Source organism: Melospiza melodia, unplaced genomic scaffold (genome assembly GCF_035770615.1).
Source record: "Melospiza melodia melodia isolate bMelMel2 unplaced genomic scaffold, bMelMel2.pri scaffold_18, whole genome shotgun sequence".
NCBI classification, from domain to species: Eukaryota; Metazoa; Chordata; class Aves; order Passeriformes; family Passerellidae; genus Melospiza; species Melospiza melodia.
Genome location: NW_026948525.1, coordinates 7600084 through 7672172, shown reverse-complemented (window position 1 = coordinate 7672172; position 72089 = coordinate 7600084).

The window sequence follows — 72089 nt, the reverse complement described above, 5'->3', positions numbered from 1 at the left end:
CTCCTTAACACTCATTTGCTATTTCAGAGGGTATCATTTATTCAGGCCTGAGGTCTAGGAGGCATAACCATCAATCTCACATGGACATGTAGTTCTACCAGTTGGCCCTGCCAGAGCCACCTTGGGCAGCACTTTGGCCATGGCTGCTGGGCCTGGGCCTGAGGCAGGAGCAGGAGACAAGTGACCCTTGCAGGCCTGGGGCCTCATTGCCTCCTTGTCCCTGCTCAGCAGCCTGGCAGGGGATGCCCCATGCTCCTGCCCTTGACACTGCACAGCCCCACATGCCAGTGCCCATCCCGGCAAGAGCCCTGAGCAAGGAGGGAGGGACAGGATCTGCCTGGCCAGGGGCTGGGGCTCAGGCCTTGGCCCTTGGCATTCCTGAAACACATCCAGGTGTGCTCAGCACCAGAGACACCTTCGCCTTGTTTGTCCCCAGCTGCCATCACTGCCTCCAGTGTTCTGCTCTAACTGGAACCTGGGGACCCTTTCTCAGTCGTGTTCCTCAGTGGGACCCATTAAAACTTCAGGAAACTTCAGACTTTCAATTTAAGTTTGAGTTGTTGAGAAGTTTTTTGAAGACACTCTCAGGGACTGAGTCTGATGTAAACAACAGCAAAGCCTGAGAGGGTCATTAAAATTTTCCAAGTCATGTTATGGAGAAAGATTTCAAACACCTTGTAAAAAATACACATTCCTATTTTAAAGGAAGTATTTTATTTTATTTCTCTTTAGAGCAGATCTGTTTGCAGGGTTCTGTGATTGATATTGACCCAGGGTCTCTCCTCAGCAGCTCTGGTCTGCTCACAGAAGCTGTGCCTGGAGCTCTGACCCAGTGTGGACAACCTTGCTCCACATTGCCCAGCCCCATCCTGTCTGTCCTCACTGCCCTGGGCCCTGCTGTGCTTGCAGAGCTGGATGCACTCAGCCTAAGAGTGGATTTCTCTTTTTGTACTTTTTGAAGCAGTCTGAATCTCCTGAGTTTCCCCAGTGCAAACAGACACACTGCTCAGGTGTGTGCCAGCCCCAGGTGCCACCAAAGGCACTGCAGAGCTGCCCTGGGCCAGCTGTGAGGGTGGATCATCAGCCCAAGCTGCACTGGGCCCCTGCAAGGGGCTGTGGCCATGGGCACTGCACTGACCCCACTGCTGGGTTTGGCTGCCACGGCCACCGTGAGAAATGAAACTGTCCTTGGAAACTCTGGGGAGGACTGGGACATACTGGGGACACTGGGAAGTCTGTGGGAGACACTGGGACATACTGGGCGTGACACTGGGGAGGACTGGGGCAAACTGGGGACTCAAGGAATGCTGAGGGGGAATCTGGGTGGATTGGGATGGACACTGAGGGTACACAGGGACATACTGGAAGGTACCATGTTATACTGGGAGTGATACTTAGCGATACTGGGGACACTGGGGACATTGCGGGGAAGGCTGGGGACACTGGTGCATCCTGTGCATGACATTGGGGGGAAACTGAAAGGGACAGGGAAGAAACTCAGGTGTATTGGGAGGGACAGGGCTGTACTGGGAGGGATTGGAGGGGTACTGGGTTTGTACTTGGTTCTACTTGGGTTGAAATGGGCTGTACTGGGATGGAGTGGAGGCTGGTGCATGGGCTGTTCCCGCCTCCTCCCCAAACCATTTGCCGAGGCTCCCGCCCATCACTTCCAGCAGCCTATCAGTGCCAGAAATCCGGGCCTGGGGGCGGTGCCTCGATGGACGCCATCTTTCATTATTGACTACAACTCCCATCATGCTCCGTGGCTGGGTATAGCACCATTGCAGCCGGGACTACAAGCCCGTCAGGTCCCGCGCTCCACAGAACCCCGGGATCCGCCCCCATCTGTTCCCTAAGTGTCCGCCAGACCCTCCAGTATCCTTCAGTGCCCCCTCAGCACCCATTCCGGACAAAAGCGTCCCCGGATCCCCTGAGTGCTCCCAACCCCACAGATGCCCGGTACAGCCACTTCTGGGAATTCATCTCCTCTCATCTCCCGCGGCCCCAGAGCCCCTCAGAACAGTCCCGCGCCAAAAAATACTGCCGTGTCCCGAGCTCTAAGAAGCCCGGTTGGAACACCCAGAGATCCTTGCAAGTGCTCCCAAACCATTTAAGTTCCCCCGAGGTCGTCAAGTCGCGGCTTGGACACAAAAGTGTGCCCCAGGAGCCTTCCCGGACCTCCAAACATCGTGTTTTAACCACTTCCGGGACTACAGCTCCCATCATGCTCCGCGCCTCACCGAGAGCCATTGCAGCTGCGCTTAGAACTCCCGTGATGCTCCGCGACCCCGTTTAACCCTTCGATACCCGCGCTTACAATTCCCATCACCCCCTGCTCCCCTGAGCGCCCCGTTGGAGTCCCCCAATGACCCGCCCGGACCCCGAAGGGCGCCACATTCCCCTCCCTGACCTCCAAGGGCCCCCCTGGACCCCCAAGTGCTGCCCCGCGCCCCGAACTGTCCTCTAGACCCTCAAGTTCTCCCTGAATTCCCTCTCCAGAACCAAAACTCCCCCAAAAGGGCCCCAGAAATGTCTCCATGGACCCCAAAGTGCCGCCCCTTGACCCTATTGGAGAAAAAGTTTGTAAAAATGGTGCCAAAAGGACTACAAATATTATTAGTTACCGTAAAGAGGAAGAAATAAATAGCCAATAAATCTTAATTAATTAATAAACCGTATTGTGTTTACTTTGAACTAATGAGAAATAATTTTTTTGGTTGCTAAAATAGTATTGATTTTTAAATATAAATATAAAAATTAGATAGTGAAATATTGAATAATACTATCATAACTAGAATAATATAAATGTAATTTTATTAATTAATTACATTTTATTTAGAAGGAAAAATGCTTAAATTTTTTTCATGTTTTGTGATGTGAGATATGGTGAGGTTTGGGGTGAGGAACAGCTTGTCCAAACAGGCTCAGCCTGCAAGGGGCTCATTCTTCTCCCTGCCCAGACCTCCTAAGGAGACATTCAGCATCAAGATCACCTGAGGAATGTTTCTGTCCCCTCTTCTCTGAAATAAAAATAAAAAAATATTTCCTTGACTAAAACCAAAAATCCTTATGTGCACTTTGGAATCTCCCTCCTGAAGAGAACTCCAAACTGACTCCAATCCCTGCACAAGCCCTGGAGACTGGAAGACAATGGAAGGGAGACAAAGAACTCCTGAGGGCTTTCTGTATTTTAATCAGCCCCACGCTGGATTTGGGGCTGACTCCAGGAGCCTCAGGCACGCAGAGAAGGATGGAGAAGCTGCTCAAGGAGTCAGCAGCAAAACTCCAAGTGCCTTGGAGCATGGCTGGGCCCCAGTGATGGCAGGGAGTGCCAAAGGCTGCCCAGGGCCTGGTGAGAGCAGATCCTTGAGGTCAGGATTGCAGGGAGCCACAGGCTCTGAGCAGGGAACTGCAATGCTGAGCAAGGCCTGGCTTGGCTGGGTTTTCTCTCCTGTCAAGAGTCTCTGGGTAGGCACTGTTGGTTTCAGGTCCATGGTCCCTGTGCTGCTCTTGGCCTGTTCTGGTTCGGGTGACAAAGGCAAAAAGCTCTGACCATGGTCATGTTTTCTTTGGTTAGAGGTGTTATTTTAGTTCTTCATTTGCATGGTGGCTTGTTGTTCTAGGGGTTTTCGTTAGATCATTCTTTTCTGCTAGATCTTATGGGATTTTCATATTTGGTTATTATGACATAATCCTCTTCTTTATGGTGTCAGGTGGTTCACCATCTTAGATGAGTGGGAGTGACAGTAAAAGGTTTTAAAATAATGAAATTTGGGGAATTAGAAAGAAGCTGGACTTAGTGAGGCCCTGGAAAATGTTTAAAATAGACTCTGAAAATGTTAGAATTTGTGTTTGCCAGATCATGTGAAATTGCACCTGCGTAAGCAGTATATGATAAGTGATGTAATTGTTAGATGTGATGATTGTTTAATAATTAAATATAATTATTGTATAATCATACAAAGAATCATGAGAAACTATTTCAGAACTTTAACGGGGAGCCACGAGGAGCCCATGCTTGGATGAAATCTATGTATACAATAGAACAATATGAGTTTAATAATTAACATGAAAGTTTTATAATGATAGAATATAAAAACATGTTCACCCTGAATGCATGTTGGAGACAGATTTGTGATTGTACCCCTGACACCCAGAGCTCTTCAATAAAGCACCTGCATAGAATCATTGTCATGATTGTGTGCTTCTGAACGCTGACAGGAGCAGTGGGGGAACACCTGACTGTGAGGGGATTTACATAATTATAAATCCTTTACCTAATATTGGAACTTGACATAACTATTAAACACTCAACAAACAATCGATAATTAACATTGGAACTTTATATTAACTCCTTTAACAATGAACTTTATATCAACTCCCTTAACAATGTATTCTCTACAATTTCCCCCTCTAATTGTTCAATTGGGCTCAAGCATGCATCAATTAGCAAATACTTCTTGAAAGTAAAATTTTTAAAATTGGTTGTGAATTTGCTTGGCATCTTGATGTTCTTGATCATTCATTATCATGATAACTTTTACTTCTTTTTTATTAAGCTCTTTTGGTATCATTACACTTGCTTGTACAGCAGATGTTACAACTCGGATTATACAGGGGAGCATGCAAGGTAGGAGGATCAAACCAGCAATTTCGCATAAGATGAAAAAGGCTGGTTTTTCCCACCGGTTTCCTTTTACTGACCAGAAATTGTCCCACCAGCTGGTATCGAATGTAGGAGTCCAATCTTGTGTTCCAACATAACTTCCGGATTTCCTTTGAGATATTTCTAATGACTTCACTGCAGTCATCCATTTCTAAGCAGCACTGGGGGAGATAAATTTTCCACAAATAATAAATAATCTACTGCTAGTCTGATTTGATACACCGCAGTTCTAGTCTGGGATAGTTGGTCATTTATGTGGTCTAAAGCTAGAGAGGCTCGGTTCGATACCATCTCGAGTGCTGCTTGTAATCTCAGAATCCGATTTAACCCCGTATAAATTGGGGTCCGGTGTCCCCAGGACCCATCTTGAGCCTGGGTCGCCGATCCATGAGTGGAAATTATTTCCTGGGGGGTCCATACTGTGTTTTTCGGTGTCTGTGTTCCTCCAATTTCAATTATGTTTCTTTTTGGTCAGCTAGATTTTTTCAAATTGTCATATACTGGGACCCCTTGGTTCAATCCAGACTCTTTTGGGAGTAAGAAAAATGACGGTTTAATAATTCCAATAGTGGAAGTGCTGCTCCACTCCCCGGGTAATTCAGTGTAAGCCACATTCCCACATATCCAAACCAGGTTTTCTGGAGCTTTCCAGGAAGCATCACTGAGAGTCATTGGAAATTCCCAGTACTTGGATATTTCTCTCACTTCCCAGAATGGGTTTATTCCTTGATTTACTCCTTGATTTGTTCCTTGATTTATTCCTTGATTTATTCCTTTTCCTTCTTGGTAGGGACACACCGTTTCTTTCTTCCTAATGGATTTTCAGTATCTATTATTTGTAAAATAATAATAGTAATAGTAATAGTAATAGTAATAGTAATAGTAGTAATAATAATAATAATAATAATAATATAGAAAATAATAACATAATATATATAATAAATTAAAATATGATATATACTATATTTCTCTATATTATATAATATATAATAAAATATTTTTAACATAATAAATAATTTTAATAAATAATATATAACATATAATATATAATACATAATATATAATACATGATATATAATACATTATGTATAATATATAATATATAATATATAATATATAATATATAATATATAATATATAATATATAATATATAATATATAATATTATATATTATATAAAAATAAATTTAATATTTTATATTATTTATTATTTATTATATATTTATTATATATATTACACTATATACTATATAGCATATAATATATATTATATTCATTATTAATAATTATATATTTTAATTTCATACTATTAATTATTATTTCAATATTATAATAATATATATTATATTATTATAATAATATACACTAATATAATAATAAGTAATATATATGCTATAAATTATATAATATATTAATTATTAATAATTTATTTGATTAATATATGGTGTAATATATAATATTATTTTTTTACTATTAAATAAATTATTGTTTTAATAAGGTAATATTACTTATTATTATTAAATAAATAATATTCTAATAAACGAATAATTTTATTATTTCTAATTTAGTAAATACTACTTCCAATATATAAATAATACTTCCAGTATATAAATAATTAATAATACTTCCAGTATTTATTGGGTTCTCTAGGGACCTACCCAGCTACTGGATGTTTTATTTTTAAATATCTCTTACAGGACATTTCTCCTACTGGGGTTTTATAAATTTATACATTTTCCCTTTCCTTGATATACACTGCTCTTCTCCAATTATTTTAGACTTTAATTCCCAGCATTCTGTTCCTATTTGTCCAATAGCTGGTACTTTTTGTCCTTTTTTTGTCCATTTTAAGATTTCTATTGGTCTTAAGCTGATCCCTTTCCAATGCCAGACTTTGGCCAATTGCGTATTTCCACAGATCCAGCAATTAGTAACATTTAACTCTTTCCTGATCTTTTCCACTAAATCTATGAACAAGTTTTTCCCACGAGATGTTTCTAGGTCTTCTTTCTCATTTATTGATGTTGTTACTTCTTTCTCTTTTATTAAGTCTGCTGTGCCTTTTTGATTGGACTTACGTTCAAAGCAAAGCCAAGCATCTGCTATAGGACACTCCCCAGGCAGTCCTTGCTGGTAAGTGGCTGTATTTTGTGAAATCCAGTAAGTCTTCCCTTCCCCTAGACAGGTTGCTAATAGAGAGAGTTTGACACAGTTTAAGTTTAAATTTGTATGTACTCATATTAAAGATCCGGTTTCTTCCCCTCTGTAAAGGGGGTAGTAACATTTAGCACATGGGCTCTTCTGACTTCCCAGCGTGATGTTAACCAGTAAGATCAGTAAAAGCATTCCCAGGAGTCTGGTATGAGGCATTCCCCTAAACTCTACAACTACTGAGCTGCACCCAGTGATTGCAGTGGCTGTTTTTAGGCGGACTGTAGACTCACCCAGCCTTGCCTCCTGGTTATGCTTTTCTCCTACAGAAGAGCTCGTTGGTTTTAGCAGAGAGTTTTTTATTCTCTCAGTGTCAACACATTTGACTTTTCTTTACTAATTTATTTTTGTCCTGAGGGATGTTTTATAGGAGATTGCTTTGTACACTAAGATTGGAGTTAATTGGGGTATTTAAACTTTTTCACACAAAAACATGATCTAAAACCCTTGAACTCAATGGTCAGATGACTTTAAGAATATTCGGTATCCAAAATGAGAGATAAAATACTCCAAACAAATAACGAGGTATTTACTCTTATGCCTAATCCTACAAAATCACAATATACACCGAAACAAACAAAGGCTCCAACACAAAATAAAAACTGTACATTCATTAATAAACACTAACTAATAATAAATGCAACAGGAAAGTATCTGCTTTTCAAACTCAAAAGTAAAATATAAATAACATTAACTGCAATTTTTAACAGTTCTTAACAAGTTTTGATTATTTAAACAGTTCTTAACAAGTTTTTGACTATAAACACTTTCTAATAGTCTTTAGGTCTCCTCTGGAGGGTTACCTTTAGATTGTCTGAGTGATTAGTCACAATCCATTCATTAGAAGACTGTGTAGGGGATGTGGTTGGTTTTGACTCTTCAGTGGGAGGTGGTACAGGTCCTTTAATCTGGGTTATATGTGTCCACCCCTTCTCTTGGGTCTGTATGGCTGTATTGGTGGTAAGTAGGACCTGAAAAGGGCCTTCAAACTTAGAGGTTAAAGGTGCAGAGTTCCATGATTTAACTAACACCCAGTCCCCTGGATTGATGTTATGTCCCTTAGTGTCTAAGGGAGAGGTTTGAAGGACCTTTTTCCTAAGATCTTTGAACTCCTTCCTATGGCCTTTACCTATTTTTGAGTGGCTGTCTCTCCTTCTGGATAAATTCCCGTGCTATATGGGGTTGTCAAGAAGGGGAGTCCTAACATAATTTCATAAGGTGAGACTCATACCTGTTTGAGGCCTTGTTCTTATTTGTAACAGTGCTAAGGGTAGACATTTAAGCCAATTCATCTGGGTTTCTGTAACTAATTTAGTTAACGTGTTTTTGATGGTTTTATTAATTCTTTCTGCTCCTCTGGAGCTCCGGGGATGCCAATGGGCTGTGCAATCTCCATTTCATTCCCAGGGCTTCAACAACTTGTTGTAAGACTTTGGCAGCAAAATGTAGAGATTGGTCAGAATCAATATTATTTATCAACCCATATCGGGGAATGATGTTTGCAAGGATTGCTTTTGTGGCTGCTTGGGCTGTCTCAGTTTTGGTCAGGAACGCCTCTACCCAATGGGTGAGGTGATCCACGGACACTAATAAGTGTCTGTGTCCCTGGACAGGGGACATTTCTGTGATGTCTACCTGCACGCTTTGGAACGGCCGCAAGGACAACTCTCTTTCCCCAGATCAGACAGTACTCTTCTCATTAATTTCTGATTAATTTGTTGGCAAGTTAAACGTCCCTTGGTAACTGCCTTTGCTATGTTAGGTACTCCTATGCACATTTGATCCCTTGGAAAGGGGTCACATAAGCCTTGTATTCCCCAATGGGTCAACTCGTGTAACTCCATCATCACCTTTCGGGCTACAGCTTTTTTCAAAATTTGCCATCCATCAGAGGTCCACCATTCTCCATTTTCTTTTTGCTGTCCTCTCATCTTTTCTAACTCTCCTAATTCTTTCTCATCAAAGGTGGGTCTTTCCTCTGTTCTTTCCCCACTAGGTGTTCCTTCTATCTTAAGAATTTTAATTGGACTACCTTGTTCCAAGGCTACTTCTTTCACTACTTGATTAGCTAATCAATTTCCTTTCATTTTAAGGGTGTCCCCTTTTTTATGTCCTTTTATGTGAACTTTGGCTATCTCTGTTGGTTTCCTCAGGGACTCTATTACTAATTTTCTTAGCTCTTCGTGTATTAAATTTTTGCCTTTAGAATTAAGGTACCCTGTTCTTCCCATGTTTTTTCCAAATGTATGGGCAATCCCAAATGCTTACTGGGATTCAGTATAGATTGTTCTTTTGTCTTTTTCTAGTAAAGGGCACAGATTTCACAGCACCAGACACACCAATTTGAGGGTAGCTTTCCCATTTCCTCAACTTGCATGTTCTGCCCATCTATGATTGCATACCCTGAGACCCGTTTACTGGCTACCATTTGTGATGATCCATCTGTAAATAAAATTCTCCCATATGGGAGCAGCCCTTTTTCTAAATCTTCTCTCACTTTAGTCTGCATTTCAATAACTTCAAAACAATCATGCTCCAGGTCTGTTAACAGCTCTCCTGTGAGGAACTGGGCTGGATTTAAACATTTTGAAGTGACACATTCAAGGCCCTTGGTACTTATTAGGATGACTTCATACTTTAGTATTTGGGAGTTGGTTAGCCCCTGAGGGGCCTTGTGACTTAAAACATCTTTTACACTGTGTGGGGTATGAACCCGGATCTTCCCCTTTCAGGTTAGTTTCTGTGTGTCTTCTATTGGGGTGGCTGTTGCCTCTATCACTTGCACACAGGCTGGCCACCCTCTGGCTACTGGATCTGGTAACTTGGAGAGAGATGCAACCGCTTCCTGCATCCTCCCCAATCCCGTGTAAGGACTCCGCAAGCTGTCCCCTCTTCCACGTTTACCAATAGGTCAAAGATCTTTTTAAGGTCTGATAGGCTCAGTACAGGGGCAGGGGACAATTTAATTTTCAGATTCTGAAGCTGTTCCTTGTCATTTGAGGTCCAGGTTACAGGCTCTGATTCGTTCAATTTGCCATATGGAAATTTAACACTCTTAATATACTGATCAAGCCATAATCTGCAATGCCCAAACAAACCTAGTAATTTTCTAACGTCTCTTTTGGTCTTTGGGGTAGGGATGGACAGAATTCCCAACATTCTCTTGGGGCTTCACCTTTTATACCCTTGGGTGATTATATGTCCTAGATCTGTTACTTCTTGTTTCACAAATTGCAGTTTCTTTTGTGATACTTTTAGGCCTTTTTCCCCTAAGAAATTTAGGAACTCTATGCTAGAACTTTTAACTTGGTCTTGTTCTCCCTCTGATGCAAGTAAATCATCAACATATTGTAAAATATTTACCCCATTCTCAGGTTTAAACTGTTCTAGGAGTTCTAGAGCTTGCCAACAAGATTCGGGGATTCTCTAAACCCCTGGGGAAGACCTGTCCACCTTAGTTGCTGTTTTCTTTTCTTTTTAATGTCCTCCCATTCAAAGGCAAACCAGTTCCGGCACTCTTCAGCCAGAGGACATGCCCAGAAGTCATCCTTTAAATCCATGACTGACAACCATGCATGCTCCTCAGGTACTTGGCTTAAAAGGGTTTACGGGTTTTGTACTGCCGGGTGCCTCGCAACCATTCTTTTATTAATTTCTCTTGATTCTTGTGCTAATCGTTAACTTCCATCAGCTTTTCTCAACGCTAGCATGGGAGTATTATGTGGAGACAGGCATGGTGCTAAAATCCTTCCTTTAATAGCTGGTCAGTTACTGGGGCTGGTCCTTGCATTCCCTCTGGGGAAATTGGATACTGCCTTACCCAAATGGCGGACATGTCTTTCTGCAGCTCTACTTCTATTGGTGGAATATTCAAACAACCAATTTTTCCCTCCCCCACCCACACATTTGGATTCATTTCATCTATGTCTCCCTTAGTTAAGACCATTATTTGTACTACCATTTTTCCTTCTTTTGGCATTACTCCAATTCCCAATTTGATTTGTAAATCATATCCTAATAAATCACAACATAACTTGGGGATGTAAATGAACTTAGCTCTCTTGAATTTCCTCTAATTTCTACATCTTCTATAATCTGGGCCTCCAATGGTTCTCCTTTGGCCTCTCATACTTTGCAGACCTTTATACTGACTGTGATTCCTGTTGGTATTTTAGTCACACATGACTTGTCTTCTCTGGTATCAACTAAAACTTCAAATTCATCATTCTGGGGACCAATCTCAAAATTTACAAAGGGCTCTTCCAGATGATTCATTAAATTCCCCAGGGCATACAACCCCTGACACCCCTATTCCGCATATTTCTCATCTCTTCTTAAGATGTTCTCTAGAGTTTCTTGCTCCCAGGCTATGGCTTCATCTAAGTGGAGTTTCTTACAATTTCTCTTTAGGTGTCCTTTCTCTCCACAGCAATAACAATATTTGTCACTGAGTAGAGCCCTCGCCACTTTTGGTCCAATAAAACCTTTGTCTCTTCTAAGTGGTTCTACTGGCGTGTATTTCTACTGACTCCCACACTTTCTCTGGCTATGGCTGCCATAATTTTAATTTTTTGTCTTTTCTTCTTCTCTTCCTATATATACTCTTATGGCTTCTCATAGCAGTTCATTAATACTTTTTTCCTGCCAGTCCTCTATTCTTTCTAACTTTCATCTGATATCTTGCCAGGATGTAGTGACAAATTGTACCTCGAGAAGGACTTGGCCTGTCGGAACCCAGGACACACCTCTGGGTGCCCTGGAGGACATGTGCCCCTGGCAAGGGGCTGGGGATCCCTGGCAGGGGGCTGGGGAGTCCTGGCAGGAAGCCAAAGACGCCTGGGATTTTGATCTTAACCCATGGAGCAAATTACCACCCTTGTATGAAGAATTACAAGTCACAAAATTTAAGTAGAATGATAATGAATCTGTCACAGGGTATAAAATGGTATTTTGGGGATTTTTATATAGAGGTCTAGGAGGCAAGATGGAGGGACTTGGGTGTTGTCCTATTCTTCTTCCTTCTTCTTCTTAGTCTCCATGTTCTTGGTGATGGTGGCATTTTAGGATTGGTTTAGAGTAGAAGTAGACTGTCTAACATAGGTGATAGGTATTGGGAAATAATGATAAATAAAGTACACATAGTTCATAGTATAAAATGTAGACACCAGCCCTGGGATGGGGAGTGTGCCTCTGTCTGACCTGCTAAAAACATCTTGGCAGGCCAGAGAAAAAATGTTATAGATAAGAAACAATAAACAACCTTGGAAACCAGAGCCGAAGAATTCAGACTCCTTCTTGGAAGCATCAGGCTGAGAAAAAAGGATTCTTGGGGTCATCCCCGACTGCAGGGAACCCAAGATTGGCCCTCTGGGCTGTCTGGGTCAACATCAGAGTAAATCTGGAAGTTTTGCTTTAGCCTATTAAGCCATGGTGCTGGGGTCTCATCTTGTTCCTGGGTGCCGTCAAACGCTAACCTGGTATTACTCCCTCTAGGGACTGATTCTTTTATCCCTCTGGTCATTAGGGACCTGTAATCTCTCATGTTCCTTCTCCCCTCTTCTTGATTAGAGTCCCAGTCAGGCTCCACTAAAGGCATTTTTTTTGTCACCTGGGGGCCTGGGTTGGTTGTCTTGCTCCCAAATTTTCATTCCTGCAGTTCTTATTAATCGAGTCTTTTCTGGGGAAAATAGGATGTTAAAGGTGGAGTCCAATTCTCCCCATGTATAAATATTGGGGGCTAAAAATGGATTAATTTGATTTGCTATTCCTACTGGGTCTTCCACTAAATTTTGCAATTCTTTCTTAAAATTTCTAAATTTGGATGCAGTCAAGGGAGCATTTACAAATCCAATCTCACTGGCCACCCTGCCCATGGGAACTTCTCCGAGGGGGAACAATTTTTCCACTTTACCCACTTTGGACCGGGTGTTACAACATCAGCTGTGGAGGCTGACTGGTTAACTTCACTCTTGGGCATGAGATTCTGAGATGTTGTTTGGCTTCTCATTTGTGCTGTGGGAGGCAGAGCAGGAACTTGCTGGTGAATTGGGGTGCATGAGATGGCAGAGGTAAGGGAACAGTAGTGAAGGGTAAAGAGAGTAAGGAGAGGGTAGAGGGGAAGGTGTTGGAGGTATAACTGGGTTAGGAGGTGGTAAAGGAATGACAGCTGGGAGAGGAGGAGGAATTGGTTCCACAGCAAGAGGAATTGGAGGAAGGATTTGAGGTACTGCAAGGGTAGGAGGAAGTAAGGGGTCAAGGAGGTCCCAGATTTTGTTAGCCTTCCCAGCCTCTTCTTCATTTACTTTACTAGCTTTCTTTCCCTCTTTTAATTTATAGACTCTTGTATTTTCCTCCTCTGAGGCGTACTTTACCCAACAGGTGACATTCTGTATGTGATGGGCCTTTTGCGGGAACTTGGGGCAAAACAGAACGTGCATCACCTTCGGACAGAGAGGTAGGTATCTCAGGATATGTTTAAGGATGTTGTTAGCTCATGCAAAATGAAAATTAGACAGGTGAAAGCTTAAGACTTAACCAGGCCACATCTGTGAAGAATAATAAAAATGTTTCTATAAGTACATTAATGGCAAAACAAGGTACAAGGACAATCTCCATTCATTATTAGGGGAGATGTGGTTACCAAATATGAGGGAAAGGCTAAGGTACTTAACCCCTTCTTTGCCTCAGTTTTCAAGAATAAGTCAAGTTGTCCTCAAGAAAAGCGTTCTGAGCTGGTGGATGGGCACAGGGAGCAGAACAGCCCCTGTAATCCAGAAGGAAGCAGCTGGGGACCTGCTGAGCCACTCAGATGCTCACAGGTGTCTATTGGAGGAGATGGGATCCATCCCAAGGGGATGTGGGAGCTGGTGGATGAGCTCCCCAGGCTGCTCTCCATTATTAACCATCAGTGCTGGCTCAGCAGGGAGGGCCCAGAGGTCTGGAGGTGCCAGTGTGAGCCCATCCCCAAGAAAGGCGGGAAGGAGGATCTGGGGAACTCCAGGCCTGTCAGCCTGACCTGGGTGCCCAGCAAGGTTATGGAACAGATCACCCTGAGTGCCATCACAGGGCACCCACAAGATGGCCGAGGGGTCAGAGCCAGCCAGCGTGGATTCCAATGTCTGCATGGAATGGTCTGGATGAGGGGATTGTGTCCAACATCAGCAAATCTGCAGATGACACCAAACTGGGTGTGAGTTTGGATCTGATGGAGGATGGAGGTAGGAGGGCTCTGCACAGGGCCCTGGACAGGCTGGATCCAGGGCCCAAATCCAACAAGGTGAGGTTTAACAAGTCCAAGTGCCGGGTCCTGCACTTTGGCCACAACAACCCCTGCAGCACTACAGGCTGGGGACAGAGTGGCTGGAGAGCAGCCAGGCAGAAAGGGACCTGCAGGGACTGATGGACAGCAGGCTGGACATGAGCCAGCAGTGTGCCCAGGTGGGCAAGAAGGCCAATGGCTCCTGGCTTGGATCTGGAATGGTGTGGCCAGCAGGAGCAGGGCAGGGATTCTTCCCCTGTGCTGGGCACAGGTTGGGCAGCACCTTGAGTGCTGTGTTGAGTTCTGGGTCCCCTGGGGTGGGGAATTAGAAGAAATTTGTATCAGGAAGAGTAAAGAAAGCAAAGGTGAAGCAAAGGAAATGCTCAGGGCATTTTGGGAGTGGCTGCCAGGCAGCGCTGTCTCTGAGCAACAGCGTCTGCAGTGGCACAGGAAACTCCCATCTGATGGGAACAAACTTTCTGGCTGAGTGCAGAGGCCAGGACAAAGCTGAGTGGTTTCCCTGGTGTCCCCCAGCCCTTGCTGGCCCCAGGGGCTGATGGCATTTGTGCCCCCTCAGGTTCATGTCCCCACACCAACAGCATGGGGGTGCTCCCCCTGCTGTGTGCAATGCAAACAGGGGCTGCTGAGCCAGTGCTGCTGTGTCTGTGCCTGCAAGGATGGGGCACCTGCGTGAGCTGGGGGAGAGGCCAGGGCTGCAGAGGGGGGATGTTGTTGGCAGCTCCATCAGGACGCTCTGGGACGCTGCCCTGGGCTGTGCAGCGCACTGGGGATGGATCAGCCCCTGCTCTGCTGCTCCTTCCCGTCTGCCCCAGGGCCCTTGCAGAGCCCCAGCCATGCTGTTTGCCCCCAGCCTGCCCACGGCCAGCCTGGGGCTGCTCACTGGGCTTTTCTGTGCTGAGCATTGGCCTGGCCGTGTTCTTGAGAGAGCCTGGGCAAGGAGCCTGGAGCCCCCAGGGCCTGGGCTGAGGTGTCAGCGCTGCCCCAGCAGTGCCCATGGCCTGTCCCTGCTGCAGCCCCGGCACTGCCACCCCCAGGGCTGTGCCCGGCCCTGAGAGCACTCAGGCCCTGCAGCAACACCAGGGCCACCAGGGCAGCGGGGCAAGGCCACGGCAGCAGCATTGGCAACACCAAGTGCTGCTGCTGCTGGGCACAGCTGCTGGGCCAGCACTGATCTGCCCCATCTCTGCACACAGACATGGCTGCTGCAGCTCCAGAGAAGGCAACAAAAGGGCATCTCTGCAGAAAACTGGGTTTTCTGGCTGGGAGTTCCTTTATTTACTTTAAAGTCACCCAGAGTTCAGCCCCTCATTGACACAGTCTGTGGCCACAGGCAAGTTGGAGAGAAAAAAAGAAAAAGGGAAATGGCAGAAACAATGACATTTTTCCTGGACTATATTTAAACATAAAACAAAGGAAAAGAACCTCCACACTTAAGCAAAAAAGAAGTAGCATAGATGACTTTGATTACAAGTTATATGCAGATATTGCCCAGCAGTTTAATGTTTTTGAAAGCATGCAGTCATCAGTGTCCACACTGCAGCCTTGAGCTCCTGGTTCCTCAGGCTGTAGATGAGGGGGTTCAGGGCTGGAGGCACCACTGAGTACAGAACTGACAGGGCCAGATCCAGGGATGGGGAGGAAATGTTGGGAGGCTTCAAATAGGCAAATGTGGCTGTGCTTATAAACACGGATAGCACACCCAGGTGAGGGAGGCAGGTGGAAAAGGCTTTGTGCCTTCCCTGCTCAGAGGGGATCCTCAGCACAACCCTGAAGATCTGCACATAGGAGAAAACAATGAACACAAAACAACCGAATACCAGACAGGCACTGACAGCAAGAAGTCCCACTTCTCTGAGTTGGGATTTGGAGCAGTAGAGCTTGAGGATGTGTGGGATTTCACAGAAGAACTGGCCCACAGCATTGCCATGGCATAGGGGCAGGGAAAATGTATTGGCTGTGTGCATGACAGCATAGAGAAAGGCACTGGCCCAGGCAGCTGCTGCAATGTGGGCACAAGCTCTGCTGCCCAGGAGGGTCCCGTAGTGCAGCGGTTTGCAGATGGACACGTAGCGGTCATAGCACATGATGGTCAGCAGATAAAACTCTGCTCCAATGAAGAACATAAAGAAAAAGAGTTGAGCAGCACATCCAGTGTAGGAGATGTCCCTGGTGTGCCAGAGGGAATTGTGCATGGCTTTGGGGACAGTGGTGCAGATCATGCCCAGGTCGCTGAGGGCCAGGTTGAGCAGGAAGAAGAACATGGGCGTGTGCAGGTGGTGGCCGCAGGCTACGGCACTGATGATGAGGCCGTTGCCCAGGATGGCAGCCAGGGAGATGCCCAGCAAGAGGCAGAAGTGCAGGAGCTGCAGCTGCCGCGTGTCTGCCAATGCCAGCAGGAGGAAATGCCTGATGGAGCTGCTGTTGGACATTTGCTGGGGCTGCACACAGAGACCTGTTCATGGAGAAAGGACAGTAAAGACTTAGGGGAAGTACCTGTAAACAAAATCAAGGCCATTTCCCATACATCCTCCTCTGTAACACACAGACATGGTCTTTAATTTTTAAGAGTTTTGAGGTTTTCTTTATAAGCTCCCCCCATGTCTCTGCTGGTAGTTTTGGATATCAAACCATAAGCATATCTGAGACACTCAGGGAGAACAGAGTGAGTTCCTTGGGTCAAGGTGATGAATGCAGACTGAGGAGAGATGGTCTGTCATTCTGACCTGTTCAGAGTTTCTTTGGGCTTTAAACTTTCTCAGGTGGAAGGTGACCACCTTCTTATGCTTCCCTTAAAATGCCACCACCTACTGCTGAGAGCAGATGCATCCACCACAGCCCAGCTCCACATTTGTAGCCAAGGACTCACTTTGCTCATTTCACAAACCCAGCAGCATTTTCTGTGTCACAACCCCTCTGCCTTTTCCCCATCAATCTCATAACTCAGAGATGCTCTCAGACAGGTTTGCACCCTGGATTGAAGCTCCCAGCTTGGACTGAAATCTCAGGGACACTTCCAAGTGTCCTTATGATGGCATTGGATGGAGGAAGATGCAGCTCCTTCCCTGGCTGCACTGACAGCATTGCCCAGAGCCGGGCACTGGGGGACAGCGTCACCCTGAGCCAGCTGTGCCCTCTGCCAGAGCCCCCAGTGCCAGGCAGCTGCTCCCAGCCCTGTGCTCTGCAGAGGGACCTGGGCCCGGGGCTGCAGAGCTGCCCCACAGCTCTGCTGCAGCTCTGCCTGCACAGGAGGGGCTGCACGCCTTGGAGCCCCGGCCCTGAGAGCAGAGGCTTGGCTGGGGGCACAGGAGGGAGGGGGCTTGTTTAGAGGGAGGGGCTGCACTGGAGGGGATCCTGTGCACATCTCTAAACTCTCCCTGCCACAGCATTGCTTGGTTTTGTTTTCTCTCCTTGCCTGATCTTCCCGCTGCTTCCTAGAGATTTCCCTCCTGGAGGTGTTTCCCGGTGCCTGATCACTCCTTGCCAGCACTCACAGACCCCAAATCTCTGTGAACTTATTGATCACTAAAAGTAACAGTTCAGATGTCTCAGGAATTTGTCAAAATTCATAATCAAACTTTAATATGTATCTCTCCTCCCTGCCATTCTCCACTAGTAGGAAACTGAGTACAAAGTATTAGGAAATGTCCATTTTTTTTTGCCAAAATCTTTATCTTGGAAATATTGTATGACTGATCAGAACCCCTCAGCATTTTAGACCTTCACGAGCATTTCACCTCCCCTGCACTAGAAATCCCCAGAGCTGTACTCACAGAGTCTGTAGGCAGTGGGATGTTCCAGCTTTAGGAGTTCACTGCAGGTGCTGCAGGTGCATTTTCCTGCAGCCAGAGGTTCCTGTGCCAACAGCTGGCAGTGATTCTTCCCCAAGCACTACTTAGCACCTTCCCAGCCCTGACTGATTGAAGCTCTCTGTGCCTCTGTGATGTGCCCAGGGTGGCTGCAGGCAGTGTCCCAGCCCTGCTGGGCTGGCAGAAGAGCTGCTCATCAAGAGAAATGTGCTTTTGAAGCTCCTCTTGGTTACCAGGAGCTGCCTCTGTGCCAGGAGCCCAGCCCAGCTCAGCAGCACAGACACAGCACCAGGACTTTAATGAGCCTCTGGGGCTTTGTGCTCAGGCCCTGAACATCAGTCCCTGAGAGGGAGCTGAAGAAACCTCTCCAGAACTCCAAGTCAGAATCCAACTGCAAAGTTTCTTGGACTTTTAATGGGTCTCACTGAGGGACACAACTGAGAAAGTGTCCCCAGGCCCCAGGCAGAGCAGAGAACTGGAGGCAGTGCTGACAGGTGGCGACAAAGAGAAGCCGAATCTTGGTGCCCTGGAGCACAGCAGGCTCTGTGCCACCAAGGGCTGTGAGGAGACACCTTGTCCTGAGGCACTGGGGCCTCCTGGCACAGCCCTAGCCAGGCTGGGCACTGTCAGCCCCTTGTCCTGTCCTCAGCATCCCCCCCTAGCCCACATCCCAGTGCCCTCAAGGATCTGCTGGAAGGAGTCCCTGGGGAGCCTTGCTCAGCAATGGCTCTGGGGGCTCCTGAGTGCTCCCAGGGACTGCAGGATTTTGAAAGGACTTTGGGTTTGGCTTTTGCCTTGAGTCTCTGGGATGCCTCTGCCATCCTGGCCTCCAATTATCTGCTGTACTTAGTCCCTGGAGAGGCTTCGTCAGTAACAACACTCAGCGGGACGCATTAATACTTCAAGGTACTTCAGTTATTTTAAGGTACTTGGTGTTTCCCTTTTGATACTGACTCTGTGAGAGGTTTGTGCAGTCATGGCCCCAGTTCTCTGGTTTAACGAGTCCCTTGAGAGCTTTGCACTTACACTCAGTAGGGCTAATTAACACTTTGAGATACTCAAGGTTTTTAAGGTACTTTTTGGATTTAAGGATACTTTTAGGTACTTTTATGGATTTTTCTTCCGACACTGAGTCTCTAAGAGATTTTTGTGCCATCCTGGCCTCCAATTCTCTCCTCCAAGGAGTCCATGAGGATCCTGTGTTGGGTATCTTCCCCCTTTTCTCTTGTACAACATAGATGGAACTGAAAGAATTTAGTAAGACTTTCTAAAAGCATCCAAACAAACATGAGACAATTAACAACACAACAACAACCACTAAGAGAATGAATAGTCCTGTTTTAGCTAGACATCATCCAACCCTTTAGTCCTCAGGATTGGAAGAGTTTATTGAACCAATCTTTGTTTTCCACTTGAAGCTTCTTCAACCCTTCCTTCAGTACCTGAATGCTCTTGTGGATTGACTCGCTGTGGATGGAGAGGTTCATGCAACACGTGCCCTCAGAGTCTACACAGCCATGCCCATGTGCCCAGAGTAAAAACTCTATCGCTGTTCTGCAAGGTGACATGTCTGATGGTCTCTATGTCTGAGAGCACCCCACTCAATGTGAAGGAGGTAGCATTGCTTTGCTTACTTAACAGGCACCCAAGATTGTCTAATTGTCCTAAAGCTTTTGCTGCAGCCACCCAAGGCAGTCCACATTGAGGGTGCTACCATCCGATACCTGGATTAAAGCTTTCAAAGCCATCTCTTTGATATCATCCAATACTTCTCTGAGGTCACCTGCTGCTTGATCATCTGGTAGGCTGTGTTGTCCTTCTCCAGCTGGATGATTGTTTGTCAATTCCGCCCTTGCCTCATTATTAGCATAGTCTGCTATTAATTGATTTAGTAAACACTTCCATCCCCCTTCCCAAAGGGTGTATTCTGTAGGTGACAACAACATGGTCATAATATATTTTAAATCATATGAGGTTGAGACATGTGCTGTAAACATGGCCCTCATTAGTCCATTAAAACAAGGCAAGTCCTTCCTATGGTCTTTAGCTGCCCTACACAGATCCTTGATTTCCCTGTAAACCAATGGCTGATACCTGGGATTCTGCCCCCTTCTTTCATAACATACCGGGGCAACGAGGAGTTTCAAGACTATTGGCCAGTCTCCTTCCTTAACTACTTCCTTCCGAATCTTTTCCTAGGGAACTTCTTGGGTTGAGGGGAAAGGTGGCTCTGGGGAATCCAAACTGTTTTTTAAGGAGGAAGAATAACTTGGAGGAGAAACATTTGGATTAGAAATAGTGTGACAGTTGGGCTTAGTATCTGTGACCATGGGGTTATATTTTTGCCGGAGGGTGAGGCAAAGGGCACTGCCATTTTGTCAGGTGTTGGGGAGGAAGGGCCTTGATTTAGGATGGCAAACAACTGGGCTGGCATTCTGGAGGCATGGCCCAGGCTGAAGGTGGAATGATTGAAAGTGGGGGCGTGACCTGCAGTTCTGGGGATGGTGTCTGGAGGTTTGTTCACGGCGGAAGAGAAGGTTGTGGTAGCAGAAAGTGGAGGAGCCAAGATGGAGGGAGGACAGTCAGGCTCAGGGGCATCTGGAAAATTTTTAATGATCTACTTCACAATTGATTTTTATTTGTTCTTTGAAGATATTTGGTCGTGATCAGTGAGAGTTAACTTAGAGCATCCATTTATGCACCTTTCTACTTTGGAGATTTGGCTGCCCATTTTTCTCTTTCTCCACCTTAGGTGGAACAGCCACTGGAACACCCCAAATCAATAATGGGACATGGGTGCATATTGTAAAAACACAGTGGCAAAATGGGCAATAATTGTCCTGCGTTTCCCTAAACCCACCTGCAATCCTACACAGGTGAAACTGTCGTTGTCCCTGGGGATCCTGGCCGAGATCCCTCAAAACAATGATCAATCTGCCAACCTGACACAATCCAAAATCCTGGGGAGCACTGGTCTATCCATCAGCTAACCACTCTGATGAGACTAAATTTCAGGGTCTCTGTTTGGGTGGCAAAGGTCGCAAAGAGGGTGGCTGTGAGAAACCTTTCTGGTTCCCCAGCTTCAGGGCAAGGGTGGTGAAAATGAAAAGAAGCAGATGCTGGGGAAGATGAGACAGGAAAGCCTTATAAATATGATTGCCTGGCAAAAGATTTTGAGTGTATGGAAACTATAAGTGAGATTAAAATGAAATCAAGCTTTGAGACACCAAGCCTTAGTTACTGAACAACTGGAAAACAATGGTATGGCCAGCTGAAAGTAATCTTCCTTTGATGAAACAATACCCTCTGCTTGCAGACAGATCCAAGGGTCAGAGCAGACCCTACTAGCTTGGCAGAAGGAGTCCAAAGAGTAGTTTTTAGGGTTTAAAATGTAGCACAGTATGGTAATGTAACCATTCTTATAGACTGTATATAAATGCTATAAGATTTGTATCTTGTACTAGATTGGTTAGTGAAAATTAGAATATGCAGCACAGAAGAAGATGTATTGTATTGTAATGGGAACTCCCCTCCTCTTTTGGGCATCCATTTTGGGTGTCTCTTTCGATCTCCTCTTTCGGGCCTGCTCCGAGCTGTGGCTGGCAGCTTCAAACAAGGCCCCTGCACCCACACCCTTTGCAATAAACCACAAGTTCCAAGACCTGGCTTCAGATATCTCTTGTCTCTGTCCTTCCCAACCGTCTTAGCCCCCAATGATCCTACAAGCAGGATCAATGGAGTTGCCCAAAAAGAACTTTAGTAACAGGGTGAAAAACAATTAACATGGAGAAGTCAAGCACAGTACAAGAGTTGGGATTCAAACACCTGAGATAAAGGCGAAGCAACAATATAGTGACCAGTATCTTAATGGTCTATTGGTTCCATGAAGGCTCGCTGTGTCCAATGGCCCCTTGGTTCCATTGGGGCCCAGTAGTGCAACAATGATTCCCTTGGTTCCACAAGTTCCCAAAGTGTCACAATGGCCCCTTCCTTCCATGAGGCCCTGCAGGGTCACAGTGGTTTCCATGATTTCATGGGGCCTTGGAATGCCACAATGGTCTCCATGGATCCATGGTGCCCTGCGGGATCACAATGGCCCTTTGACTCCATGAGGCCCTAAAATGCTACAATTGTCTTTTGGTTCCACAAAGCCTCACGGCTTCACACTGGCCCCTTGGGACCATGCAGCTCAACAGAGCCACAATTATGCCCTTGGTTCCACAAGGCCCCACAGTGTCACAGTGGCCCCCTGGATCCATGGTACCCTGCAGGATCAAAATGTTCCCCTTGGTTCCACGAGTTCCTACAGTGGAACAGGGTCCACAAGGGCCTGCAGTGTCACCATGGCCCATTGGTTCCACAATCCTCCACAGTGTCACAACAATCAACAATCTCCATAGGAAGGAAACAAGTGAGTCCCAGTGGCGCAGGGGCAGATGAGAGGCAATCACCAGAGGCCAAGTCTAGCCAGGTTTGACTGTATGGGCAGATTTTGTCCGGGAGTAACCCTTGGATATAGAGAATTTTAGACATGGAATCCCGATTTTGGTGAAGGCGCCTAGACAAGAAAGGCAGTTCTTTCCCACAGGAAGGAAAGCACAGAGCCCCAGTGCTTCGCAGTCAGATGGGAAGTGGCCCTTGACATGTCAAATTCAGTGGGACCTGCCAGACAGCCTCCAGGAGGCCAAACCAGGCAGACTTGTTCCATGTTCCTTTGATTTCATGGAGCCCCATACTGTAGCAATGGTCTCATTATTCCTTGAGGTCTCACAATGTCACAATGGTGTCTTTGTTTCATGAGCCCCAACAGAGTCACAAGGGTCCATTGTCTCCATGTAGCCCCGCTGTGTCACAATGGTTCCTTTTATATATTGGTCCCACAGTTTCATTATTGACCCTTCCTTCCACAGGGCCCCTTGAGTTGCACAACAGTACCCTTGATTCTTTGAGGTTCTGTAGTGTCACCGTGGTGTCCTTCGACCTGCATTGTCACAACTGACCCATGAGGTTCCGTAGTGCCACGGTGGTCGCTGTCAGAGGCTAGATGAGATCAATGTTCCGAGACACCTTGGGATGCTCGGAACACCCATGTGGGGCCAGGGCTGGGTCAGGCCTTGGTTTGTGGTGGGACAGAACCCACCCACAGCCCTGACCTGGCAGAGCTGTCAGTCACATAGCAGATGCTGTGCCAACACCACTTTGATTGGCTGAGCTGTCAATCAATCACATACTACCAGCTGGGGCCTACCCTTAATCTGATTGGACAAGCAACTGGCAGTCCCACCCCAGGGGCAGGCCCATGAAGGTCCGCGGGGTTAAAAGCCAGAGCACGAGGCCAGCCCCTGGCCTGCATCCCAGTTTCTCCTGGGGTTCTTCTGTTGGTGTAGCTGGAATCTGAGTGGTTGGTACCTATGTGTGTGTCTTTCTATGGATCTTCTGTCTTTCTGATGTTCTCTATTTGTTCTCCTTCTAATCCTACTTACCTGGAACATTTTGGGTAACTAAACATCTTAAGGGTTGAAAGTCTTTAGGTTAAATGGGCTAAGTTAATGAAGTTAATGCTTTGATAAGAGTTTTATGTTGAAGTGGATGTTGTAATAAACCCTTTGCCCAAGTTCCTTGACTGTCGATATTTTGCCAGTAAAATTTTGTGTCATTTGGACATCTTAGCTCAGCTGGTTTTTGCATGGTGCTCGTATCACTGAGGCGGTGGGTTCAATCCCTGTGTGGGCCATTCACTAAAGAGGTGGACTTGATGATTCTTGTGGGTCCCTTCCTACCAAGAATATTCTTTGCATCTGCTCATGTTGACAATATCTGGTTGGTGTTTCTCCTGTGCACCTAACACAAGTCAAGGAACCTTTGGTTACCCCCAGCATTTCAGTGTTCTGGGGTGTTCCAGCCTTGTAGGCTCACAATGGTCTCTTGTTCCCAATAGGCCCCACAGTGTCACACTGGCCCCTTGGTTCCACGGGCCCCAACAGTGCCACAATGATCCCCTTGGTTCCACAACTTCCCACTGTGTCCCACTGGTCCCTTGGTTCCATAAGGATCTGGAGTGTCACATAGTTTTATGACATTTGTCCTTGCTGCCCCTCACATCCCCCTGCCCCACAAACAGCCCCAAGCCACTCGTGAGGGACAGGCCCTGCTGGCCCAGGCTGGGCTCAGGGCTTGGCCTTTCTGCTTTCCCCAGGATGGTGCTAAAGTGGCTGGAATCAGAAATGCAGCCCAGCCCCTCCCAGCTCCTCTAATCTCTGAGCACCAGCTGGAATGCAAGGGCATTGATTTCCTGCTCAATTCCCAAACACAACACACACTGATTCCTTGGGGGCTGTTAACCTGAAACTGCCAGTGCTGGAAAAGGGCAGAAAAGACTGAGAAAAAGCTCCCTGGAGAAGGAGAAATTACACAAGGCTTCTCCTTCTAGCAAACAAACAAACAAATAAACAAACAAAATATGAAAGTGTTACCCACTCCAGTGTCTAAAGCACTTGGATGCAGTGAAGGGATGTTTGGCAGGGAAACAGCCCTCGTGCTGAGCATTGGCTCTATGGATCCAAGGCAGGGATCTATGGAAGTCTGCCTGAAGGTCCCTCATGAGCCCCCATTGTCCAGGCTAAAGCTCCCTCAGCACCTCCTCCCTGGCCTTGTGCTGCACCCCTTGCCCAGCTCCCCTGTCCCTCTGTGCCCACGCTGCAGCCCCTCCATGACTTTCTGCTTCCCAGGGCCCACAGCTGCACACAGCACTCCAGCTGTGGCCGCAGCGCTGCCCAGCACAGGACACGCTCCCTGCCCTGCTCCTGCTGCCTCACTGCTGCTGGCACAGCCACCGTGCCCTTGGCCTTCTTGGGCCCCTGGCCCCACGCTGCCTCATCTTCAGCTGCTCACGGCCGCCAGCCCTGCGTCCTTTGGGCCCACGCAGCTCCCCAGCCACAAAGGTGCCCATTGCACTTCAGATACAGCAGGCACCATTGCAAGATGGCCTTTCTTTTCTACCACCTCATGTTCCAAGTAGATATCATAAAGTTTGATAGGAATAGGATTCTAAGTCCCTCTGTTTAAATTAAAATGATCTAATTCAACTGTACAGGAAATTGCTCTTAATTAAATTTTCCCTATCTGCTGTCAGCAAGCATCGTTCTCTTTTCAAAACTAGGTTTTTAGTTCTTCAAACGCTGAGAAGGAAATTTAAAAATATCTATCTCTGCCGTTACTATTTTTGTTCCAGGCATGAATATGGATTTTCTTTTGGCTTTCCTAGCTCGCCCTGTACAGTCTATTGCTACTGGCCAAGCTCACATCTTCCTCTACTATTCTTAAACACCAGGAACATGAAATGTTCCTTTCTCACTCACCTCAGGATCTTCAGCACTGCTGAATACACGCTTCAGGTGACCTGTAGTGGGAAGAGAAAATGAACCAGATGCTCTCATAAAACTGCCTGGGCTGCTGAATCCCACAGAACAAGTCAACCCAAACAGAGATGATTTCCCGTTTTATAACATCCCTCCAGCAGACACATTTCATTCACACAGCTAGCAAGGGATCAGGACAATCTTCTTGCTTGTGCCTACACTGCAGCCAGTTTAGCCAGGAAATGAATACAAATATGATCAAGAAAATGCAAAGTGTTTTTCTTTAACACTCAATGCTCCTGTTCTACCAAAGACATAAAACAGCTTCTGAAATTTTCTCCTTCAGGTACTCTTATATTTATCACTCAGTGTCATGCACTAATTCTGATTAACTTGCAGCAAACAGTTGCCCAGAAAAGCTTCCCCATAATCCCCCTGCAGGTCGTGCAGTTCTATTGTGGAAAAGCACAGCAGCACTTCCTTTCAAAGGGAACAACTATTTTAGCACTCAGTAAAAGGTCAAGTTAGTCAAATCCTTTCATGACAAAATTTAAAAAGAAAGAAGCTTTCTCTGAATTCTGGGAACAACTGCAGAGTATTTGGAAGGCCTTAAAGAAGGTCTGACAGTCTACATTTTCAAAGGTGTCTTGCTTGTCCCAGCAACCTGAGGAAATGACAGACTCTGCTGCCACAGACTCTCCCGTGGAGGGAACGGAAGCCCTGCAGGTTCCCCTGCAAATGCTGCCCCTGTGGCTACAGACACCCCCTTTTAGCTGAACCTCTTGACAGGAGCTTTAACAAACCACTGGCATCCTAAAGCTCTTTCTGTTTCAAAATCAGAAACTCAGCCACCAAGAAAGAGCAGGAAGACATACAAAAGCCAGGTTAGGATACACCCTAACCTAAGCAGAAGGGAAGCCTCTACTTACGTGCGAAATCCGTAAAATAATAAATGGAATAAGTAATGCCATATGCAGCAAAAGCTGCAGTGGCCAGATGGTTAAATATTGGCATTTCTGCAATTTTTCTAAAAGCTAAAAAAACAAGCCTCTTGTCAGTGGGCAGCTGCCTACTGACAGATGCTTTGACCAGGAAGGTTCTCCTGATCTGAGCAAGGCCCAGGGCTGCTCTGACACTCAGGCCTTCTGTGCACCAAGGCAACCTTTTGATGTCACTATGACGAGGTGGCAACCATGCCCTGACATCACAAAGGAACAGCTCTGTGTTGGTCTGTGAGTTGATGCAAAGCAATAACCAACCTTCCCTACAGCAAACACAAAAGAGCCAGGGAAGTTCTTCTCTGTCACAAAGCAGTAAAAATCCCCCCCATGGGCCAAACCTCAGGGATCCAAGAGGAACTCCAGGAGTGCCCCAAGCACCTACAGCCTGTACCCCAGCTGAGCACTCAGATGGGAAACAAGCAAAGGAAACCAGACCAAGAAAATGGCCCACATCATTGCACATGTGAGAAATGACTCTCACTTTTAAAATTTTAAAGGCTTAGTAAACCTTAACAAAGTAAAAGTTGCAGCATTGGGAGTCTCTGTGACGAGCAGCCATGTGTTCATCTACAAAAAGGACGCTCTGCCTTTTATACCCTTAGCCCCTCCAAAAGTTTTGCCAGTCAACTCTTTCTCTGCTGCCCATGGGTGGAGATTACTTTCTTGCATCCTGACTGGAGGTCAGGTGTTGTTACACCCTGCCTGCTGGTCACAAGCCAGCCCTCCCCAAATGCCCTGACTACCCAGGCTGTTACAAGGGGGACTGGAAAGAGGACTATGGGAGGATATATTACAATACCATCACTACACATTTGAACATCCACATAACATCTACTTCTTAATTGTCAGAGCCAACCATTGCATTACTCGTCCAGAACACACAGAACCAGGAGAGAAGCCACTGTTGGCATCACAGCTGAAATGTTTCCTAACAAATCTCCCCACATATTTGCACCTTTATTGGACATGCCCAGGGCTCCGGTGCGGGTACATCTCTGCCTCTCTTCCCCTTTGGCAGCAGTCAAACCGGCACCATCTGCCCGCCAGCAGCAGCTGCTCCAAGCTGGGAACGCCACTGGCGGTGCTGATTTCCAGAGGCTTCTGTGTGCCAGGGGATGCCAAGGAGGGAGCGGGTTGAACGGTGCTGGCGCTGCTGCTGCTCTGTGCCAGAGAGCCCCGGCTGGGCAGGGCACGGTGCCCACTGCGCTGCGGGCTCCTTCTCCTGCCACAGCTGGGCACACCTGGCAACAAGGCATGACAACCTGTGGGCAAGCCAAGGGGTTTCTGGGGCTGCACTGCTCTGCACACACCCAGCACACCTGCAGCACACAATTTTAACCCTCAAACAGGTAAACCAAAGGGAAACAGCTGGAAAAGATTTCATTTCAACCATTCTTTATGCTTCAATAGAAATGACCAAAATGAAAGTTACCGAGCAGGGCCCAATCCACACGGCCAGCTCAGTGTGAGAAAAGAGGCATTACTTTATTTCAGTGCAGGGTGCGTGAGGAATCACTTCCCTGAAACATGCACACCCACGGGTTAGTATCCATGGAACTAAGACATTACTTTCATTACTTTTATTCATTACTTTGCTCAAACTCACAGGCTAAACATTCTCACAAAGTGTTTGACATGTTTAAATCACTTCCCCAAAATAACTGACATTTAGAGTAGGGGTCTCTTGAGGGTCTCTGGTGGTCATGGGGTGAACATCCCATTCCTCAAATTCTCCTTCCATGGTTAAGAGCCTTCTTCTGCTTGAATGCATTGCAGCTACCTCCTCAGCAGGCCCACTGTCTTTATTCTCAAGGCTAAGACATCCACTTGCACACATTAACCACTGCTGTGAGGGAAGGTACGATCAAGCACTGCCTGTTAAAGATTAACACATTCACAATTTGTTGCAGGTCAACACTTCCCCAACATCTCTCATTCCTTCTCTGGGAATCAAACACAAGCATTTTGTGATCCCCGAGCCCAAGGCCGCCTCCAACCCTCCTGTCACCCAGCAGCCCTTCTCTCCTCACAAACAGCAGGCCCAGCAGTGCCTTCCCTCACTGGCTCCGTCACCAGCTGTGTCAGGAGTTCTCTGTCACACACTGCAGGACCATCCTGGACTGTTTGCTCTCCGCTGCACTCTGTTGCCAGCAGACATCGCCACCCTGTTCCATGCCCCTTGCAGAGCCCTGCACCTGCTGTCCATGGGCACCTGGCAAGGGGAGGCACTCACGGCAGAGAGGCACCAGCTGCACTGGGCAGGAACCAAAACCCTCTGGCGGCACAGCTGCTGGCCTGGGTCTGGCACAGCTCTGCACGCCCCACTCCTCATGGGCTTGGGCTGGAAATTCAATTGCACTTTCTGCCCCATGGAGAAACAGCAGGGCTGCACAAACAACGACCAGCAGGCCACATCCCAAAGGCACTGCAGCATGGAGCTGAGAAGGGAGATGCTTCCCCAATTCCTAACCACACCAAAACCACCATCATTGGGACTGTTAATCTTCTGAATGTAGAGCTGATTCACAGGGTAACAAGGGAATCTTCCAATGGAGTTGAAGTTTGGTAGAGTTTTTATTCTGAGTCCTACTCAGACTGTTGATTTGAAAATTTATTTTAAAATACTTTTTAAAAGAATGTGCAGTCATATGGTTTTGTTCTAATACCAAAATGGCTAGATGAAATGTACTGGCATTTTAATTACATCCAAACTGATTAGTCTGTAAAAGCTTTCCTGCAGAATAGCCACTAAACAAGAAATGAAAATCTGTGGACTGTTGACTTTGCAAATTTCTACTAAACTTTTCAGACAATGAGCCATTTTTAGGTAGATCATAGAGCAAATTAATTCCTATGGATAACTTGATTTGGATAAACCTGTTGATTTCAAATTAAAGCTGCCAGCACATACTAAGTGGAAATCTGAATACTCACTTCCATGAGCTCTGAATTATTAGATAGTCATTGTTTGCCATATTAACAAAAATTAACATTCTGGCTATCTTTTTACTTACAGTCAGCTCTTCAACACTCTTTGTAACACCAGGATGAGAGTTTGTAGCAATGTGAACCATGGGTTGGTGGAGCATTGCAGAGGGCACCTATGTCAGCACTAAATGTTCACATTTACCATAGCATCCCTTCTTGCCTTTAATTCCAAGCTACAGCTCAGTTCATGCAGTATAGATGCACACTTGTAGTCTGTATTTGCAGCTGGTTCTTACTTTCTTGTCCAGAAAAAAAAATAATGCTTGGTTCTCAAATCAAAATAAAACGAGGAGTCAGGTTCTGGATAGGTATAGCAAGAACTAAGAGATTTATTTGCAAATATGTTGAAGAGTTGTTTGTACATGCTGCAAAACCATCAGATTAAAAACTTGCACTCTAACTTGCAAGCTGAGGTTTGCCTGTTCTCTCTGGACTGATTTCTTGAGGCCAGACACTGAACCTAATCAGTAAGAAAATCAAAACCACAGGAGTAGTTTGGAGAATATTGTAAATTATTCTGTCATGGTGCTTTTTGCCTAAAAGTTCTGGCCATCATCCCATTGGAGTAATTAGAGGAGATCGAAGCCATCATACTGTGCCTGTGCACACAATTCCTTCCCAGGAGTAATCCATGAAGCAACGCTGACAAATCCACACCAGCAGCTGTTGCCACACAGCCATGAAGCAGAGAATATGTATTTCTGCTACACTTGGACAGCTGAAGATGCCTCTGCTGAGCTAATTTTAGTGACTGCTCACCACAGATGAGACCTTGTGGTCAGTCTCCAACAAGTCAAGGCAGTTAATATTCTGCCTAGATGAAGTAAGTCTAGCAATACATAGACCATGGAGTCTGAGGAAAGCCAGCAGCTGTGGGAGATTTATTTTGTTTCCGTATCTTTCTTTTTACTAATTTATTGCAGTCAATTATTTAAAGAATGGAAACTTTTGGCATACCATTGGCTGGAAGGTTGGTCAGTCTTCCATTCATGACTCCTCTGAAAGCATCACCCCAGTGTTTTTATCAGTAGCTCTTCCATCATCATGGCTCACACAGCATTTCCTGCAGCTCTTGCTGGAGCCAGGGAAAGGCACCAGGAGAAGGGGGAGGAAGCTGTGTGCAGAGACTGTGTCAGCTGAAGAGACATTTGTTTCCTCTGATTTGGCTGAATGGCTGCAGGAACCTTGCTGGCACTGCTGGTGGGGTGGCCTTTTGCAGGGCTGGGCAGAGTTTGGGGCCCAGGATCCCTCCTCTCGGTGGGACACCAGGGTGAGCAGCCCCTGTCCCAGCCAGGAGCAGAGGTTCTGTGGCTCTGCCCTGGGCACAGGGACCTGCCACTGCCACGAGCTCCTGCCGCGGCTCCTCTGGGGCAGCTCCTGCTCTGCAGCGATGATGGGCGCAGCTGGGGGTGGCTGCAATGGAGGGGGGCTTCCAGTGGGCTCTGCTGGTGTGCCACACTGGAGCCAGCAGAGCTTCTGGAAGGAGTCTCCTCTTGTGAGCTGCTGGAGCTGGCACTGGCCACAGAGCCGCTGTGTTCATCCCTGACAGGCCCAGAGCACAGCAGCCTCTGGGCCTCCTTGCTGCACGATGGCAGTGAGCAGGCCATGGACCAGAGGTTCAGTATGTGTGACTCAGTTTCCTGATAAACTGTGCTAAGAAAACCCTGCAGATCTAAGACACTCCAAGAAATCTGTTGGCACGTTGGGAACTCAGAATTGTTTGCATTTTGAACAATTTTCCTATGAGTGCTTTTGATTGTTTTTGTCATTTTGTGTTGATTCAGTTGATCCTTCAGAGAAGCTTTCCTAATAATATAAAACATGGTGAACTGTGGAGACCCTGGGGGGGCATTCCCTGGTCTAGGGAGACACCAGAAGCTTCCCTCAAAAAGCTGTTAGACCCCATTGGCTCCTTCCCCTGTTCCTGTGTCTGTTCCTTTGTTCCTGAGCCACACCTTCCCTATTCCCTGATCGGCCCCCTTATCTTTGTACTGCCCCGAGATCAGGGTCAGCCCCCAGGCCCCTGTGGAGACAAAGTGAGACCCTCTGTGTGTGGGTGCTGGGAGCTGAACATCTCCCTGCACGGCTGAATGAAACATCTGTGGAGATTATGCAAAGGTCCTTTTTGCTTCTTTACCCTGGACTATGCCAGCAGCAATTCAGACTGCTACAGAGGAGAAGCTGCAGTACTGGCACCAAGGTTTTGGCAACTTGACCATAGGCAGAGAGGGTGTGCAGGATGCTGCTCTATGAATTCCTTAACCAGCCATCTCTGGCGCTGGCATATTCCCTCCAGCTTCTGCTGCAGCCAGGGCCACCTTTGGTCCAGTAGATGACATTGTTATTTGAAAAATTTGGCCCACTCCTTGGGCAGGAGGCCATCCACAGGCTCTGGTCCTGCAGCCCCTGCTCAGCTGGGGACAGTGTTCCCTGTGGGGAAGATGGAGCAGCCATCACAGGGTCTGGGGGGCTGCTTTCAGCAAGGTGGCCAGGCTCTCTCCCTGCTGGACTCCAGCAATTGTTTGGGGGAGCTGACGGCACATTGTATGTAGTCCTGTTCATCCTACTCAGAAAACCTGACAGCTTCTATCATTCTTCTGCAGAGTGGGCACGCTGGATTTCTCTTTGCCCACTGCAGGATGCAGCCCAGGCAGAACTGGTGGTGACAGGGCAGAGAAAAATTCACATCCTTCTTAGTGCCCTGGCAGATGGGGCAGCTCCATTCTGTCCCCATGGCCATGTCTGTCTGTCCCAGCAGCAGGGAAGAGCTGAGGACCATGAGCAGCTCTCATTGGCAATCTTGCTTGGCCAGAGCCCAAGCTCCAGCCAGAGTGGTCCAGGCTCTGTCAGTGCCCAAACATAAGCAGAAAGGGATATTGTATCACAATCCTTTCCTTGGTGAAGGAGGTCCATAGCAGCCTCAAGAGGCACCTCAGACACTCAACAGTCAAGGCAGTAACATATGGACAGGACACAGATGGCAGTTCGTGGCTGGGAGAGCATTCGTAGGCATATCCAAGGACAAATTTCCCAGGAACTCTCCATAACTCTGGGATCTGCCCTCCAGCTCTGTCAGAAGCTTCAGCAGAACCACCAAATTCTTAAAAAGCAGCTCCCAGACACTTTTTCTACCATCCTGCCTGAGTAGCTGGGTTGCTTGCTGCAAAACACTCTTTTTCTTCTCTTCCCCAATGCCCTGTGGACACTTGGGGCCAAAATAAAAAAGCTCCTGGCCCTCTGTGTGATCTGATAATACAGTTTTTATATTTCCATGCTGGGATGAAAGAAAGCTGTGCCGTGGGTCAGGAGAGCTCAGGACCCACTTGGCCTTCCTGCAGGCTGAGGTGGTCCCAGCAGACATCCTGCTGCTTTTTGGGAAATGTGTGAGAGGGAGTGGAGGGGGAGACAGAGAGCCCGAGATCCTAGAGTGGAAACTCAGCTCCAGAGAGGCAGTGCAGGCTCTCTCTGCTGAATGCCTGCTGGGGCTGGCAAAGAAGGAAATTGCCCCAATAACAGCCCGGTGGCACTGTGTCTCAGGGACAGGTACAGGGAGGTGACAACAAACAGCAGCATGGCCCGGTCTCACAGCTCCTAGGAAGCAGTGACACAGGGGCCTCATGTGCCAGAGATTTCAGAAAGGCTGTCTTCTCAAATGGCCACTCTAAAACCCCTCTCTTTGCCTCTTGGGTTTGTGAATGCTTTTGACAGCCACAGCATCCTGGGGCAACGCGTTCCATGATTTCATTAAGCACTCCTTGTAAAGCACCTCTCATTGTTCAACTGAGCTGCCAGCCTGGTCATTTCAGAGGGTGCTGCCTTGGTGGAGAGAAAAATCAATCTTCTGCCTTTCAGGGAGCTGAAGGAGGAGGGACTCTTCACCATCAGACACCTGGCTGGGTCCCATTCACAGGTCCTGCTTTGTAGACTTGGTGAGGTGTGCTTGGCAGTTGCCAGTGAGGTGAGAACATTGTTCTGAATTGTCCCCCATACTTCATACACGGTGTGTAGAGTAGGTATGTGCTTGTTCATCCCCATGTGTGCTCAGGGTCTGCCTTCATTCCTGGTTAGACCTGATATTTCTAATGTCTGTCAGCTCTCTGTAGGATGTGTGGGTACATGCAGCTGTATTTACTGGCAGGTTGGGTATCTGACACTCATCTTTGAGTGTGGAGCCTTTATAATGCAATGCGCAAATGCAGAAACTGAGAAACTAATGATGTTATTTGCCAGAGTCCCAGTCTCTGCCCAAGCTATAATTCAACACTCCAAATTATTCTGTAGAACCTGAGCCTGTGTTTTCTGTTTCCTGGCTGAGTGTTTCAGCTGTTGGTGTTGCTTTTTGGAACAGGAGCACCTGACTCTTTTATCTTTATGACTTTTGCCTTCATGATTTGAAAGCAGCTCTTTATTTATTTTCTAGTAAAAGGGCCTAAAATCGAAGCTCTGGACATTTAAGAAGGGTTAAGTAGAACACTTAATGAAATGTTTATTTACGCCTGCAGTAAGCAGGTCTGAAGCCAGAAATTGGTGCCACAGTAAGTGCCTTTCTGTGCTTGTGCTCTCCTGCTCTTCCTGTCCTTGTATGCTCCTCTGGACAGTGGGATGTGTTGTCATTTCCTGGGACTTCTGTTGAAGGCAACTGGTTTTCTTTCCAAGGTGATTCTTATGTTTCCCCTCATGGCTTCCACAGGTGACCAACCTCGGTTCCAAGGTGTCCTGCTCTGCCATTGTCACTCTGGGAGAGCTCTCTGTGACCTTGAAGAAGGACATGGACTCTGAGGTGGATGAGGTTGCTCGGGTCCTTCTCCAGATGGTGTCCAACTCCCCAGAATTTGTTCAGAAAGCAGCCAGTAAGAGCCTGGGGATCATGGTGGAGAATGTGACTCCTGCACGAGCAATGACTGCTCTCATGGACATGGGAGCCAAGTAGGTTCTTCTTCTTTTAGTAATGTTCTTCACCTTTGTGTGTGTGGGAGGGAGAAGGGATGAGACAGAGAATGGGAATGCTGGGAGGGAAGGGTCCTGTATCCTGCATCTTCTGTGAACTCAGTGACTTGATTCTCCAGTCAACCTCACTTCTCTCCTCTTGTCACCTATTTCTGCCCTCCTGCAGCCCATTAGTTCTCAGAATCACAGAAGTGTAGAATATGGGGAGTTGGAAGGGGCCCATCAGGACCATCGAGTCCAGCTCCTGGCCTTGCCCAGAACAGCCCAAGGGTCACACCAAGTGCCTGAGATTGTTGTCCAAATGCTCCTTCAACCCTGTCAGGCTTGGTGCTGTGACCACTGCCCTGGGGAGCCTGTTCCAGTGCCCAGCCACCCTCTGGGTGAAAAACCCTTTTTCCTGATATCCAAACTAAAGCTCCTCTGACTCAGCTTTCTGCTGCTCCCTGGAGTTCTCCCAGCCTGTCAGATTTTCCTAGATGTGGTGACTGATGGGGAAGGGAAAGTGCCTGCAAAAGCCAAGGATAGAGCCTTGTGCTTTTGTGGGAAGAGGGACAATTGCAATTGCAGCTGTGAGCAGTGTTTGGTATTTCACAGTGCTAACCACAGAGGCCCTGGGAAAACCACATCTCCTCATGATGCCATTAACTTGAGAAATGAGGAGGGTCCTTGCTGGGGCATGGAGCACATGGGGGACAATCTGCTGGGTGTGGCACAGCCTACACAGCACACACTCCTGCCAAAGGAGTCTTATATGACAGTCCTGGCCTTAGAGCTCTACTTTCTATTCAAAGTGATGTTTCATGTTAGCCTTGAGATGATGAATCACTTTACAGGCACCTTCACAGGCTGACTGCCATGGCACAGTTGAAGCAAATGCTGCCCTAAATGTTGGTGCTGGGCCTGATAGCTCCCAAGAGACACTCTCTAGAACAGGACAGCCTGGCTAAACTGCCTGCCACCCTTTCCTCAGCTTTGCAATAGGGTAAAACATTCAGATGGATCCATTGCCAAGCCCCACAGAAGAAATAGGCTGCATTGCTGGATATTCTGCAACTTCATAGCCCACAACGTGTTTTCCCTGCATTTGTTGTTTTCCAAAGTTCTGCAGATTTGGGGATACATGGGTGAAAAGAGCCTCAATCCTGCTGCAGGTCTCTGTGGTGTGCATCTGCCCCTTTTCTCTCCATTGCCCTTCCTACTCATGGCATGGGGGGCCTGAAGCAGCTCCAGGTGGAGGACAAGATGAAGGGCAGTCATGGCTCAGCCTCACACAGAGGTGAGGGGGGAGCTGGGCCAATCTCTGCTGGCAGGAAGGGTCTTGTGGCAGCCCAGAGAGGCTGTGCACATTGCCAGGGAACAGCTGTGCCCTGCATGTGCCCCTGCAATGAGCTGTGCTGCTGCCAGTGCCCCTGGAGCTGTGGGGCTGCTGAGCTGTGGGGCAGGCAGAGGAGCAGGAGGGTGCATGTGCAGCTGAGCCATTCCTGGGGAGCACAGGGCTCTGGGCTCCCTGCTGTCCCAGGGCAGCCCCGAGGCCAGGCTGTGCCTGTGCCAGCTCTGGGCAAGTGGCTCAGGGTTTGCCCTGGCCTGCCTCAGTGTCTGCCAGCAGGAGCATGTTTCCCTGTGCACCTGTTTGGACATTTCCAGGAAATGTGTCCCATGAAATATGGAGCTTCAGATGCTTTAGGTTTGCATGGTGGCTTCTGTTTAACTTTGTGTCTCCGCTTTGCAGATCTGACTAGTTACCGTCTTACCGAGAAGTTTCCTTGGGACACTTCCAATGTTCTCTCACCCACAAAGTCCTTGCCTCCCATCCAGAAGAGCTCTCTTTCCTCCAAGCTCAGGAAGAAGCTGCCGCCTGTATGGAGAGTGTTTGAAGAATAGGATTGATGCGTTAGGCTTGATAGTTACAGCTGTACATATGTTCTGATCTTTAGATTTAGTTTTGAATTAATGTGTTTTGATTCTGTCTTTAAGTTTTGATTACCTGTTTTTAATTCTATATATTTCATTTTGATGATGAAAAAAAAGTAAATAAATAAACAAAATTGAAAAAACCAAGAGGAGAATGTGAGACCAGGACCTGCCAGCCTAGAGATTATGGGAGTGCAGCTCACTCAATGTGCCAGTGTCTCACCACATCCTTTCCTCATTGGGCCTCTCCTCTTCCTCTTTGGCCATGTTTTCTTTGTGTCATTTGTGCTGCTCTTTGTTACTTGGCATTACAACAGAGTCACCTGTTGACCTGTTTGAGGGACAATGGATCCAAAAGATCCTGTCTAGTCAAAGGTTTTCTACCTAGGTGTGTTCTGTGCTCACCAAAGGCCTGAGCAAAGAAACCAAGAGAAGTGTGCCCAAATCCCAAAGCTTTGCTCCTTTGCAATCTCCCACAGATCTGGCTCACAGATGTCTTCAATCACAATTCCATAGGTAAGAAGAGGTCATGGATTTCACTGGGAAATGATGCACTGCTTTGGCAAAGTCACCTGTATGTATATTTACCCAGGACAGCAGTGCAGCTGTGTTGTTTGCCCCTTGTTTGCAGAAGGATGAGTGCCCTGGGAGGCCAATAACAAGTGACAAGGGTTCCTCCAATCTGCACTGCAGCCTGGCTGCCATTCAGCCCAGAGCTAGGGGATCATTTTTTCCCATGGACCAGTGCTTGCCAGTGGAATCAATTCCTGCACAGCTGGAAGAAGCAATTCTGGATTCAGCTCCAGCTCTTGGTAGGCTGCATGATCATTGACAATGCTGCCCTTCCAGAAATTATTCTGCAGTTTCCTTTCATAGTCATGTGAAGCTTTTAAACTTCACATTTCAATTTGCTTTGCCTTAGGGAAAAACACTTCTGGGCGCAGTGCAAACTGTAACCTTTTGGCAGCAAAGTCCTCATGGTTGCCAGCTTCTGATGTCACACAATGTCACCTGGCTGCATGTGTTTGCTTAGCTCTGGGTCTAGTCCCGGCCTAGTAAAGCCCAGGCAGGGTGGCACGTTGCAGGGGAAACTGGTCCATGAGCTTATGGGGTTGCCATCAGCAGCAGAGTGAATGTGCCCTTTGGGGATTCCTCTGGAGACAAATTTAGGGACCTACCCCATGCACAATATTCTCTTAGATCTTTCTGAAATATCCTAGAAAAGGCTGTGAAACTTCACATCTCCTTGCACACCCACTGTTTGAAGAGGGGCATTTTTGTCCCTCCTCAAAGTCATTGCTCTTGCACATCAGAAACATGAACATCCACCAACAGGAATGATGCATGGTCCTGCTGCTGCTGCTGCAGAGCACTTGGAAGGTCAGACCTGGGTATTACCAATATGAGCACCTAATTAGCATTTCATGCTCCTTCAAGCTGTCCAGATCTCAGGGCTTTTTGTTTCAAAGCAGACACTGCACCATCTCTAGGGAAGAACAGGAAATGGGAAACAGCAACTACCAGACTTGCAAGGGTGTAGGAGAAAACCTGAGGTGTCTGCATCAAAAGATGAATGGGAAGAGTGTAATTGCCAAAGCAAATGCTCTCTTAGGACAGCAGGAGCAGTTCTTTACTGCATGCTTGCATGAAGATAATTTGGAATCTCCTTTTTGTATCTCATGCAGAAAAGGAGCTCTTAATAATACCACGCCACTTAAACCAGATTGGGATGCAGCTCTGTAGTGGTTCACAATGAAGCAGACTGCCTGCTGTGTCACTGCCAGCCTGGTGAGACTGCGAGGGACCATAGTGTATCCCATGCCTGTTTTGCCTCCAAGCAGAGCTTGGTTTTCCTTATTAGTGTGGAGTAAATTCAAGAGTAATAAAATGGACAATTAAACTGGCCACTTTGGAGGATATGCTCATGCTTTCGCATGTCAGTCCTGTACCTCATGCTCCCAAGGCTTGTTACTCATCATTGAATATTTTAACAAAAAAACCTCAGTTCTCATGTTACATCTGAATAAAACTGCACAAGATCATCCAGAATTCTGCTGTCAGGAACAAGACAAGAGCCTTGTGACACTCACTTGCAGCTGTCCTGGATTGCTGCAGCCCTTTGTGCAAAGCTGCTGCAGACAGAGAGTCTGGAGTTGGTTTGGGCCTGTATGAAAGATCTGTGGAGCAGTGTGCAGGGCTCTCCTGGCAGGAAACTGTTTGTCCAAGCCCCGGGACACGGTGCCGGCAGGAGCGGAGCGGCCCCGCTCCCAGCCCGAGAGTCTGTGAGCTGAGCCACGCCGGGGAGAAAAGGCAGCGAGGGGCTCCAGCCCAGCTGCTTCACTGCCCTGCCCGCTCCATGGAGCTCTGCCACGGGAGAAAGCCGATGCCGGACGAGCCCCCGAGCTTCCATCAGCTGCTGGAACTGCTGCGTGACAGCTCCTGTTCTTCCGAGAGAGACCCCAGCGCCTTCTTGGAACGCGTGTCATGGGGGGATTCTGTTTGATAATAAACTGTTGGGGGTTTTCCACTTTCATCTATCAGTAATAATTTCCTATTGCTGGAAATGGACTGTTGGAACACTTCAGAGGAAATGATTTATTGCACAATATCCTGTTTGAAGTTGTCTGAGACTGTGTGAGACAGATGGCTTCACACAGGAGCATCCCCAAGGCTGCTGAGGGGAAGGCACAGAGGAAGACAAACCCAGTATTTCTGAGGGAACTCCTTGACACCAAACCAACCTGAGTTGTCAAACAGCAGACCTGATGTTTCGAGACATGGGCCACAGGGGAAACCCTTCAGTGTGTTTGGTCCAGGCTGGGTTATGCTCGAGGCAAATGTGTTTCAGTGTGTTGGATAATACTCTTTTCTTGACCTAGAGATGGGGACACTGAGAGGTGTTTTAAAAACTTTTATTCAATTTTCAGTCTTATGAGAAGGGTGAGACAATACAGATGTTATAATTCACGCCATCACAATCAGAAGCACACTATTTCCTAATTATAATACATTATAATTAGTTTTTTTGGTCTATCAGCCTTTTGCCATGCCACGTTGTGAATGCCTTAAAGCCAATTATTAAAACTGCCCCTCATGGGTCCCACTACAATGCATCTTTCATAGCTCTGTTTTTCCAAAATCTTATTTGCAAGGCCATCTTTTGGAACTTTTTTTCACCTCCATTTCTCTCTCAACAATATCTGTCCTATTCCATGGCATTTTTAAGTTAGCATTTCTTGTCTCAAGGTTTATATACAGATTCATACTCTGTGGGCATTCTACTAGGCCCTAAAAGATTTCTAGATATCCATTTCCCACATCAGTGCACTTGGCTCCTTCTCTCCTCATTGTGCCTGGCAAGCCCAGGAGCCCAGAGCTCCTGCAGAACCCATCCCAGCACTCAGTGGGAGCAAACCTGTGTCCAGTCCTCACCTGGAGCTGTGGTGCCCAGCATTCCGCCTCATTGCAATGAGGAACTGTTCCTGCTCTTTCAGAAGGAGCTAAGGAGCTTTGGCCTTCAGATCAATTGTCTGCAGGCTCCTGCAGTGCCTGGTACTGCTCCCTTGCCAGAGGCACCCCAGGCCAGGGGGGCACATCTGGGCTGCTGTGTCTGCCTCTGGGGCTCCCTGTTCTGGGCAGTGAGGAGGAGCTGCAGAGGCTCTGCAGGACTGACAGGATGGGCTTTGGGGCTGGCAGGAGAAGCTGAGGGACCTGGGCTGCTGGAGCTTCTGAAGAGGAGGCCCAGGGCTCCTCCTGCAACTGCTCCAAGGGTGGTTTCAGAGAATCCCAGAATCAGCAAGGGTGGAACAGGCCATGGAGATCATCAAGTCCAACCTGTGCCCTGACACCACCTTGTCTCCCCTGAGCCTCCTCTCCTCCAGGATAAACAACCTCAGCTCTCTCAGCCACTCCCCACAGCTCTTGTGCTCCAGACCCTTCCCCAGCCTTGTTGCCCTTCTCTGGACACGCTCCAGCCCTTCCATGTCCTTCCTAAATTGGGGGCACAAGAACTACAAACAGCAATCGAGGTGCTGCCCAAGCAGTGCTGAGTGCAGGGGAAGAATCCCTGCCCTGCTCCTGCTGGCCACACCATTCCTGATCCAGGCCAGGAGCCATTGGCCTTCTTGCCCACCTGGGCACACTGCTGGCTCATGTCCAGCCTGCTGTCCATCAGTCCCTGCAGGTCCCTTTCTGCCTGGCTGCTCTCCAGCCCCTCTGGCACCTTGTTGAGGGAGGCGGGCAGGGATGGAATGGGTCCAGATCCATTCCTTCCTGAAATGTGGTGTTTGCTGGCACTGCCATTTCCCAGAATTTGATATTTCCCTATTCTTGCACAGCCCAAGTGCAGCAACTTGCTGGCAAAGAAAGTCAAAACCAAGCAAAGACCTGGTACCTACAGCAACCCAATCTCAGATTTGCTGACACCGCCAGTACCCAGATCGGGAATGTTTAAGATGCCTGCGCAGCCTAATTCCAGCAATTTGCTGGCACAGAAAATTACCATCAGGAAATTTCTCAGTGCCGGCTCATCCCTCACCCGGATCTGGTGTGCGCTGGCACTGCCAGTGCCCACATCTGGCAACTTCCCTCTTCTGGCACCACCCATGTCCAGAATTTGCAGGCAAAGAAAGCTAAAACCTGGCAATTTCCCCTTGCCAGCACCAACCAATCTGGAGTTTATTGGCAGCACGATCCCAAGAAAGATGGAAGGAAAGAAGGAAAGAAAAGAGGAAGGCATCCAGACCCAGTCCTTCCTGGAGCCTGGAGCCTGAAAGGGCTGTATGCTGGCACTGCCAGTGCCCAGATATGGAAATGTCCCTATTCTGACACAGCCCAAGTGCAGCAATTTGCTGGCACAGAAACCCAAAACCTGGTGCAGCTTCCTGCTACTGGGTCTGGAACTGCCCCCACATCTTGTGTTTCCTGCACCAGAACCCAGATTTGGAAATTTCTCAGTGCCAGCAGAGCCCAAATCTGGCAGATTTCTGTCGTTGGCAATGACACCACCCAGATCTGGTGTTGGCTGGCAGTGCCAGCGCCCAGATCTGAAAACTTCCTGGTGCTGGCACAGCCCAAGTCCGGAGATTTGCTGGCACAGAAAGCCAGAGTTTGGAAATTTGCAGGTTCTGGCACCAGCATCATCCAGCTCTGGTGTTTGCTGGGACCGCCAGTGCCCAGATTTGGAAATTTCCCGATGCCTTCACAGCCCAGGTCTAGCAATTTGGTTTTAGCTAGCTTAGGAAGAGAAGTTCCTCAGACTGTGGCTTTCCTTTTTCTTGGAACTATTTAAACCTGCTCTGGACTGAAAACCCAGAATAACACCGGCAGCAGCTCACACCTGTGGCCCACCAAGCTCTGGGACGCTGCATTCCAGCGCCAGAGGGACTTAGAAGAGACCGAGTGAGCCAACTACAACCCACAAAAAGAACTTTCTGAATTTGCCATCTCTTCACCACTGTCAGAGGTTTTATTTAATATTATTCATTTTTCATGTTTGTGAATACTTTACTTGTTAAATAAACTGGGGTTTTTTTCACTTTTCTCGAGGGAAGTCTTTTCCTGAACTAGTAGGGGGAGGAGCCACTTGAACTTGCTTTCTAGATGGACCCCTTTTGATGATTTCCTCCCAAAATTTGCCCTAAGCCAGCACAAACAGTTACAATGAAAATTTCACCAGTGACATCATTTCCTGGTGGCAAATCTTGTGACAGAAAATTGACCCTATTCTCCATGAGAGATTCTTGGGAAGAGCAGACAGGAGAAGATTCCTGGAAAATTGAAACAGCTTTCCAGAAGTGAAATGAAAATGAAAGAAACAATCCAAGATGCTTTCCTCTATTTATTTCTATGCTCCCCTTTTCCATGTTGCACTACTTCTCCATCCCAGTAATTCCAGATGCACTGCTCCTCTAAGATTGGTGACTTAGTGATTTTTAGCCACTAAAATACCATGAGCCACACACAGTTTTCCTTCCCCTGTTTTTACAGGAAAGCAACACTGGAGGTGTCAGTGCAGTGCTCGGGTCAGGTAGGAATCCTACCCCAAGGGAAGGTGGCCCGACAGTGTTTGACCCTCAGCAAGGACAATGCACAGCAGCGAGCGAGGGGATCGCTGTGCCAGGGTGCAGGAGTCAGGGCTCTGCATCTGGGCTCAGCACTGCAAAGTTCCCGTGTTTGGACAGACGGAGGGGCTGTCCCGGGTGTGCGTGGGGCTCGAACGTGGGGCTCGTGGGGCGAGCGGGGAACGGACATGGGGACGAACGGCCCCGGTGCTTCAGTTGCAGTGGCGGCAGCGGCGGCGGCAGCAGCTGCGGCAGCAGAAGCGGCGGCAGCAGAAAAAGCAGATAGACTAGAAAAATTGTTCTTTCTCTTTCTCTCGCTCTTTCTCTTTCTCTCCCTTTCCCGCTGTCGGGCACCCTTCTCTCGGGGTTCTGAGATGGAGTGGGGATCCATTCTGAATTAGGTGAAGTGCCTGGGAGAGGTGAGAGGTCTGTAGGGCCAAAGCTGAAGGAAAGGCCGCATTCCAGAGACAGCAAGGAGACAGAGAAAGAAAAACAGAAAAGACCAAAAGGTCGATTTGCCCCCGACTTAGAAATTCCTTTGATAAAGAAGAACTGGTGCTAAATGTCACACGGAATGAATATGTATGAACTTATTGTGAAACTGTATGCATATGCATTTGGAAGGGGGATAAAAGAAGACTCGAGGTCTTCAGAGGTACATGCCTTGTTGGGGGACTTGCGTCCGGCGCGCCATAAATAAACATACCGGGCTTTACAACTTTTATAAAGTTGTGAGGTTTCTTCTTTTCTCCGCAAAACATTATGTCGAGCCAAGGCGGGAGTTCTCTGTCCCCGCAGGGGCAGAGGGGATAGACGGACCTCCAAGGCGCGCCCTAGGATTTTTTCCTGGTGGGGCTCTGCTCGTCTCAACTTGCCACCTGCGAGGACAGACAAGGACCTGCTGGCCTGCGGAGGAAGATACGGTATGTACTGAGGGGCCCCGGGGGGAGGGAAAGGAGAGCAAGGGAGTAAACCACCCAGAGACGTCTGGGTTCAGCTGATAGAGCAGCTGTATTAGAGACGGGGTTCATCGTTCTGATAGAGCAGAACCGCTAGAGGCTCTGGGGGTGAGCCGGGTGAACCTGTGTATGTGTGGGTTGGGGGTTCATAGTTCTGATAGAGCAGAACTGTTGAGCCCGTGTGTGCTTTGTTTGTGTGTGTGTGATGTCCGGACACTGTGTTGCTGTATGGTTAATGTGTGCATTGTGTGGTCGGTGCACTGTGTTTCTAATCGTGCAAGTGTATAAGTGTATGGTGTATAAAAGAGAATAAATCTACAGTGCGGGGGGGTCAGTACTACCCGTGTTTGAAGCAGCCGAGTGAGGCCTGAGGCGCCGGCTGCAGCAGGGTGTGGGGGCAGGGACAGAAGTGCCCCGCAGAGAAGCGAGTGGAAGAATGTCAGTGATGGTATTTATCGTGTTTAAATGTAGTGTTTTGTGTAGATCTGGTACATTTTAACCGTGAGTATGAGCTCAGAGAGTTCCTTTGCCTTGGATGTTTGATTTTGATTGTGTCCAAGAAAATTGATGTGAGTAAATGCTGAATTATGGTATGCTATGTTGTGTTGAGAAAAGCGAGCACTTTGAGAGATATGCCCTTTCCCAGTGGTTTTGTGTGGTGATTTTCTTCCTCTGCATTGTGGTAATTTGATTCTCAGATTGTATAGTAGTGTTTGTGGAGATTTTAAGATTTTGTTGCAACAAGAGTGGCATTTTACATAGGAGAACTATAGTACAGTGATTTATGCTTAATTACGATAGAGTTATAGGAATTCCAAAAATTCCCCCCCCTCACAGCAATTCAAGCCTTGGCTCTAGCGAATTTGAGATAAAGGGGGGGTGCGGGTGCGAGTGTTTGTGTCTGTGGGCATATCAGAGTTTCGGCTGTGACTAGCACAGCCTTTTTGCAAAGCAGTAAAACAAGTGTAAGTAGACACAGGGCTTAATTAGATTGTGCAAGAAGAGAACTAGAAAAGACTGATGTTTTGTTTGCACAGAATATAGTGTCTATGTCACGTTTTTGATTAGCATGCTGTGTGAGGTGACAGTGGCTGTCCCCTGAGCACAGGGACAGCTCTGGCTGCCCTATCTCCCCAGGGAACATGGGAATGGCCTGTGAGCGAAAGCTGGATGTGCAGTTATTATTGCAGTGCGGTGTTTATGAGAAACACTGGTTTTGCTGTTCTAATAAGTGACAGGGCACATGTAAATTAGAAGTTTCTGGTCAAGCAGATTCAGAACGTAAGGTCTTAGAACTTGTGTGTGGGAACCACATCTGATACCTGCCACCTGGAGCTGTGTGTATAGGAGGAAAGTTGAGAAACTACTGTGAAGGTCTGTAAAAAGGTTTGAGTGGAAGCGAGAAAGGGCAAGGAGAAATAAATAATGAGAACTGACCAGAGCAAAAAGGTTCCTAAATTAGCCCCTTTTGGGAGGGGCTCACTGGGAGAAGGCTGCCAGTAGGAGCAGCTCAGAAAATAAAAAGATTTATAATACTTCATTGCTGTTAGTACTGTTTTAAAATAGGAGGATAAATGGGATAGAGTTTTGTATGCTGAAATGTCTTTGTGTTTTAAGAAATCACCCAGATTTATTGAAAAGGGAAAACAAGGCAAAGAGAAAGCAAATCAAACGTTGTTCAGCATGCAGCATAAGATAGCAACGTATGAAATCAGGCAAGGATTATCGTGCTGAAATGCAAAGCAATCACAGTTCACAAAATGAGTACATATGATTTGCTAAAGGCTCCTCCCAAGGTAAGGGAGGAAGGGTAAAGATGACCTCCCCAAAAGGGAAGAATTTTTGTTGACACAAGGGCCATATATTCAGTTTTAAATAAAGCTTTAGTACCTGTGGAGAATGTTTATGTTGCAGTGTGGGGAACAACTGAACAACTGGCCAGTCTGAGAAGGCATCCTTGTGCAAACCTTTAAAGTAACATGTGTACTATGTGTACCTAAAAGCTTTTGTACAATTCGCTCAATTTGCTAAACATTCTCAAATGAGAAAGGTTACTCTGGAGGCAAATGATATAAAGATGTTAGGCTTAACATTAACAGACACTGAAATTAAGAAAGACATTAGTAAGGAGATATTAGAATAAGTAAACAAGTGTTTTCAAGGGTATGGGCCTCTGCTGTACCAGGGAGAGTGAAAGATGCTCCCCCATGAGCATCAAGTTTAAGGAAAGAACACAACTAGTGAGAGCTGAGTAGTACCCTCAAAAGGAAAATAAGGAAGGAATCAGCCCAATAATTGATAGTACTGGACTAAGGGCTGTCAATAAGATAACACAGAATTTATACCCTGTGGTAGCAAATCCATATGCCTTACTGACTTGTTTAACACCTGAGCTAACCTGGTTCACTGTTTTAGGCCTAAGAGATGCCTTCTTTTGCCTCCCTATCCACAAAGCCAGCCAGGAAATTTTTGCATTCAAACTCAAGCTCACATAGTCCATGTGCCTGAAGGCTTCAAGATTCCCCACTCCGATTGGAGAACAGCTTGCAAAGACCCAGAGTCCCGGGAAGCTCCACAAGAGGAAAGGAGGCTGTTGCAGTACGTGGACGATCTTCTAGAAGCCACTCGGAGGAGGGAAGCAAGAGAAGCCTGGACGGTAAGCCTTTTGAATTTCCTAGAACTCCAAGGATGCAGAGTCTCAAAGAAAAAGGCACAGGTAGTGAAACAGAAAGTAATCTGCCTGGGGTAAGATGTGAATGCGGACCAGCAGGCTTTAAAGCAAAGAAGCCGTATGCCAAACCCTGAAACCCCAGACAATGAAAGAACTCCGAACCCTCTTAGTCATGGCAGGGTAGTGCCAGCTGTGGGTTTATAATTATGGACTGCTCGCCAGACACCTCTATGCTCTTATTGCCAATGGAAACAGAGATCTCCAGTGGACAAAAGATGCCACACGGGCCTTTTGCCAGCTAGAGAGAGTGCCCTCATGTCAGCTCCAGCTTTGAAACTTCCAGATGTAAGTAAACCATTCTTTCTATTTTTCCCACGCAAGGAATTGCCCAGGGAATACTGGCTCAGGACTTGGACCCTTACTGAAGGGCAGTTGCTTACTTCTCTAAGCAACTAGATGCAACAGCCAAAGGACGGCCAGGTTGCCTCAGAGCTGTAGCAGCAGTCGTGCTGAATATTCAAGAGGCATGCAAGTTTAACCCGGGACAACAATGACTGTGCTAGTGTCCCACACAGTGTCCGCAGCACTGGAAGTAAAGGGTGGCCACCGGCTTTCACCACAGAGGTTTCTGAAATACCAGGCCATCATGGTAGAGCAAGACGATGTAGAGATAGTGGTGACTAATATTGTCAACTCAGCTTCTTTTCTCAGTGGACACCAGAGTTGCCTAGAGACCACCGAAGCTACCTACTCCAGCCACCCAGACTTAAGGGACACTCCTCCAGACGATGCAGAGACCTGGTTCACTGACAGGAAAGCAACATTGCAAAGTTCACGGTGACTACCTGCAGAGAGGTAATCGAGTCTGGACCCTTACCAACAGGTACCTCTGCGCAGAAGGCTGAGATAATTGCCCTGACCCGTGCCCTGGAAAGGGCAAAAGGGAGGAGAATAACCATCTACATAGACCCAAGGAATGCATTTGGAGTCATACATGCACATGGAGCCATCTGGAAAGAGAGGAGACTGCTGACCTCACAGGGAAAGAAGAGACAATCCAGCTGCTGGAAGCAGTTCAGCTACCTGAAAAGGCATATTAAGGCACACTAGAGAGTGAGCTTAAAATTGGAGGAAAAAAATGAGCTGGCGGATGGAGAGGCAAAGAAAGCAGCAAAGGGTGAGGTACAGATTTTCCTCGAAGGTAAGCCATAATACAATAATACTAACCAAAAGAGACGTACAACTGCAAGGGGTGGGCTACCATTGAAAGAGAGCTAGTAATCCCTTCCCATTTTCGTGGTTACTAGTGAAGGAAGGGCACTAGAAAACACGCTAGGGCCTAACTACTTAGAAGCCTTTTATAGAGTGTGGCTCCTTTTCGAAATGACCAAGGCTGCGAGTGATACAGAGTGCATTGAAATGAAGTGTTGACTTTGAAGCAGTAATTTCCACAGGCTTTCTAGAACACACACCTGATTGAAAGAATCGTTGTATCGTTGTCAGGAATTTATATGCCACTATCACTCAGGTGAGCAGACAGTGTGATCCTTGCCTCCAGACTAACCCCAAAATACCCCCCGGCCGAAACTCGATCAGACTGAGAGAGGCCATGGGCCTGTACAGCAGTGGCAAATTAACTTTTCAGAACTCCCAAGGAAAGGGGTTATCAGTATTTACTGGTATTGATAGATACATTTTCAGGGTGGCCAGAAACATTTCCCACCAGAACTGTCAAAGCTCAAGAGGTGACCAGATTATTTTTATAAGGAATAATACCACGCTTCAGAGTTCCAGCCACGATATCCTCAGATAAAGAATCACATTTCATTTCCAAAATAGTGCAACAGATTAGTAGCCATCTGGGCATAGATCAGGAACTTCACACCCCATACCACCCCCAATCAAGCGGCCAGGTGGAGAGAATGAATCATTTGATTAAGCAGCAAATCATAAGACTGGGGCAAGAAGTTAATCTACCCTAGCCCAAGCTCTTCCACTAGCACTATTGCAAATTCAAACTAAACCTTGAGCTAAAGGAATGCTGAGTCCTTTTGGAATGCCTTACAGAAGACCATATAGAATACAAAGGGAATGTCCAGAATGTCCACCTACATGGTGGCATTAAGCAAACAGCTCAGAGTAATTGAGAAACATGTGGCTGGAACTCGGAGCAGGGAGTTAGATAGCCTGGGGATGATGTATATGTTAAGTCTCTTACAGAGAAGACGTCAGAACCACAGTGGGACAGACCACTGCGAGTACTTCTCACCACCTTCACTGCAATCAAAATCAAGGAGCAGAATGCCTGGATCCATCACTCTCGGGTGAAGAAGGCCCAGAAACCCCTTAAGGAGTGACGCCAGGAGACAATGAACTGAGACTAAAACTTACTCGGGCAAACTGAGTATATTGCGGTCGGGAGTAGCTCATATTTTAGTTTGTAGAATTGTATTGTGTGTAATCATAACTGAAGTTTCAGAACTTGAGAGTACCTCTGTTCAAAGTAATGCTAAATGGCCTTGGTCCCTGGCATTTAATCAGTATACTGGATCCATAAGAAAACCTTCTGAGATAAAAGATTTAAACATATCTACTGTAGTAATCCACGAGAATCAGGTATGTGAGGAGCAAGAATGGCAAGAGCAGGAACTGTGGACTCTTCAAGGAATCAGAGGAGAAGAAATCAAAGTAGGGTGCCAGGTCATCAATAGGGTAGCTTATGAGAGACCAGATGTACTTTTCAGAACAAACATCTGCCTCAAATATGACCTAAACCTCTGTCAGATACACTTGTGAAGTGTGTCTGAATTTGCAGTGTGAGCCCAGCACATCCCTCTGGCAGGGAGGGATGGTCATAAACAGAAAGCAGTTCCTGTTCCCCATAACAAACATCTAACTGGCATATTAGAGACAAGATTAGGAGTTTTAAATGGAATTGATTCAGAAATACTGGTGAATAAACTGGCCACTGCAGCAAGTAGCCTAACAAAATTGAAGCAGCCTTTATAGTAATCTCTATTGGCATTAGGAACTAGCCAGTGACAGATTTCAAAAGTACTGACAAAGTAAGGAAGTATGAAAAGGCCGGGGACCAAGACCACAAGTTGATAGCAGAAGCACTTAGTATAGTACAAGATAATGTGTCTTTAGCTTTCAGTTGTATACAAGCACAGTTATGGATACAAGAAACAGCAGCTCTGATAATATGGGAAAGGGGTGAAGGTAATTTTCCAGCTGAAATTCAAGAAATTGTGTTGGATAATGCAATTGATTTTGAAAGGAACTTTCAATCCTGGCAGACTATGGTGAATTTCACCTGTGATCCTGTTTCTAATGTGGCAACTGCCTTTGTGCTTACCATACATAATGCCACTGTTTATGTTATCCATCCCATCGTTGCTCTAGGATTAAACCATGAAAAAACAATACTCTATCCTTCAGAACATAGAGTGTGGGCACGAAAGATAAATGGAAAGTGGCAGACAGTAAATTTGGAATCCTGCATTACTAGAGAACAGATGGGATTCATTTGTGAAAGCAATACTGTTAATGCTCAGGATGTGTGTTTGGACACTGAACAGAGTATTTGTCACTTTGAAATTCATCCAGTCACTGACCAGAAAACTCTGCTCGTATATACTGGAAAAGGGTGTATGCTTGAGAACTGCTTGTGCTGCTGTACAAATTGATAGCAATGATGTTATTCTGTCTAGTAGAAACCATTCTAATCTCTGTATATGTAATTTTGTTAAGATTATTGGATGTGATCTTTGGGTGGTCACCAACTGCAAATGGAATCTTTAATAAGTTGTGCCACCCCATTGTAGTTTTACTACTATTAGTTGGGGTAAGCTTAGGATTATCTATTATATTGTTAATTTGGAACTGGAGAGTGCTACAACGAATAGCTGTACTAACATCTTTGTCAAAAGCACATGGTGAAGCACTAAAAGACACTTACTGTTGTGAAGGTTTTCATTAAGTAAAAGAATTTACTTATTTCCTAGGAAAGGGAGGAATGAGATGGAGTGGGGATCCATTCTGAATTAGGTGAAGTGCCTGGGAGAGGTGAGAGGTCTGTAGGGCCAAAGCAGAAGGAAAGGCCGCATTCCAGAGACAGCAAGGAGACAGAGAAAGAAAAACAGAAAAGACCACAAGATCGATTTGCCCCCGACTTAGAAATTCCTTTGATAAAGAAGAACTGGTGCTAAATGTCACACGACACGGAATGAATATGTATGAACTTATTGTGAAACTGTATGCATATGCATTTGGAAGGGGGATAAAAGAAGACTCGAGGTCTTCAGAGGTACGCATGCCTTGTTGGGGGACTTGCGTCCGGCGCGCCATAAATAAACATACCGGGCTTTACAACTTTTATAAAGTTGTGAGGTTTCTTCTTTTCTCCGCAAAACAGTTCCTTGCCCGGCATCCCTCTCCTCTCCCCGCCTCCCTCTCCCCTGCCGGGCCGGGCCATGCCCCCGGCCCGCCCCCGGCCCCGGGCGGGGCTGCCCCGTGCCCGGCCCCGGCCGTCCCGCCGCGGTCTCGCCTCCGCCCGGCTCTGGCCATGCTGGCGGTGGCGCTGCTGGGCGGGCATCAGTGCCTTGGGCTGGGGCGGCATCACAGAATCACAGAATCACAGAATCACAGAATTTTCAAGACTGGAAGAGACCTATAAGATCATCTAACTGTTCAACTAGATCATGGCAGCAAGTGCCACATCCAGTCTTTTTTTGAATTCTTCAAGGGATGATGCCTCCACCACCTCACTGGGTAAATGATTCCAGTTTCTGACCACTCTTTCTGTGAAGTATTTCCTTCTTACTTCTAACTTACATCTACCTTGACGCAACTTGAGACTGTGTCCTCTTGTTCTATCCGTTGTTGCCCGGAGAAAGAGGCCGACCCCCAGCTCACTACAGCCACCCTTCAGGAAGTTGTAGAGAGTGATGAGGTCACCCCTGAGTCTCCTTTTCTCCAGGCTGAACAATCCCAGCTCCCTCAGTCGCTCTTCATATGGCTTGTGTTCCAAGCCCTTTATTAGTTTCGTTGCTCTCCTCTGGACACGCTCAAGTAACTCAACGTCCCTCCTAAAGTGAGGGGCCCAGAACTGGATGCAATACTCCAAGTGAGGCCTCACCAGTGCCGAGTACAGGGGAAGAATGACCTCCCTGCTCCTGCTGGCCACTCCATTCCTGATACTGGCCAGGATGGCATTGGCCCTCTTGGCTACCTGGGCACACTGCTGGCTCATATTCAATCGACTGTCAACCAGCACCCCCAGGTCCCTTTCCACCTGGGCACTATCCAGCCACTCCATCCCCAGCTTGTATCAGTACAGGGGATTATTATGGCCGAAGTGCAATACTTGGCACTTGGACTTATTGAAGCTCATCCCGTTTGATTCTGTCCATATGTCCAGCCTTTCCAAGTCTCTCTGAAGAACCCTACACCCCTCTAGTTGATCTACACTCATTCCCAATTTGGTATCATCAGCGAAACTACTAATAAAAGACTCTAAGCCCTCATCCATATCGTCAATAAAAATATTGAACAAAGCTGGTCCCAACACAGACCCCTGAGGGACACCACTGGTGACTGGTTGCCAGCTAGATGTGACACCATTCACCAGCACTCTCTGGGCCCGGCCATCCAGCCAGTTCTGAACCCAGCAAAGGGTATTCCTATCCAGACCACGGCCAGCTAGCTTGTGTAGGAGTATGCTATGGGATACAGTGTCGAAGGCCTTGCTGAAGTCCAGAAAAACAACATCTACAGCCTTCCCTGCATCCACTAGCCGGGTTACCTGGTCATAAAAAGTGATCAGGTTAGTTAGACATGACCTACCCCTCCTAAATCCGTGCTGGCTGGGTCTGATACCCTGGCCATCCTGCAAATTTTGCATGATGGCACGTAATATGAACTGTTCCATTATTTTGCCAGGTATAGATGTTAGACTGACTGGTCTATAATTGCCAGGATCATCCTTTGCGCCCTTTTTGTGAATGGGTATCACATTGGCCAGCTTCCAGTCATCCGGAACCTCACCAGTAATCCATGACTGTTGGTAAATGATAGAGAGTGGCTTTGCAATCTCATTTGCCAGCTCTCTCATCACGCTGGGGTGGATCCCATCTGGTCCCATAGATTTGTGAATGTCCAAGCATTTCAATAGTTCTATAACTGCCTCTTCTTGGATAATGTGGGGACCATTCTGTTCCGTAAAACCATCTACATCGCCGCCCTTTGCCTCCGCCTGGCCCGAGCCCGGCCCCGGACCCAACGCAGGGTCCGGTACCAACCCCGGCCTTGGCCCCGGCCCCGGCCCCGGCCCCGGCCCCGGCCCCGGCCCCGGCCCCGGCCCCTGCTCCTCCCGGGGCCCACGGAGCACACACGCGGCGCGGCCGCTCCCGCCGCCTCCGCTGCGGCTTCCCCGGCCCGAGCTCCGCCGCTCGGCAGCGCGGCCACCGGCCCCGAGCCTCCCGTGCCGCGTTCCCGGGAGCGAACGCCTGGGCATGGCCAGCCCGGGGCGGGTGAGGGGCGCTCGGGGGTCGTTGCTGGCCCCGGGCCGAGCGCTGACCGCCGCGTCCCTCCCGCAGGGACGGCGCAGGAGGCCCTGCAGGAGCGGTACGGGCTGGGATCGCTGCTGGGGCGCGGCGGCTTCGGCAGAGTCTTCGCGGCCACGAGGATCTCGGACGGCGCCCCGGTGAGCGGCGGGGCCGGCGGCGGGCGCAGGAGGAGGGGATGGAGGAGGAGGAGGGCGGAGGGCGGAGGATGGGGCTCGCAGTGCGGGTGGCGAGCTCACCCCGCTGCTGCCCTTGGCTTGCAGGTGGCCATCAAAAGGGTGCCACGGAACCGCGTCCGGCACTGGGGCGAGCTGGTGAGTGAGCGGGGCCAGCAGCCGAGGCTGCCGGCCGGGGATGAGCCGGGGCCCGGCACGGTTGGAGCCGCCAGGACGCCCCGAGGGAGAGCGGGCGTGGGGCCAGCACAGGGCGCAGAGCACCCCGGGCTGGCTGAGGGCTTCCCCAGGCCTGGCACGGCATCGGCCCCACTGACGGCATCGTGCTCCTCCCGCAGCCCGACGGCACCAGCGCACCCCTGGAGGTCGTGCTGCTGGCCAAGGTGTCCACTGGCTTCCCCGGTGTGGTCCAGCTGCTGGAGTGGCTCGAGCTCCCCAGCTGCATCGTGATGGTGCTGGAGCGGCCAGAGCAGTGTCAGGACCTGCAGCGTTTCATTCGGGCACGGCGGTTCCTGCCCGAGGAGGAGGCGCGGGAGCTGTTCCGCCAGGTGCTGGAGGCCGTGCAGCACTGCACCAGCTGCGGGGTCCTGCACAGGGACATCAAGCCAGAGAACATCCTGGTTGACCTGGACACCGGGCAGGCCAAACTGATTGACTTTGGCTGTGGCACCTACCTGCAGGACACAGTCTACACTCACTTTGCAGGTGAGCCTACACAGGGCTGTGCTCCCGCTGCTGAAATCTCATGGCCCAACATCTCCCAGCCCTAGCTGGCTGTGGCAGCGGGGATTCTCCCTTTTGCTGCCAGTCAGAGCACTGAATCTTCAGCTGAGTTGCTTTAGAGCGGGGCTGGGTGGGCAGCCATCTTACAGCCCTGCTGGCAGCCTTTGCCAGCCACTCTGCCCAGGACTGGGGCTGGGCTGGGGCAGCCAGCCCGACCAAAACCCCCGTGGGTGGGGGTAGCAGAGAGGGAGGGTGGAACCTGTGCCCCAGCCACTTTGGTGTGCAGATGAGAGGAAGGGCTTGGGCTGCTCCACTCGCCCTGTTACCCTTGGCTTCATAATATTTTTGGGGCAATGCAGGCAGGGAGGATAAGGGCAGTTTTTTTCCCCAGCATGGAGGGGGTTTTTCCTTTGCATGTCATGGTCGGGCCTAGCCAGGGCTGCCCTCTTCCAACACCAGAGGCTTCTTTTCCGACCCTAACTTTGTGTACAAGTCCCAGGTGCTGGTGAGAGGGCAGTGGTCACCCTGTGTGCCCCTGATGCAGCCCCTGTACACCAGGGATGCTGGGGCCAGGCTCTGGGAGCAGCAGCATCCCCCTGATGAACTCCATCTGTATTCCATAGGAACACTGTCCTACAGCCCCCCGGAATGGAACGACTTTGGCTGGTACCATGGCGAGGCAGCAACGGTCTGGTCCCTGGGCATCCTGCTGCACCAGATGGTCTGCGGGGAGCACCCTTTCAGAAGGGGCCAGAACCTCAGCTGGGGCCAGCTCCCGCTGCCACAACGGCTCTCTCAAGGTGGATCCTCTTCTCTGGGCATGGGGGGAATGCCAGTGCTGGGAGACAGCAGCGGGGTCATGGGCATCCCACTCTGGCAGCTGCTGAGGAGGTGGCACATGTGCTGCTCTCCTCCAAAACAGGGAATTGATGGCAAAGTTTAGGCCCAGCTCTGAGCACATCCAGCACGGCCTGGGCACGGGAATAGTGGGGTAAAGCAGACAGGAGCCTTCTCTGGCTGACCGTCAGTTTCTGCTTTCTCTCCCCAGAGTGCAAAGACCTGATCAGGTGGTGTTTATCTGTGAACTCCTTGGACAGACCCACACTGGAAGACCTGTTCTGTGATCCTTGGATGTGGGATATTCCTCTGCCATAGAAGAAGGGAGAGAGCCACAGGCACACTTTGATCCAGAGCCCTGGTAAGTTCCAGCTCCACATATGCCTTGGCAATGAGAAGCAAAGGAACCCAGAGCTTTTTGTGCTGCCAGTGTCACTGCACCGGGGTCATGGGATGGGAACACACAGCCCTTGTGCTGGAGCTGAGCTGCTCTGCCCAGCACTGGTGGCCGCCATCCCAGCTGGTTTTGCTTGTCCTGGTTCCCTGACAGCTGGGGCCCTGGGCAGAGCCCTGAGAGCCTGGTCTGCCCCCAGGGAAGGAGAAGGAGCCCCTGCAGAAGCTGTACCAGGTGGGGATGCTGCTGCTGCTGCTGCTGGAGACAGCGAGGGTGATATCAGGGATGACAAGCTCTTCCTCAGCCTGGCCACGGGAGGCTGAAGGTGATGGACTTTGATTCTGGCACCTTCTTCAAAGCCGAACTCCACAGGGAATTTGCAGATGAGTCCCCACCCGGGGAAATTCTGCCATATTTGGGCATTGCCCAGCCTGGCTGGGAGCCAAAGGCTCCCCCTTTGCTGGGGCAGATGCAGCTCATTCTTCAGTGGCTGCCCAGCTGCTTTTGGCAGGGCTGGGAGGATGGGCTGGGGTGGGTACGAAATGGGAGTGGGCTGCTGGCCCTGCCAACAGCCCCCAGCACCCACCGTGCCCCGGGCTGGGGCTGGGGCTGGGGCAGCCAGCCCGACACAAACAAAGCCCCATGGTGGGAGCAGAGGTGGGGCTCCAGAACCTGTGCACAGCTGTTTTGCTGTGCAGGCAAGGAGGGGCTGGGCTGCTCCACTGCCCTTGTTTGCTTCGGGGTCACCGTGATTTTGGGGGGCAGTGCAGGGGGGAAGAGAGAAAATGTGGGTTTCTCACAGCCATGGTTGGGTTTTTCCCTACCATGTAGGGGTTGGGCCTTCCTCAAGGCCCTGAGAGAGATAATAGTTTTTACCGTTTTTCTTGTTTTCCCTTTTTGTCTCTAAACTCTTTTCAATAATGTGTTGTTTGTTATTCCAGAGGAAGCATTCGAGGTGGTCCAGTGTGGATGGGGAAGTGCCTGGGAGCAGCTGTGGCGTGGATGGGCCGTGCCCTTGGAGAAGGCTGAGGCCATGGTTTGGGAGCAGCTTTTCTTGCAGCCGTGGCTGGCGTGAGGTGGGTCCCTGTGTGCTTGGCAGGGTGGGATCAGAGCTTTTGGGAGCTGGCAGCGAGCACAGGAGCATCCTGCTCTGGGCAGCTGCTGAGGGCTGGATGTGCCGTGGCTGGCTGCAGGCTGGGCACATGTGCTGCCCTCCTGCTCTGTGCCAAAGGCAGCAGAGATGGGCAGCTCTGGGCACAGCTCTGGGCACAGCCAGCATGGCCTGGGCACCGCAGGCCTTGGCACAAGGGCACAGGAGCCCTCAGCTGATGGGCGGTTTCTGCTTTCTCTCCTTGCAGCCGGGCTCTGCGGGTGCTGAGGCTGCTCTGGGCTCTGCCAGGGCTCTGCTGGGCTCAGCCCTGGGCCCAGCTGGGCTGGCTCTGCCCTCACATTGCTCTGACAGCTCTGCATCAGACGAGCCCAATGTGAGCACAGCGCCTGAGCTTTCTGCTTTGGCAGGTGAGTGAGACTGTGCTGCAGGCCCAGAGATTGCAGCTGGGGACACACATCCAACTGGCAAGGATCCAAACTCTCCACAGTCCCGGCTGAACACCTGGATCTGCATCGGGTGTTTTCTCTGTCCCATTCTTCCTTCTTGACTGGCTGGAATTGTGCAATTGCACTTTGTTCCTCCTCTAGCAGTGCCACGAGTGGGCCAAAGCTGGCGAGTGGGCCGTGTTCCTGAGGCAGTGCAGTCTGGAGCTGGTGGATGGAGAATTGCCCTTCTGCACTTCCAAACCTGAGCAAAAAGCCGTAAGTGGGACTTTGTGACTCTAAGAAACTCTTGGCAGTTTCAAAGGGAATATGCAGCTCATTAGCAGGGTGAGAAGGAAGGTCATCTTCTAAGGGATTTGGGCTTTGACAGAGTTTCCATTCCCAGTCCTGCTTGGAGCTGGAAGGGCACAAAGCAATTTCCTCTTGCTTTCAGCACAATTTCAAATACCAGTGTTGGGAGCAAAGCTCAAAATCTTTTAAGAGGCTGCTGAGGTCAGTAAGATGGATCCATGGCATCAGCACATTTACAATGTAAAGAACTGAGTTCTCTTTTGAAAAAGATCATTTACCTCTTAATGCAAAGAATGTATATTTTCATTTATGTTTTGGTTTTTTCACTAACATTGTGTTATGTTTTTTCACTAACACTTGGATTTTATTCTTATCTTTTACAATTTACCTATTTTTTTCCTTTTTCCTTTTTTTTCCCTCTAAATAGAAAACATATCCTACAAAAGGAATGTCCTTTGCTCCTGGTTCCCGTGTGGAGCAGCTCCCTCCCTGCTGGCTGAGCTGCTCAGGCACAGCCCGGCAGCTCCTGGCCCTGCAGGGCTGAGGCTTTTCCCCGTTGCTGGGCACAGACTGATGGAGCAGCACTGCTGAACACGGGCACACAGAGGGACCAGCAGCAGCTGCCTTTGGCCACCTGAGGCTCCAAGGCAAAAACTCTGAGCAGCCAGGGCTGGAAGAGAATGGCAGGATGTGATCCCTGACTCTGGGCATACAGGGCTGCACAAATGACCCCACAGCAGCAGCAGCAGCAGATGGAGCTGACTTTGAGCACAGCCCCTACTGAATGCAGTGGATAGAATCATGGAATCACGGAATCCTCTCTGTTGGAACAGCACTCTGAGCTCACCCAGCGCAGCCGGTCACCCAGCAGTGCCAAGCCCAGCACTAAAGCACGTCCCTGAAGTGCCAAGGCCTGGACACCAGCCCTGAGTGAGGCCTGGACAGCAGGCCCTGAGCCAAAGGTGGCCTCTGGATGAACCTTCCAAGCAAACGTTATCTTTGTATGTGCTCCCTAATGAAATGGGCATGGATTTTAGCACTGAGATAGATGTAGCCACTCATTAGTGAAACATGTATTGACCTTTGTGTATTTAGAAGCCAGTCAAGGCCATGAAATCTGACATCTGGCCTTGTTTGGGGCTGAAGGATCAAAGTCAGCTCCCTTGGTTCCTCCTTGAGCCCTGGCCAGGCTTTGGGAGGGACGCAAGAGGAGGATGAAAGCAGATGCTGCCACACTAGCAGTGCTGTCAGTTTGTTCATTCAGCACTGTCAGAGCTGGGCCCTCTCCCAGCGGGGTTGGAGCCTCACCTGGGGCTGGAGGCACCTGCAGGAATTCCCAGTGCCCAGGAGTGGCTCTGCAGCCCTTGGCTGTGACAGCTTCCCCAGCTGCTGTGTGGATCTGGGGGATGGTAAAGGCTGAGGGTAAATGTTGCTGGATCTTTCTTAATCACTGCAGGCAATCTTTGGTGGGGATGGTTGGGTGCATTGCTGAGCTGCTCCTTTTGTGATTCTTTGCTGCTCTGAGCTGCAGGAAATGACAGTGATTCCTTCAGTTGGAGTCTGTGTCTTTGGTGCTGACCCTGCCCACTGGTGAAACAAAATTGGCACAGTCTGGCCAGATGCCAACAAAATGTCACTTGTTCAGTGTAAATGTGAGGAATCAGTCCCATCAGAAATTCCCAGCTGGGAAGCCCTTCCCTGGAGTTCCCTGGCTCTGGAGTGGGCTGAGGTCGCAGCCCCATGGGAGCAGTGGGGCAGTCGGGTAAAAGAAGCTGCACCCCTGGATGGCTTCAAATGCATCCAAAAATTGCAAATGGAAAAGGAAAAGACCTTGTGGGTTTGGGCAGACAAAGATGAATTTGTTGTGAGTACATAGGAAACAGCACCTTCAGAAGGAGCAATTATTGTTGGAATGCTCCCACATGGAGCAACAGAAAAAGGTTTTAATCTTGAGCTCAGATGCATTTGTACAAGTGAAATATCAATATAATAAATAACAATATATGTATTTATAGAATAAGAAGGCATTAATATATATGTCTTTATATATATATTTATATATATATGTATCTATCTGTCTATATGTATATCAATATGTGTATCTATATTTAAAATAATAATAATGTGAAATAGTGCTGACAATACTAATTTGGTAGCTTTGGCTGCTGAGAGATGTAACACTAAATACTCTACAGAACAGGATTGGCCAGGACCTTAATGTCAGTGGCCAACTTTGTGAGATTGTATACAATGAAAAAGGAGGAAGGGAGGAAATTGGCTATTTTTACAGGTTTTGCTGATACTGTGATGCAGAGTGCTTTGTCTGTTCCTATGAAAAATACAGTGATTAAGCCTGCACGGTTTTTCATGTACCAGACTATGCACAAGCTGCAGGAATGGTTGCATGGGTGAAGGGGTTTTTAAAAGAGCAGTTGGAAAAAGGAGGAGATGGGAACCTTTTTCCATGGAGAACCCATCTCCCAGATGTGCTCCATGCCCTTCACAATGGCCCACTGGGGAAATGGAAACTCCCTGGCTGTGCACGGCTGCCCCCAGTTTGCAAATCCAACCCTGGGCAGTGAGACTTGGGTTGCCTGGGAAATTGTTCTGGCTGTGATGGCCCCTGGCAGGGCCAGCCCAGAGGCTGCAGGGCTGGGCCTTCATGCATTGGAATTCATTAGGAAAAATTCAAAGCAAATGAGAGCTATCAGTTCTGAAACAGGAATTCAGATTCCTCCAGGACACTTTGATTTGGTAACTGCTCCCTTGGAGCTTGGCCTTGCAAAGTGTTCATGTCATGGCAGGAGGAATTGATGCAGAAGGTTAAGGAGAAATTACAGTTATTCTGTTAAACAATAGTGACCAGGATTGGATTATTCAACCCCATGACAGGGTAGCATATTTATTGATATTGCAACTGTAGGAGCAATTGATAAAAAAAGGAGATCTAGCTCCAGTCACCACCTTTGTTCGAGAAAAAGTTTTTGGATCCAGCAGCTCTAATAATGAAGCCAGAATGTGGGTCTGGAGGCCAAAAGGCCCTCCCGAGGCAGCTGAAGGAGCAGCTCCTGGGAAAGACAACTCTGAGTCCTGAAACCTGGGCAGGAACAATAGGAATGTGTCCCTGCAGCCAAAGATTCTGTGTGAGAACAAGTAGATCTGCCAGGAGATTGTTTTACACATCCTGCCACACCAGATCTCCCTGTTTGCCCCAAGGCCCCCTTTGGAACATGCTCTGATCCACGGGGCTCCATGTGAAGGCTGCTGTGACACTGAGGGACTTGCACAGGAATTCCATCCAGGAGCCTGGGTGCCCCTCAGGGACTGGGACCTGGCCCCTTCCAGCCAGAGGGGAAAGGGCCCCCCAGGCTTTGTTAGCCACAGACAGCATGGTAAAGCTGAACAGCAAAGGGCCTGGGGGCATTATTCTGGAATTAAAAATGTGCCAGCTCCATGCACAACAGAATTCTTGTTCCTAATTGGAATGAGATTGAGAAAAAAGAATGATGAACGGTGTCACTAAAGTACTACTGATGTCTGTAAGGTGTACCTTGATAGTCAGCCAGAATCTTTGTCTGCCACAAACACCTCTAGTGTTTCACCAAGGAATTGGTCATCAAAATGTAATGATGGGTTATGATGGATTGCTGAGCTTCTTTTGTAATTCTTTGCTAATGATGATATGCTTTGCTGAGCTTATCCTTTTTTAAATCTTTGCAGCTGTGCATGATATAAATGACACAATTCCTTAAGCTGATGTCTGTGTCTTTGGTAGTGACCCTGCCCACTGGTGAAACAGGGCCCCCTCTTGCCTAAGTGTTCCCTGGGAAGGCAAAAGCCCTCCCTCCAAAATTCCCCCCTTCCTCCCTGTTTCCCCCCTTCATACCCTGAGCATGATGTGCTCTGGTCTGGGGTATGCCCGGGCTCAGTTGGGGTCCCCTGTCCTGGCTGTGTCCCCTGCCCAGCTCCCCCGCAGCCCCAGCCCCTCCCCAGCGTGGCTGACGAGGGGCAGGACAGGCCTTGGCTGTGCTGCAGCTCAGCAAGAACAAAACCATCTCTGCGTGCTCAGCCCTGTGCTCAGCACCCAGCCCAGCAGTGTCTCAGTGCCAGGGGCTGTGCCCTCAGTCCCTGCCAGGGGTTTCCATGGCAACTGCCAGGACAGGTGACCCATGTGTCCCCCCCAGTGCCGGTTGCCATGGAAAAACTGCCCAGCCCTGCCCCTTTCTGTCTGGCTGACCTGGCCTTTGGCCCTGGCAGTGCCGGTGGCTGCTGGTTCCTGGTGCCTGAGCGGCCAGCGCGGCACAGGGCAGGTGGCCATGGCACAGCCCCCAGCAAGGGATCCCCTCTGGCTCTGGGCACTGACATCAGCCCTGAGCAAGGGCCCAGGGCAGCTTTCCGTGGCCACCAACCATCACAACGGCTCCGGGCACTAGTTGCCATGGCACCAAACCAAGGACCGGTCCCTGTGGCCGTTGCCATGGCACCTGGTGTCACCAATGAGTGTTGCTGCAATTGTACCTGGAGCAGCCCTGGCACCGCTTGTCCTGAGGGTTGCCGTGGCAGCTCAGGACAGCAACAGCTGGGGCTCTGCAAGGGCCCTGGGGCAGATGGGAAGGAGCAGCAGAGCAGGGGCTGATCCATCCCCAGTGCGCTGCACAGCCCAGGGCAGCGTCCCAGAGCGTCCTCATGGAGCTGCCAACAACATCCCCCCTCTGCAGCCCTGGCCTCTCTCCCAGCTCACACAGGTGCCCCATCCTTGCAGGCACAGACATGGCAGCACTGGCTCAGCAGCCCCTGTTTGCATTGCACAGAGCAGGGGGAGCACCCCCATGCTGCTGGTGTGGGGACATGAACCTGAGGGAGCACAAATGCGATCAGCCCTGGGGCCAGCAAGGGCTGGGGGATGTTGAATTTCCGTTTTCTGTTTCTTCTCCCAGCTGCTTTATGACCGGAGATAGCTCAGGGATGCCACTTGTCAGTTACTCGGCTGTTTAGGTGGCCTGGAAAGGCCCAGGGTGGCCTTGGACAGCCCGGCGCTTCAAAGGACGAGGAGAGACTTCTGATCTTGTCTCGGTCTTGGTGTTTATTAATTGTTTATCTAAAAGATTTTCTTTCAGCCCAACAGAGGTCTGCACAGCAAGCCAGCCATGAGCACACTGCGAGCCCCCGGGGCGGTCACTTATCTTTATACCCGAAGTTACGTATACAATATTTATAATTTTTCCCCAATACCTTCTACCCTTATTAACCGGTGCACTTCTAGTAATAACCAATCCCAAAGTGCCACCATCACCACAGAAGATGGAGGCCAAGAAGAAAAAGAAGAGGAACAGGACATGCCCCAATTCCTCCATCTTACTTCTTTAGACCCCCCTGTACAGAAATCCTAAACCCTGTGTTTACACTCTAATTAACTTATCCCTTCACTATTCACCCAGTGAAATCCTCCCAGTCCTCATACAGGTGTCGTCTCCTGTGTAGGATCAAAGTCCAGCCACCAGACACTTCTGGCAACATTCCAGGACTCCTGAGCCCCCACAAGGGTGTTCTCGGCCACTCTGCACATCAGTCCTGAGGTGCTGAGATCCCACAGGGGGACACCAGGGAAACCACTCAGCTTTGTCCTGGCTTCTGCAGTCAGCCAGAAAGTTTGTTCCCATCAGCTGGGAGTTTCCTGTGCCACAGCAGATGCTGTTGCTCAGAGCCAGGGCAGCCTGGCAGCCACTCCCAAAATGCCCTGAGCATTTCCCTTGCTTCACCTTGGCTTTCTTTACTCGTCCTGATACAAATTTCTTCTAATTCCCCACCCCAGGGGACCCAGAACTACAAACAGCACTCGAGATGCTGCCCAAGCAGTGCCCAGCAGAGGGAAAGAATCCCTGCCCTGCTCCTGCTGGCCACACCATTCCAGATCCAGGCCAGGAGCCATTGGCCTCCTTGCCCACCTGGGCACTCTGCTGGCTCATGCCCAGCCTGCTGTCCGTCAGTCTCTGCAGGTCCCTTTCTGCCTGGCTGCTCTCCAGCCACGCTGTCCCAAGCCTGTACTGCTGCAGGGGTTGTTGTGGCCAAAGTGCAGGACCCAGCATTTGGACTTATTAAACCTGACCTTGTTGGATCACACATCCTTTTTAAACCACACCTGGATCCAGCCTGTCCAGGGCCCTGTGCAGAGCCCTCCTACCTCCATCCTCCAGCAGATCCAAACTCACACCCAGTTTGGTGTCATCTGCAGATTTGCTGGTGTTGGACACAATCCCCTCATCCAGACCATTCCATGCAGACATTGGAATCCACGCTGGCTGGCTCTGATCCCTCGGCCATCCTGTGGGTGCCCTGTGATGGCACTCAAGGTGATCTGTTCCATAACCTTGCTGGGCACCCAGGGCAGGCTGACAGGCCTGGAGTTCCCCAGCTCCTCCTTCCAGCCCTGCTTGGGGATGGGCTCACACTGGCACCTCCAGTCCTCTGGGACCTCCCTGCTGAGCCAGCACTGATGGTAAATGATGGAGAGCAACTTGGGGAGCTCATCCACAGCTCCCTCATACCCCTGGGATGGATCCCATCTGACCCCACACACCTGTGAGCATCTGAGTGGCTCAGCAGGTCACCAACAGCTTCCTCCTGGATTACAGTGTGGCTGTTCTGCTCCCTGTGCCCATCTACCAGCTCAGCAGAGTACTTGTCCTGAGGACAGCCTGTCCTAATATCGAAAATTGAGAGAAACAAGATGTTAAGAAGCTCTGCCTTCTCCTATCTTTAGTTACTATATTCCCCACTGCATCCAATAAAGAGTAGAGGTTTTCCTTACCCCATGTTTTTCTATTAATTTATTTGGGAAACATTGTCTATTTTTTTTTCACAGAAGTGGTCAGGTTAAAATCTAATTGAGCATTCACCTCTTGACTTTTTTTCTGCACGACTTCACAACATCCTTAAACATTTTCTAAGCTGCTTGACCTTCTGTCCAAAGTTGATGCACCTCTTGTTACCCTTGAGTTCCCACAAATCTCCATGGCCAGCCAGATCAGTCATTTTCCTCACTAGCTCATCTTTTGCCACATTGGGACAGGCTGCTCCTTCCCCTTAAGATTACTTCCTTGAAATATGTCCATCCTTCCTGGACCCCTTTGTTTTTAAGGGATGTTTTCCTTCAAAGAATCAGGACCTGATTCAGTACTCCCAAAATCAGCATCCTAAAGAGGCAAAAGTCTGCCCTTCCTAATTTCAGTGCAGAAGTTTTCTTGCTGCCCCTCCTTCTTTCCCAGAACATTGAAAACTTGATTATTTCATGGTCACTGTGCTCCAGGCAACCTCTGAGCCCAACATCTACCACCAGCCCTTCTGTGTTTGTGAACAGCAGCAGACAGAGCTTTCCTTGGCAGTTAGAGTGTTACCAAAAATTCGGTAAAACAGAAAATTCCTTAACCCCAATGTAGCATTAAGAAGCAGCATTCTTTATTCAGCTGGATGCACAGGGGAGAGCTCCTTCCTAAGCCGTGCATGCTGAGTAAAGGAAAGTTTCTGTTTCTATTCTGTATATTGCACACATATTCATTGATTGTCCTGGACTAAACACAAATATGATAATGGTTTCCCCAAAATCATTAACACATTTCCTCTCCCCATTACCCATGTGTTCTTCTGTCCTGGGGCTCTCTCTGGTGGTCCTTGGTGGTCGTGGACCCCAATGTTCCAGTGGGCCTGGCTGAGCTGGCAGGACACAGAGGCTGGTGAACTTGCTGTTCCCCTTCTCACACAATGGGCATTGTGTGGTTTTCACAGGCCTGGGGTTTAGGAGAACAAGCTCCAGGTGTCAGCTCACCTGGTGGAGAGAACTGATCATCTGGATACATGTTGTCACAGAGTGGGCTATGACATCCCAGAGTGGGTTATGTGAGGTCATGGAAAATCTATGTCATCATAGACTGCTTCTGTGACTTCACACAGCCAACTGTGACATCAGAGGGCAGAGGTCTGACATCATATGTTCAATTATGACATCACAAAATTGGCTGTGACATCACAGAACAGCTGTGTGACATTAGAAAATGGGCCGTGACATCACAGAGCAGAGGTCTGACATCACAGAGCTGGCTGTGACATCTCAGAGGGGCTGTGTGACATCCCAGCAGGGCTGTGTCAGGTCTCTGGGTTGGCCACTCTGCCCCAGCTCCCCCTCACAGTTTCTCCCAACAAGTCCAATGCTGTCCATGCCCAGCAGGGTCCCTGTCCCCCGGGATCCCCCCGGCCCACCTGGAGCCACAGCCTCCACCAAAGGATGTTCCACAGGATCCACCCCAGAGCCTGACAGGGGACAAGGGGCCAGGGCTGTGCGACCAGGACATCAAGGACAGGGATTATCCAGGTCACTGTGGCCTGGATTGGGTTGTCCAGGGCAGGAAAGATGTCTGGCAGCTGGAGCAGGGTCTGGGAAGGGCCTCCAAGGTGGGGCTGGAGCCCTTGGGCTGTGAGCAGAGGCTGAGGGAGCTGGGCTTGTCCAGCCTGGACCAGGGAAGGCTGAGGGGCTCCTCATGCCAGCCTGGCAGTGCCAGTGAGGAGGGGATGGAGAACACAGAGCCAGGATCTTGACCAGAGGGCCTGGTGGGAGCCAAAAGCCAATGGGTGGAAGAGGAAAGGAGAGATCAGCCAGGACAGGAGGAGATGAACTGAGTCAGGCTGGTTTCAGCATTTCCACAACACCAAGAGCAGCCTGACCTCTCTTCTCCATCCACCACTGACAACTTTGCAAATCAGGAATTGTTGGAGCTGTTATGCACCACACCAGGATGAGCATCCTGATGCAAGAACTGAATTGTGTTTTTATCTATCATAAAACCATGTTTGTCTGAAAGTAATTTTAGTATGGAAATCACCTGTGGATGGCAGAATCATCAGACACTGCTCTGATGTTTCCCATAGCTCAGGGAAGAGCGTGATTGTTGTTGAACTGTGTCCTGTTCAACTATGGTCTGTTGGCCATGAATTGAAACTTTCTGTGCCTCTGAGTCTCATCAGTTCCTGACCCCCAAAGGACACAAACCTGATGAGTTGTGGCTGCCATCCCAGCGGTGGCCCTTGCATCTCCCTCCATCCCCACAGCAGAGCTCCCTTGTCCCAGAGAGTCCCTGGCAAAGGAGGGATGAAGGAAACAGGACAGGCTGTGGGGATCAGGTGCAAGCCAGGGCCAGGGAGAAGAATGGCTTTTGCATCTGATGGAGCTGTGCCTTTCCTTGGCTTTTTTGGCTGACAATAAATGAACATCCCTCTGTCGAGAGAAGGAGACCCAGACACCAGGTGGTTCATCATAGGTCCAGTTTATAGAAGAAAGCATCAAACACTTATACAGCAAATAATAAGCTTATGAATATTCCGTAAGCCAAGCAATCTATTGGTTAAACTATACCATTAACTCATCCACATTCCTTTGGGCCTACGTTCTCTACTTCTCACGTCTCGCTGTCCATTTCTTTATCATACTCCGCTAGGCCCAAGGACACCTTATCTTGCTGGTGCAAGATTTGGAATTAACCACGGTCTTGTACTTTTCCATTCTCTAGTCAGCTACATTCCCAACAGACACCCTGCCTGCAAAAAGGCCTCTGCTCTAGTTAGGACATCTTTACCAAATTAATTTGGCTGTGTCCTCTCTCCTCAAGCCACTCTTTGACAAAACTCTCCACATCCCTCTGTGTCTCGGGCAGCTCCTTCTCCAAGGACAGCTGGTGAGAGTTGGAGCCAAGGAGCTGAAAGCTGCAGGTGCAGCCTGGGCTGGAGGGAGCTCAGATTTGCACAAGGCTGCTCTGAGTGCCGGGGCTTGGTTTGGGGAAATGGTGGGGTGGGGGTAGGGACAGAGTCTGATTGATTGTCAGCCATGGAGGGTCTTGATTTTCATCTCTATTCAAACTGCATGAGGAGGTACTTGGATTCAGTGTCAATTGGAGATTGCACATGTCAATGAATTAACAGGAAAACAAAACTAAACTGGACCTAAAAATCTTTTCTCACTGTCTTTTTAAATATCATGTCTTTGAATACACTTCTGAGATCTGCTTAACTACAAATTATTAGGAAACTGAAATCAAATGATTCCCAGAGGCTTGGCTTTTTAAGGTGTTCTGAATGTTAATGAGCCCTGGGACACTGAATTCCTGCACTGAAGCAATGAAGGCTGAACAAGCCTCTGGAGCAGGAAAATTCAGCAGCAGCCTCCAAGGTGCTGAGGATGTCAGCAGTCCCCACTGAGGCCAATCCTGCCCAGAGACCATGGGGGAATGGGCAGACAAGGAGAGCGTCCCTGGGGCTGGGGCAGCACAACTCAGGCAGCAGCGGCTCCAGCTGGGAAATGGAGTGTGGAATGTGGCTGGGAAAGCCCTGCCTGGGCTGGGCCAAGCAGGACACACAAGCCCTGACTCCCATCCCCCAGATTACTCTCTCAAGGAGACGTTTAAAAGGAATTACAATTGTTTGTTTCCTCTGAGTTGGTCTCCTTGGAAAATACCAACAAGAGGTTCTCAGGCACTCCAAACAACCAAACAGCCTTTACTGGCAACTTTAGAAAATCAGAGAAACTTTGGCAGAAGGTTTATTATGACATTGTAGTGGTTTTGGTTTGTTAATTTTTTTCTAATTGTGAGATTTCCTAATTATTGTATTGATGAGTGTGGTGGGTTTTAGTGTCATTTAATTCTTTATGTATTTATTTTGTTGTGAGATTGGATTACAAGAAAGGTAAAGTATGCTGAAAAATTTAAAAGGGTTTAAAGGAAAATTTTATTAAAAATAAATTTAACAGCAAAAGGTAGTAAGAATTAAAATAAACTCTTTAGAGAACTTTTTTATTCTCTAGAACTTTTTCTTTTTACTGACAATGTAAAGAATGTAAACTTAAAATTTCTACTTAATTTACTGTTTGTAGAATACTCTTTTTTTTAGTTTATTTCTAAAATGTTGTAAAGATGAGTTGTTTAAAGGTAACAGTTTTTATTATTTACTTCTAATTTTTTTTTTTTATCTCTAGGAATAGAGGTCTTCTTGGGGATACTGGATTACTTTTTTCCCTTGCTTAATCATCTGATGAAACTACAGTTATTTTAACATTTGTTTACTTTAGTATGGAAGTTTTTGTTTGATATTAATTTGAATTCTTGTTTTTAGTTTTATGTGTAATAAAAGAAAAGAGTTTTTTCTTTAGAGTTTACAAGAGGGTTTTAGTTTTAAGATTAAGGTATTTTTTTCTTCTTTTTTATTTGAGTGTTAATTTCTTCTTTACTGATTTTCATAATTTAATATTTGTTTTTATATGCTTGTATTTTGGGGTTTTCTTATACTTGATGGAGGATTGAAGTATTGAAAGGACTAATACCTCACCTGCCAGTAACTTATGGTGGAAGTTGTGTTTGGACTCTGTTAGGATTTCTTTTATGGTTTGTTTTGGGGGTTTTTTGTGTTGAATTTTAGTTGTAGGGGTATTTTGTATGGGTTGCAGGTTGTAGAGGTTTATGATTTGAAAGGTGTTGGGGGAAGGGGACTTGATGGTAAGATTTTAATGGGTGTGGCTACCTTTGTTGTGGTTAGGGTTTTGTAGAACCTTTCTTTTTCCTGTTTGGTAGTTGTTGGGGTTTAGTTTGGTTAGAATGGGGCCAACTGGGGAGGCAGCCTGAGGGGTTGGGGGGAAGGGGCTCAGGCCACGGCAGGGTTAATTTGGTTTGGTTTGGTTTGGTTTGGTTTGGTTTGGTTTGGTTTGGTTTGGTTTGGTTTGGTTTGGTTTGGTTTGGTTGAGATGAGAGCCAGGGCCAGGCCCCGCTGCATTTTATTGACTGGAAAAGAAAGAGGAGGTTCCTGGGTTTTTTCATCTTTAACAAATGTGTTTCCCAGAGCATGTTCAGTATCTTTAACAGATTGTCAGTTGCACAAAAAGTTTTGAATTGCTTTTAAAAATTCTTCTCATGTCAAACTATGACAGACTTTAAATCAAAAAAAAACACTTCTCAAAGCATTGACTTGGCCCATTCAACTTCACAAACTCTAAGCCTCTTCAATTTAATGTAATTCAAAATTTGCAGGAGCACAGAAAAAGAAGACTCAGAAAGAGAGAAAGACAAAAAAGATACAGAGAGGCACACACAGAGCTACCAACTCCTGGATTTCAGTGGTGTTCAGATGGAAATTCCAAGAAGAGGTAGGGTCAAGATGTGAGCTTGTCTTGTGGTCAGCCTTCAATATCCCTTGGTCTTCATGAGCCCTTCCCCCAGGTGGGCCTTGGGCTCATTTGGTCCCTCAGGAGCTGGGCTGGGGGCTGTAGAGGTGGCCGTGGAGCATTGCCTGTGCTGTGCCAGGGATGACAGACTGCAGGGACAGAAACGCAGGGCAGGGACACCGTGGGACAGCCTGGGCTGCACAGGGCACAGGGATGGGCAGCAGCTGCAAGACAGCCCTGCCAAAGCCATCTTGGGCAGCACTTTGGCCATGGCTGCTTGGCCTGGGCCTGAGGCAGGAGCAGGAGACAAGTGACCCTTGCAGGGCTGGGGCCTCATTGCCTCCTTGTCCCTGCTCAGCAGCCTGGCAGGGGCCGCCCCATGCTCCTGCCCTTGCCATTGCACATCCCCACATGCCAGTGCCCATCCCGGCAAGAGCCCTGAGCAAGGAGGGAGGGACAGGATCTGCCTGGCCAGGGGCTGAGGCTCAGGCCTTGGCCCTTTGCATTCCTGAAACACATCCAGCTTTGCTCAGCACAGAGACACCTTTGCCTTGCTTGTCCCCAGCTGCCATCACTGCCTTCAGTGTTCTGGTCTGCCTGGAACCTGGGGACACTTTCCCTGTCGTGTCCCTGACAGGAATCTCTTCAAAGTGCAAGAAACTTCAGCATTTCAATGTAACTGAGTTCTTGAGTGTTTTGTGACATCACTGAGGGAGCTGTGACATCACAGAGCTGGCTGTGACATCATAGAGTAGGATGTGAGGCAATAGAGCCGACTCTGCCATCATAAAGTGTTAATCTGTGGCATCAAATATTGGTTTGTGACATCACCAGATGGGTGTGCAACATCAGAGATCAGGCTGTGACCTCACAGAACAGACTGTGACATCACAGAAAAGACAGTGACATCACATGCTGATGTGACTTTATGACATCACAGTATCATCTGTGATATCACAGAGATGGCTGTATCACATCACAGGGTGACGTCTCAGATGACTGTGTGACATCACAGGAAGGCTGTGTGACATCACAGGCTGTTGTATGACATCACAGGGGGTGTGTTCCATTAGAGATGGCTGTGTGACAGCACATGGGACTGTCTGACATCACAGGGTCTGTGTGAGGTCCCTAGGGAGGTCACTCTGCCCTGGCCCCCCTCACAGCTCCCCTCAGAGCAGTCCAAACCTGCTCATGCACAGCAGGGTCCCCTGTCACCCCAGGTTCCCCGGGTCCCCCAGCCACGCAGCCTCCCCCAGAGGATGTTCCACGAGATTGACCCCAGAGCCTGACACAGGGACAGGGGGACGGGGCCCTGGGGGTGGCACAGGGGGACAGGGAGCCCCCGGCAGTGTCCCCGTGTCCCCCAGGGCCAGAGCCTGGGCCAGGGCTCCTTCACCCTGTTATAAACGAGGGCTGAGAGTGCTGAAAAAATCCCCAGCAAGGGAGCAGCAAAAACCAGATTTAATATTAAGGGACAGCAGTACAAAGTTCCTTGGCAAGAGTCACTCTGCTCCTGACTGGACACTTCAGGCACACCAAGGAAACAAAGCAACAACAAAACCAAACCAAATCCAGGCAATCAAACCAGAAATGAACAGAGAACTGTCCCTATGTGTGTGTGACACAAGGGCAGTGAGGGCAAGGATGAAAGGAATACGGCCCAAAAGGTTAAAAGAGCTCAAACTTAACAGGACTTAACCTTAACTGATACCTTCAACTTCACAATTTAGCAAAAGAACAGAGCTTAACAGTATTTAACCTTACTTACAACCTATGACTTAGCAATCTAACAGAGGAATAACACTTAACAATCTTCAACTTAAATTATATTCAACATAAAAACTTAGCAAAAGAAAAACTCTGAGTCACATTTAGCTTAGCTTAGACTTCGTGACTTAACCTCACTTACAGGCCTGACTGACTCAGCTATCCAAGGCCCTCAAGCCCCTCAGGGAGCAGCATTTCTGCCACATTTGCCCAGCACAGGCACTCCTGTGTGCACACAGACACCAAGAGTCAGTGCCAGGCACCTGTGAGCAATTCCCCTGAGGGCAGGCAATGCTCCCTGTGGATCCTCTGGCATCTCCCCAACAGGCAAAGGGCTGAGCCTGGAGGAGGGGGGGCGGATCGGCCCAGGCTCCATCATTGTTCGGGATCCCCGAGTGCAGCAAACTGGAGAGTTCCCGGCTGGGAGAGGCCCCACTCAGAGGGAGTCGCTGGCCCAGGAGAGCTCCAAGGGCTCCTTTTGGAGCGCTGTGTGCAGGGCCCCAAGAGAGGGGCTTCAGTCCCAGCAATGGCTCATCCTGGCCACACTTGGCACCAAAAGCTTTCTTTGACACTGTGAGAACAGGAATGTTGTGTTGCTGAGGGAACACAAACAGGTCCCGGGGCTGCTGCTAAAGGAACCAGGAGCTGGTTGGGCAGCAGCAGTGCCTGGAGCAGACAGTGTTTGTGATGAGCTGCAGAGGAGCTGAGCCCAGGGGCTGTTGAACAAGGCCAAGGCCCAAGGAGCATTTCTCAGCTTGCAGGGTGGCCTGAGAAGGGGAGGGGGGAATGCAGCAGCACAGGGCCCATGGAACCAAGGGACCATTGTGACACTGTGGGGCCCTGTGACACCAAGGGACCATTGTGACACTGTGGGGGCCTGTGAGACCAAGGGACCATTGTGGGTACTCATGGAATCATGGGCACCTTTGTGACACTATGAGGCCTCATGGAATAAGCAAAGCATGGTGACACTGTGAGGCCTCACAGAACCAGTGAGACCATTGTGACCTTGGGGGTCCCCACAGAACCAAGAGCACCATTATGATACTGTGCGGCCTCATGAAACCAAGAGGCCTTTGTGACACTGCAGGGCTGCATGGAACCAAAGGTCTCTTGTCCACATTGCTGGGCCTCGTGTCATCAGTGCTCCATTGTGACACTGCTCAACCAAAGGAGGCCATTGTGGCACTGCAGGGATGCATGGAACCTTGGGGCCATGGTGACATTATGGTACCCCATTGAACCAAGGGTTCATTGGGACACTGCAGGGCTGCATGGAACCAGAGCTCCAGGGTGACACAGAGGGGCCTCCTGTCATCAATCGTCCATTGTGACATTCTTGAGTCAAAGGAGACCATTGTGACTCCGCAAACCCCCAAGGTCCAAAGGTCCATTGTGACATTCAGGGCTCATGGAACAGAAGAGTCACATGTTATTGTGGGGCCTGGGGAACCACAGAGACGATTGTGACACTGCGAGGCCTCATGGAATCATTTGGACCATTCTGACACTTGGGGCCTTCTGGAACCTGGGGGCCACTTTGACACTGTGCAACTCCACTGAACCAAGGGTCCATTATGACACTGCTGGACCCCATGGAATCAAGGCACCATTGTGACATTATGGGGCCTCTTAAAAACAAGGAGACACAGAGCATGTCTGACTGGTTTGGCCTCCCATGGACTGCCTGACTGGTCCAACTGACCTTGGCATGTTGAGGGTCGCT